Raw genomic sequence first — 61,694 nt, forward strand, 5'->3', positions numbered from 1 at the left:
TGCGCTCCCACTTAACTTCATGTCTATCCTGTCCTTCCCAGTATCCGTCTTTATAACCTCCTTTTACGGCGCGGCGTTTAACGGAACCAAAGTCGGGCATTCCTTACATAAGATGAGTGGAGCACTCATGTTTTGAGGAATCTCTCCAATTGTCTTTATGAGAAGTATTGACGTTCATCACGAATGATGTACTTCTCATTTGAGGGTTATCCAGTGTATAAACCTTTTATACACCCACGTAGTCGAATAGAATATACTATTCCTATAGCCCATGAAACTGCGCTAACCCATCGACTCCCGTGCTAGTCTTCGTGAGTCATTGTTGTCCATGCAATGACCTGGACCAGGGATTTTTGATAATAAATATTCCAAGTTCACTTAATAGGGTTTCATTCATCAGATCACGTATCTGACAAACCTATTCGGAACGTTTTATTATCTATGGACTGTCGTTTAAACACTAAACCAAGTTTAGACGACTGGTGAAATAATTCTTATTATTTCTGATAACGAGAGTTGTAAATCTGAGCCTCTTCCGTAAAACTCCTTTTACCCACTCAGTTTTACTTGTCGAGGTTTAAAATTACACCTCATGCCTTAGACTGTGTATGAATCTCATACTATGTCTTAGGTGACAGTTTAGTTTGACTACCGTGGTAGTCGGTTTTAAACTTTGCTTATTATCAATTAATTTGAAGATTACTATCTTCAACCTTGATAATATCTAGTAATCTTTACTAGAGTTAAGGCCTTTAATTCTTTGTGTAGTATTTGCAACAGTTCCCGGCTTAAAACACTTTTAGCCTACTTTCCTTCCATGTCTGGAAGTTTGCTACGATGACATGTTCAACTTTGTACTACTTCATCCTTTAGCCTTCTAGGATGTACTAAGTAGTGTTTCGGTTTTCCAATCCGAATTCGGATGTTTAAATGCTAATCATGTCCAACATGATTGACTTTATGTTTTCGAACATAAATGTCTCTCTCATGCGTGCTAGCTCATCGGTGTCTTTTAGACTCCGAGTTTTGCAACGCCCTCTGTCATGAGTTTTTTGGTCGAAATTCTTTTAGACTTTCCGAGTCTTAGATTTTCTGTTTCGGATCTCAAGCATCTCAGCGTACTGAGTCTCTCTAATCCTATCATCCTTTTGATCTATGCTTATAGATCTTCAGATGCCCAAAATGGCATTTTATCCTTTTGTGTGTGGTCCTTTATTGAGTCAGTTCGTTACTGTTATACAACACCTTATGTCGTACTCAATCTTTTGTATGTACTCTGCATACGGACCCGGAAGGTTTGTTTACTCCCACTTACCTTCTTGAAACTCGTGATTCAAGATTTTCTTCATTCTCCAGGAATCAAATTTCTCTGATTGCCTTTTGAATCAAAGATTCTAACTCTTGCGTGCTTTTAATCCGTCGATAGATTTCTGAAGCATGCTTGTGGACATAACTTGATTGGAAGAATCTTTATTCTTCTTGTCTCGTTTCGGGAAACACGAATGTTTCCATCCTTCTCAGTTTTCTATTTTGGAAAACCAATTTAGGTCTTTTGTTGACTTAAATTATCAAGCTTCATGTCTTGACGAGATATGGATTCCACGATGATTTTGGGTTCTAGCCAAAATCTAGAGTCAGTTTCCGTTTCTGCGCAGGTCTTTTATCTCTTCAGAAATAACCTTTATTTTCTGTGTCTTTGAGATTTGACCTTTTAGGGCTTTTCAACAACAATTTGGAATTTTCTCAATTACTTTAAGATATTCCTTTAGAGACACTTTCACTTGTTTTGAGAGTTCTCCGGCGAATGACATTCGCTTTTGTGCGGTGGGTTTATAAGATCATGTCTTTAACCTTTCCTTTTCCGAGGAGCCGCAGTTTGTTGCTCTTGGTCGACTTTAATCGTCTTGTACAAGTTTCATGATTGTTCTTCATGACCCTCCATGATTTTTCTCATGATCGAATTAAATCGACTTGTACTTTTCTCCCACTTATTCTTGTAATAATTAGTGTTTTTCTCCCAGACGACCAGGTGTGCTAATTATTAGAAGAATACTATCATGAGCAACAAACACTTTGTTCTCTTGATTGGTTGTGGAAGAAGCCCAAATTTCTTTCAAAAGAAATTGCGTCAGATATTAGCTAGTTTTTGTAATGCTTTTACAAGCTTAGCTGTTAGACGGAATTTTGGTAGTTTTGTGAGAAGCTATGTCTAGACTAAATGGATTTTGGAGGATAGAGTTTGATTCGTGTTCTTCATCTTAATCCTTTTGGACACTCCAAATATGGATAGGTTAGAAGTACGTTTGAAGATCAATCTCTGTTTTTGACTCAAGGCTTTCTTTCTTGTCAGTTTGATTCATGTTTTGGTTATAGTGGACTTGTTGTCCTCATCCCTTTCCGATTGGGATGAACCTATCTTATAGGTTTTTGACCAATTTTAGAATCTTTTGGTATAGTTTGTTAAATTTAGCACTTATTAACATCTCAATTTAGGAATAAAGTTCTTTATTGATTCTCCATAATACTTAGTACAGAGATGATGTTAAAAAACTAGAAAACGATTAATCTAGAATAGTGCCTAAAGTAGACTTCGATCCCTTTCAGTATCCTTAGCAGTCGAGGCTTCTGCTCCCTCTTGGATCTTGTCTTCCTTAGCCAAATACTCAGTTCCCAGCTGCGCCTGTACATTCACAATGAAAGGGCAATTTTAGGTATCATATACCAAGGTTTGGGAATTTTTCAGTATTTGATAAGTTAACTGTTTATACCTGAATTTGAAGCCACTGTTCCATTCTTTTTGTCCTCCAAGAACTTAGGGCAGTTTCTTTTCCAGTGGCCCTTGCCATCACAGTAGAAACATTTGGTGTCAGGAGGAGGACCTTTGTCTTTAGGTTTGGCAACTCGTTTGCTTTTACCTTTTGACGTGGTTTTCTTCTTCTGTTTTCCACCTTTCTTGAACCCTTTGTCCTTTTGTACCATAAGAACGTCCTTCTTAGTTTCCACTATAGCGACGTCCTTTTCGGCTGTTAGAAGCATAGAATGAAGTTCCTCCAACGTTTTATCCCATCCATTCATGTTGTAGTTCATCTTAAACTGATTAAAACCACTATGGAGGGAGTGAAGGATAGTGTCGGTAGCTGTCTGTTGGCTATAAGGGAAACCTAGTTTAGCCAGTTTGCCTATGAGCCTGATCATTTGACGAACATGAGGCCCAACTGGTTTTCCCTTTTCAAGGCGCATGTCCATAATCGCTTTAGAGGTTTCAAACCTCTCCAATCTCGACTGTTTCTGGAACATTTCCCGAAGTTGTCGCATCATGGAGTAAGCATCCATGTCTATGAACTGCTCTTGCAGAGTCGGTTCCATGGTTGCTAGCATTAAGCAAGTTACGGGCTCTGCCTTTTTCCGCACACTCCTTTCTTCATCTATCTCTTCTTTAGTCGAATTATCATCCAATACAGGAATTGGAATTTCTAGTACATGTTGCTTTCCTTCCATCCTGAGAACTATTCCTAGGTTCCTTTCCCAGTCAAGGAAGTTGTGCTCATTCAGCTTCTCCTTGTCGAGAAGTGAGCGGAAGTTGAAAATATCTTTTGTCATCTTTGAACTACATAAAAGAAATGGCAAAGTTTTAAAACTCGTTATCGTTTTTGAAAAACATTAGTTTTCCCACATTATTCAATATAAAATTGTCCCCGATTGAATAAGTGATTCCAAGACCCCAGTTCTTCGAAGTAAAGCGGACGAAGGCCCTACCCTTTGACTCCGTCGTTCCGGGTGAGCGAACTACTTCACTGATCATACCGTATGACTCTTGGTTGATAGATTTCATTAATGAATGACTAATCTATCCTTTTGCCTCGAGTATCCAAGACTCTCTTGCTGATCTCGTTGAGTAGAACCATTTAGACGTGTAGGCCTCTTCTATAGACCTACCCGCATTGTCCCAAGGTAGAGGAGGTACTCTGCGAAGGCCGACCCACCTTCCTCGAACAAGGGCGCAACGAGTGTCTTAATCTGGATAGGCGATTACTCAAGATTACTTTTGGGGACTTTTACGCTAGTCTGGCGTTTGTTATAGTGAACTATTTAGCCTAACTAACATCCACGACATAAAGCGTAAATAAGTAAGTAAATGCGCGCGAGAAAGTAAATCAAGCAGACATGGATCCTAGTATGGCCCCTAACCTAGAAGATCTAATCACCCTTGGTTTTCTTCTTGTTTCGCCTTTTGGTTCATCTTAGATCGCCATCTTTGAACCTCCATTGATTTCTCCCACTCGCCTTTGGATTTCATCCTCGAGTTTCTTCAATGGACTCATAGACCCTAAACTCTAATTACAAGACTCTAACGATTCGCAGATCGTATAAACTTGAAATTAAAATTAATTACAAAGCATGCACCCATCCGTGCTTAAAACAAGAATAAATAAATAAATCTATGGCCATACTAGTTTCCCGCATTCACATCACATGCAATCATATAATATATCAAGGCTAAGAATTATATATGCATGATTATCTTGGGAGATACTTTTGTTGACATCACATGTCACATTACGGACCTTAAGTCTAAATTCGAAGAATTCTACTAATGGTGCTTTCCGGTTTTATCTTTTATGATTTCTAAACTCATCTTTAAGAAAAACTCCGTTTTGGGCTCGAGAAAGCCCGGGTCAATTTCGGAAAAAATATTGGTTCGATTCTTAATGATTTCATAAATCAATTTAAAGAGAAATCCGTTTTGGGCTATTGGATGGCCCGGATTGATTTTGGAATTATTTGGTTGGAATCGGAAAAAATTTTGGCAAAAACTCCTACTCGAATGATGGTCCCTTTTCGTGGTCCGAAAAGCCTCGAAAAAGCCCGGGACAAGTCCTAGACAAGTCCCGGCCCAAGCCCAAAAAGGGCTCGGACATAGCACGGCCCATAGGGGCGGCATGTCCTGGCCGAGGCCTATCAAGGCCTGGTCTCGTCCTGGCCGGAGCCAGGACGCTAGTCCATGTACCAGACGCGTCCTAGACGTGTCTGGTACTGGACCGGACCAGCACTAGGTGTCTCGGACTAGTCCGAGACACCCAGAACCTCCCAGACGCGTCTGGTCGAGTGCTCTGGACGCGTCCAGGAAGCTCCTTCGCAGCTGTTGGTCGCGTCTTCAAGACGCGTCCTTAGTAGCTGCACTGGACGCGTCCAGAGGACGCATCCAGGAGCTTCTGGTCCGGCCAGGAAGCTTCCTGGCCGGACACTAGGGTTTTTCAAAACCCTAGTTTCCAAAAATAAATTTTTTTTTTTTTTCTTATGCAACTCTAAGTTGCTATTTTCCAATTTTTAAAACTTTTCTTAAATTTTTGAAATTCCTTTTAGAACACTTCTAAAATTTTTTAAAACTTTTAGAAACTTTTAAATTTTTCCAAATTTGTTTTGAGAGCTTCCTAAAGTCAAAACTACTCTTTTTAGAACACTTCTAAAATTCCAAAATTTTGTTTTTCAAAAGTTTCCAAAACTTAAAAACAACTCTTAATCAAACCAATTTTGGATCAAAATCTAGGTTTTTGAAATTTTTCAAAGAACAATTTTGAAATCAATTTTGAAAAATCTTTGAATCCAATTCAAAATTAATCAAATTTTATGTTTTAAAATCTTTTTAAACATAACTATCAATTTAATCAAGCATGGATTAGTTTGAAATTCAATCAAATTGAGACTTTTAAAACACTTTTAATCATCAATGTGATTCTCAATTTGAAAATTTATTGAATCCCATCAAATTATGAGTTAAAATACCTTTTTTAAAATACTTTTATAAACTCAATTTTCAAACTATCAAGCATATAAATTAGTTCGATTCTTAGCAAAAACTAGTTAATAGCAAGAGGCTCTGACGCCACTGTAGGGATTTACACCCTTCTACTAGTGTTTATAGCGGAAATATGACATCTAATGTCTACACTAGTATTCCCAGGATCACATGCAAAACTAGTAATTAATCTAATGGAGATAGTAGATTACCTTAATCGCTTTTCCCTCGAACTAGTTGAATTGATTGAAGAAGACCAAGAGCTTCAAGTGTAGCTCCTCTACTTGGGACACGAGCAATCAATTTGATCTCCCACCTTGTTGTATAGCTAGCACACCAATGGTGGTTGGAAAAGAAGAACACCTTCTTCTTTGACTAGATTGATAGTAATGGGAATTAGCTCACTTTCTCCTCTCTACTTGATGTGGTAGAGTAAGAAAGCTTAGAGAGAAATTCCACACCTTATTCTCTGCCCTAAGAGTGTTTATATAGAACCCTAATAAGAGTCCACCTCCTTTTAGGTTTCCTAAAACACCCTTTAGAATAAGATTTAGGGAAATAGTCGAAAATAGCAACTATTGGTATTTTCTCAATTCCCTAAGGAGGAGGTGCCCAAACACCACGAAAATTGGCAGATATAATGTTTATTATATCAGCAACTAACCCTCCAAAATTCAGCCCAATCCGAGTCCTAGAAGTACCCGAACCGGTCTAGGCCCAAAAACCCTGTTTTTGGCCCTTTTGTACTATCTTTGCCTAATTCCTTTTTAGGCCTATGAGATATGTTTATGGGACACTCCCATGATTATATCTCACTCCCACTAGTCATATCCTAGATCAATTTGTCACTCTTATGTGTAACCCGTTGTAGGATCCGATCGAAGTTAGCCGCGAATTACTTCGTAATTCGACGATCGTAGTTGGTCTCTAGCTACAACTCTACGATCCCTAAATCAATCGGACTTGATGATCTTCCACATCAATTGTCCTATCCGACAAATTGTTCGCATTGTCACCTTGGTCGAAGGACATCTCCTTCAACTCCTTCAAGTAAACCACTCCCTATTTGGACACATATGGTGTGACGCCCCTGAATCAAGCATCCACTTATCGAAGATCTTCTCAGACACCTCTGTCACCGAGAAACATTCGTCCGCCTCTTCTGACACATATCCCGGCTCTTGCATCTCTTGTTTCTCCTTGTAGCCTTCGTTCTTTTGCTTCAACTTTCTCTTTGGGCAAGCCGCTTTAAAGTGGCCAAGCTCACCACAACTAAAGCATGTTTTCTTGAAAGAGCCTCTAGATTTGGATCTAGATTTCCCGCCCTTTCCCTTTCCCCTTTCATTACTCCTCCCCCTCGTTACAAACAACCCTTTTGCTTGATCCTTGTCTACTCCACCCGACGCCATACTGTTAGTAGCAACCCTACGAAGGTCATCCGCTAATAACGAATTTCTCGTCTCTTCCATGCTTAGACTATCACCAACAAGCATCAAAGTTTGAACAAGGTTCTCATAGGATTTAGGCAATGAAAGTAACAATATGAGGGCTTGGTCCTCATCCTCAACCTTAACATCAATATCCTTCAAATCTGAGATAATCCTGTCAAACCTATTCACATATTCCTGAATAGAAGAACCCTCTTCTATTCTACATGTGAATAATTTGGATTTTAAGTAGACCCGATTCGTTAAAGTTTTCGTCATGAAACTGCTTTCTAGCTTTAACCACACACCCGCCGCCGTTGTTTCTTCGTCTACTAGGAATGCCACGTCCCTCTCAAGACACAACATAATGGTAGCCCGTGCTTCGAGGTCTAACTCTTCCCAATCCTCATCTGACATATCTCCTGGTTTCTTTCCCGTCAACGTCTTGTGTAATTTCTACGAGATTAACAGATTCTTCATCTGCATCCGCCAATAAGAAAAATCGTTTTTCCCATTGAACTTCTCTATCTCATATTTCCCTGATTTGACCGTACCACTTCTCGATCCCATCTTCTCTTCGTTCAATCTCAACAAGGCTCTGGTACCAATTGTTATAACTAAAAGTCGCGGAAGCTATCGAACCTATCCTAGAAATTGATCCGATTATGAAGATTAATCGAAAAGCTAAGTCAAAATCAAATATGCGAACAGAATTTAACGAGGTTCGGCTTGGAAGCCTACGTCCTCGGGCGAACAAGAAATCTTTATTGAAGGATAGATGAAGACGACTCACACAACCCGCAAGTTCGTCCCAAGATGGTACCGTATAGTAATTAACCTTCTATACTAAATCTTCGACGACCGAGAAATTAAAAACCGCTCAAAAACTATGAACACAATTTCTCTCTTACTTGCTCTCTCTCTCTCTAGCTCTCTCTAAAGAAGAGTTGTTGTTGATGTTGTTGTTGGTGATTATTACAAAGACTCAAGACCCCTATTTATATAATATATAAGCCGACCTTAACTTGGAATTAGAAACCAACCAATTTAGAAAACTGCCTAATTTGAAGCCACCTAAACCGCCACAAGTAGAAACCAATCTACTTTGGGAAACCGCCTATACCATCTAAACCGCCTATACCATCTTCTCAATTGGAGGCTGCCCTCTTACAACATTATTGTTCGATATTTTCTTTTCAAACAAATATCGTTCCCTCTTCTAGATTATCAAGTTGCAAGGAGAAAACAACAATGAAGTTGAAGAAGAATGGGGAATGAAATTCACCTCTGTCCATTTACATGAACTTTTTAAGTGTTAATTTGGCTTTGTTACTCGATAGTAGACCTATTTGTATAGCACTTTAAATGGGCAAAAGTTGAAACCAATGAATCGAAGAAATGTGATTTTGTTAGTTTAATTCTTTGGTCTTGGTCTTTTTTCTTTTCATTTCATCGTTAATGTGTCGTTGATACAACAATATATCTTTGATATCATCTTTGGGGTGTTTATCTCAATGTCGGCACACAATTTTCTTTTCATTTGTTATTATTTGTCTTTGGGTTTTTTAAAAGTTATTCCAACTATTTAGCTTAGTCTCTAATGCTAATGATGAATTGTTGGGCTTTCTCCTTATCTTCTTGTTGGCATACTTTACATTTTCTTACATGTTTTACTTATTTTTTTCCACATTTCCTTTACCCCAAATTAGTTTTTGGGTTTTTATTTTGACAAGTTGTTTGGTGATATGTGATCAGAGAACCTGTTTCCTTAACCATTCTGTTGCTACAGCCAAACAGGATATCAGGTCCAGACCCCAAATCAACTTTATTGTGCAATCTTTTCCTCTCTTTTTTTTAGTCCATTCATTGGTGGCAATTAATACAGTCCCACCTCAATCATGTTTTATTCTGTGATTTCTGTCAATGGATCAAGATATGACCTGAAATTGAAGGTTTCTTTGTGATCTATATGGTGGTTAAAACTTAATCAAGAAGATCCTTATATGGAACTAAGGCTGATACAGATATTTCAAACTAGCTTGAGGTGGTGTGTTTTTTCTTACCAGTTTCTTAATCAAGTTCATCGTATGGGGAATCAAATATATAGAATCAATAATTCAAACAAGCCAAATATCATGAGTCAAATATTAACAAACAATTTAAAATCTAACTCGAGATAATTCAAATCCAAAATGAGAGGTGATTAGTACGGGTGACTATAGTTTAAGAGAAATTCTAGTCATCCTTCCATTTTGGTCCCTCTCCCAACTCTCTGTCGATGTGGCGACATATCAATAGAGTATATATTCTCACCATTCTCTCTTAAATTGCTCCACATTTAAGTTATATGTCGCCACATCGACGGAGGACAGAGGAAAAGACCATAATAAAGTGATGAATAAAATTTCTCATAGTTTAAAGTGGCATAGTTAGAAGGAGTGTCGGTTACATATACAAGTTGATTAGGAAAATATAATGATTAATGTAGGAGGAATTTGGTGGGAAGAAAACAGCTAAGATTTGGTAGAATGTGATTTGTTTGTTATTTTCTTTATTAGAAAACAATTAGTTTTAACACATGGGGGTAGACCCACCACCCATATACTTTTTTTTTTTTTTTTTTGTTGAGAACCCACCACCCATATACTATCTAACCAAGTGTCTAGATTCAAACTCAATGGTGAATCACAACAATTTGTTTTCTAATTTTACTTAGTTAAAATTAGCCCATTAGATATTTTATCAGATTGTTGATTTCAAAATTTTCAAATAAACTAAAGACAAATAATTGGGTGGTAATAAGTAATAAAGTGGGCAACATTCTTACTAAATAGAAAGATGGTGGGTTTAAGTTGATATCATTTCTCCTTTTGACGTAATTTGTGAAAAAATCTTTAATCTTCATCTAAAGACTGATAGAATTGAAATTAACAAGATTAAACTAAAATATTTAATTTTATTCCTAATAAAATAACTACTAGATCCCCTCAATATAGTCTTAGGATTTCCTAAATCTAATCAAACTCAGATAACGACTTCTAAGAGATTAAAACACTAGAATCCCAAGAAAATAAGAAACTATCTAAACTAAAGAACAACTACTGGAAATAGTAAAAAAAACTACTAAAAATCAGTTTTGAGCTGAAGGTTATTTTTCACACCATTCCTTAAAAATTCGTCTAATTTCGGTTATGCCCGTTTTAGTCTGTCACCTTCGGTTTTGCCATTTTAGTCTGTCACCTTCGATTTTGCTCGCTTTATTCCGTCACCTTCAGTTTTGCTCGTTTTATCTGTCACCTTTATATTTGACAGCATTGATCTCCTCCATGTATTTTCCAATCAATTTATCTACATCATTTTTTATTTTATTTTTGTCAACCAAGAATGGGAACAAGCTTCAACTATCTTTTATTAGAGTATACTTCCAAGAGTGGAAAATTCAAGACACAAAGTCATAATCCTCTCTTCAACAACAAGAAAAGAAAGTCATAATTCTCGCTAACCCTTATATAAAAAATGAAAATGCTATTTAATCTAGACACGAGGCTTGGGGAGGTTGGAGGCTTGGAGCCTGGCGACATCTATTAAGATGTCAAATTCAGTGGGTGGAAAAGGAAATCTCAACAATGTTCAATCCCCCTTTGCATAATGGCGTTAAATCTCAACCATTGATGCTGCAAATTTGTTTGTCAATTATGTCCCCTCCATGGGCTTGTTTGGAGTTTTATTTCTCAAGACAAAACATGTTTGATTGATTGCTGGTATGGAGATATCTACTAGAGGTAGGGCTGGGAAAACGATCTGAAACCCCGCGATCCAGCCCGTTCGGCCCGAACCGTGAGAGACCAATGACCGAAGCCAACCCGAGCCGGGGTTACCCGGCCCGATAGCTCGGGCTTATAGGGCCGGGACTCGGACAGGGACTCAATTCCGAATCCCGCCCCAATAAATCCGCCCGACAACCGAGCCCGATATCCGAGCCCGATATCCGCCCGACTAAAACCCGCCTGATCTAACATATAAAGAATATATGCTTTAAATTGATCCAAGGGGTGAAATCATTTGGCCTTAAAGAGCCTTGTTACCATGTCTTTGACCCACCCAATAGTGAGGGACTTGAGAGATGGAACTTACGCTAGGCTTGAGCCCATTATCACAAGGCACAATATGTGACTTGGATAGGTTGTAGATGAAGTGTTGAACAAATGAACATACTTATAGAAGCTTAAGGTTCTTTAATTCTTCACAAGTGGGCAATGAGGTACTATACTTTTTGTCAACAATGAGTTTTCATTCTTTTTGTTTAGTCCCACATAGAAAGGGAACAAAGTTGAGGAGAATTATGAGCTTTATATATAGGCTTCTTGCATTCGGCATTGGCTATTTGGCTGAAATTCCATTGTGGTGATAAATGAGTTCTAAATTTGGTACAATAATAAGTATTAATTTATATCCAATAGTTTAATATCATTATTTTGTTTGTACTATCATTATTATTATCTTCTTAGTATGGGGACTAGGAATTAGCTTTTGTTTGGTTTAATGGTTTAATGCTAAGGATGTTTGAGGCACAATACTAAGAATTAGGACCAACCACGAAGTCGAGATTTGGTAGTATGCCAATGTTGAGGCATTGTGCTTATGTCATGCCATCCAATAAGTCAATTGAGAATGTTAGAGATCCTAGATGGTACTTATAGAAGTTCAAATATCTTCAATACCTATAATCTTTCTATGTGGGACTAAGTAGTGGGAGCTTGTTTTTTGTGTAATGTTGTCATTGTTTAGTCCCACATCTTTGAGACACAAGAGAAAGTAGTTTAAGTGAAGATTACTTATATCCTACTTAACCAAATGCTTCATGTATCATTTCATTAGTCCCACATGGTTGGGGCAAAAGAGATAAAACTTGGGGAATGATCTATTTGTATCCATTCTTACCAATTTGCTTAAGTATATCTCTCATTGTCCTCCAAAGTTCCACCCATGGGACTAAACACTTGAGAGTTGAAGCTAAATTAATAGTTTCTCCCTTCTAAATTTAAAATATATTGAACTAATTAAAATATTTAACTACTTGGCCCGTAACCCGACCGCCCGTGTCCGCTAAAACCCGATCGGGTTGGCGGACAATAACGGGCCGCGGGCACAAGATAAGTGCAATTTACTTGGCCCGATCCGCCCGAAGATTGGTAGCTGGCCTCATATATTAGAGTCCGATCCGCCCGAGCCCGGTTATATGTTACCCGAGCCCGTCCGAACCCGTCCTATTCCCACCCCTAACTAAAGGTACAGGGAAGTGTAAAATAACTTGGGAATTTACTACCCATACCAATTACAAGTAGGAGGTTAGGGATTAAAAAAATACAGTTAAAAATTAATATTGAATCTTAACTTTTTTTTTTATTGACTACGGTAATCATTACAAAATCATTGATACATTAATGTGGTGTGATAATCATGATAACTGTCGAATTTAAACTTTATAAAACTAGCGGCCTAAAGTCTAATGAAACAACATGCTTAAAACTCATCTAACTAATTTATTTGTACTTCTACGAAATCGAACCAGGGACTTCCGTATTGGAGGGTAGATGCGCTACCAACAGAGCTACCAGTTGTTGGTTAAGGGGGTTGCAACCAATCAAGACTTTGGTAGACTTCATGTCCATGTACATTTTCGTTGACAATGGAGAGCCCACAGACTTTTATGGATTCTCATTTTCATTTCTATGACATCTCTATTGAGAATATATAATCCTGCATGAATTCTCATTGACATTTCATCGACATTGTATGGACTTTCATGGATTTCATATCTATGAAAGTGTAATATATTGTGATAAATAGATTAAAGTAGAAGCTACCTAAATGTCAACGAAAGTCTCTCATTTTTTTGTTGACAAATTTGTTTTTTTTTTTATATTAGAAACCACCAAAATACTAAATGTCAATGTCTACCAAAGTCCGTGAATTTGCGAATGCCGCTGACATTCACAGACTTTGAAATGTTCTTGATTGAATGCGACGGACAATCACAAACTTTAAAATATCTGTGATTGAATGCCACTGACAATCACAAACTTTGAAATGTCCATTGAACACCACAGATATTCGCAGGCTTTGGGACATCCAAAGTCATCATTGACTACCTCATTACTAGGACTTTTGTATGACTGCTTTGTAGAAATATTTGTATTAATGGAGAGTTCTGATCTCCTTATATTGAGACCTCCCTCTACCTATAATAGATAGATCTCTCTCTAGTAATCACCTTATGGACCCTGGACCAAGAAACAACCACTCATCTATTACCTGTGACACAAACACACACTCTCCAAGTCTCCAGTGTAATTCTCTCTCTCTACAGTCTATAGCAGTTGTCATTACCCCCAGAGTCCCTTCATTTTTTCTTAATTTAATAAGTCTTTATATAATCCCTCAAATCTCAATCTCATTTACAGTTTTCTTCTTCACTTGTTGTCTCTCTGAATTCCTGTGGCTCAGGTAATCAATGATTTTCTTCAAACTTTTCATTTATCAAGTCTCTTACATTACTTAGATCTACTTTTTATTCTTCTTGCTCTCTTTCTCATTCATGTTCATGGCTTCTTCATCCTTATTAGTTCATCAAGATCTGCAAAAAAAAAAAATATGAATAAAACCCTTTAATAAACAAATTTCAGTGAGGTTCTCATTGAATAAGCATTTTAATCTGATCTGAATTATGGGTTTTTATCCTGGGGTGATTTTGAGATCTGGGTTCTTCTCTAAATGTCCAGAAGAGTAGATCTTTACTAGCAGCATCTTGAGTTCCCTAGTTTTATACATTTATTACAGAGTGGGGATCTTGAATGGTTTTGTTTTTGTTGCAGGAATTTGGAGATTTGAAAGTCAAAATGAAGGTACCCATGAATTTAATCCTTAGTATCTTAGTAGTATTTTTGAGTTTATCTGTAAATGCTCAGAAACCTAGATCTCCTCCACCATTACCACCAACTCCAGCACCAGCACCAGATTTTGTAAACCTAACTGAATTACTCACAGTTGCTGGTCCATTTCACACTTTCTTGAACTATCTTCAACAAACAAAAGTCATTGATACTTTCCAAAATCAAGCAAACAATACTGAAGAAGGAATTACAATATTTGTACCAAAAGATCAAGCTTTTTCATCACTTAAAAAACCATCACTTTCAAATCTAACCCAAGAACAATTAAAATCACTGGTTCTTTTCCATGCCTTACCACATTACTATTCATTATCAGATTTCAAGAACTTGAGTGAATCAAGTCCAGTTAATACATTTGCAGGTGGACAATATGTGTTGAATTTTACAGATGTAACAGGAACAGTGAAAATGAGTTCAGGTTGGTCAAATACAAAAGTAAGTAGTAGTGTATTTTCAACAGATCCAGTTGCTATTTATCAAGTTGATAAGGTTTTATTACCTGAATCAATATTTGGTGTTCCACCACCATTACCACCAACTCCAGCTCCATCACCATCTCTTGATATTGCTCCTGTTGCTGATTCTCCAACTAGTGATGATGATAAAAAGGGCAGTAGTAATGGCCCATCTGCTAAATCATCAGTTCCTTCTTCTTCTCATAAGATCATCAATTTTGGTGTAGCAGCTATCTTATCTTGTTTGGGTTTGGTTTTGGTTTTGTTCTTGTGAGAAAAAGAGATCTAGAGACAGACAAGAGTGTGTGATTTAATTTATGTACTCCCTCCCATCCCACTAGAGGTTGTATTCATAGTAGTAGTAGTAGTAGTATTTCCTTTGATTTCAATTCCATTTTATGAATTTCTTTTGTTTTTAAGAGAATGTATGTAGTGTTTATTGAATTCTTGAAATTTGAGGATGTATTAGCTAGAATAAGAAGCATTGAATTGAAAACCTCATTTTTACACTTTCTTTTCATAATGATATTTGATTGGATAAAATCAGTGGCGGATTCACGTAAAGAGATAGTTCAATCGACCAAAGGGAGTAGTTAGGAAGGTATGACACTTCAAACTCTGATCTTGAGGTTATAAACAAAGTTGGCGCATTAGTGATATCTATATAAGTTCTACGGGGCAGTAATTCAGATTATTGTAATGTTGCCGTTTATACTACCTCGGATAGGATGAGAGCTTTCAAGAACATTTTTTGAGCTATCGTTATTTAGACTACGTTAGATAGGAGTGAAGCATTGGAAGACTACCTTAGAATTTAGATAGGAGTGAAGCATTGGAAGCAATTCCTAATGGGGTTTATTTTGTTTCTTTGGGAGACTTCTAAGGTTGAGTTTTGCCAGTTCCAGGAAAGAATGAGCAAGTTTCTTTCTTTCCAGCTATAGCTGGGAGGCTACAAACAATCTTGTAAACTCGGTTTAATTAGTGTGTTTTATGTGCAAGTTGACGGCGTTTGTATATTTTTATTTTAGTTTTTTCTCTGGGTTCTTTTTTTTTATCTTCTCATAAGATGGTTATACAACATTTTGATTTTGCAAATCTCATGTGGATTTGAAAATCTTTATTTTATTGTTTAGTACACATTTTTACAAGTTGGGATCTGATGAACATGTGGTATTTTAGAAGTCAACGTTTTCTTGTGTGTAACGGTCAGAAGATTCCAAAGCCGGAAGGATCGAAGTTGAAATTAAACAATTCATTTGTGGCCTACGAAAAGATCCTTTAGTTTGTCACTTGACTCACATAAGTTCTTTTAATAGTTGATGTTCTTTCTTAAGTAAATTACTACTACTATCGTAGACACATGGAGTATTAATTAATACTCCAAATGAGAGAAGGTGGAAGAATTTTGCAGTTACAAGACACGGATATGTTGGGGCCCTCACTCTTCGCTTCTCCACTGCCATTACGATTTCCTCTCTTCTCTATTCATTCCTCTGAATGAATGAATGAATGAACAAAACCAACCAACCAATTTCTTTTTTTATTTTTGCAGTCAAACTTTCTAAATCACAAGCAATCACACACCCCCACATGTCATCTTCTTCTTCTTCTTCATGAATTCCCTTTATTCACTCAGGTATTCATTCATTCCTTTTTTTTTCTCTTTCAATTCTCTCTGTTTCTGATCTTACTTACTTTTTGTCTAGTTATTACTAGTATCTATCTTTTAGAAAAAGTTTTAATCTTCTCAAAATACAACCTGGGTACGTAGTAGGTGTATTTCTATTCATTCATAGCCCTGCCTCTCTATATGTATATTTTTAGCTCAAACCCCCATTGATCATATTCATCTTCACATTATTTAATTTGTTGTTTTCATTGTGAGTTTGGATTTAATGCATTTCATTTGTTTGTTGAATTTTCAGTGGACATTAGTAATCTTCTTCATTCAGGACACATTATTAACACAACAATAAGATCGAACATGTCCAGTTTTGTGGGTGTTGTTGTCTCTGATCCATGGCTTCAGAGTCAATTCACTCAGGTTGAACTGCGTTCCCTCAAATCCAATGTACTTACCCAAAGTTTCTCCATTCTAAGCTATTTAAGGATGTGAAAGGAGAGATAATGAAACTTCAGTTCGAACAGAAATTTACACTTCTATTATCTTACCTACTATAGTTTAATGTGTGTGGTGAGAATATCAGATTCAACTATTAGCAGACCTCAACTTAAAGAAGACACCTCAGTTAGTCGAGCTAGTGAATGATAGCAAGGTTCGTTAAATACCCATTCATTTTTTGACAGTTTGATGTTCAGAGCTTTATATCGTCATTACTTGGTAAATGAAATATTTATTCGTACTATTTGTAGGATGTTGAAGAGCTAATGGGGTTAGCCCCTGAAAAGATCTTGCTAAAATGGATGAACTTTCATCTTCGTAAAGCAGGTTACAAGAAACCCATCACTAATTTTTCTTCCGATCTAAAGGTAATATTAGGATTCAGATTAGTTTGCCACTTTTCTCGACTGTAAATCTTATTTGTGTATATAAGAACTATCTACTTGCAGGATGGAGAGGCATATGCTTACCTCCTTAATGTTCTTGCCCCTGAATATTGTTCCCCTGAAACATTAGACACTAAGGATCCTACAGCAAGGGCAAAGATGATTATAGACCATGCCGAGAAATTGGACTGTAAAAGATACATAACACCTAAGGACATCGTGGAGGGATCAACAAATTTGAATCTCGCATTTGTTGCACATATATTCCATCACAGGCAAGAATTTACGTTTTTTATTCAAGCACAATACCTCTCACATTTGTCGCCAGTAACCCAGTTTTATTCGTAATAAACCGGGTTAATGGCGCGAAGTTTCTATTAGATATTACATTCAGCAATGGTTGAATTAACAAGATGAAGGCTATATACTAACATAAGAAAAACAGTTCTCCCTCATTGGTTTGAGGGGGAGTGTTAGAGAATAGAGTGTCATATGAGTCATGTTAGATAGTCCCACATTGGATGGGCTATTATTAGTGTTGGTTCCTTGAGCCTATATAAAGGCTTCATATGTAATAGCTATGATTTGAACTCACTATCAATACAACACTTCTCCCTCTCATATCTTTTATCTTACATGAAAGACAAATGATATGGGAGGGAAAAGTGTTAAATTGATAGTGATTTATATTATCAAAGAAATTAATGGACGATTTTGAGGAACATAAACCCGACTCAAGAAGATGGTGGAGTAGACAAGAAACCATGTGATTTTATTCCTTCATCTCTAAAAGACCAAATCACAAAAAGAGGCTTGATTAAGTTATTGAGAGAGAGATTTTTGGAACATGAGTTTTAAATAGAGAGAGAAAGTGAACATCCATTAAATGGTTTCTTAGATAAGTAACCAGAATCATCACTGTTTGCTGCTGGAGATTCCAAGAGAGATGAGAAAAGAGTAACAAGTAGAGATGGGGTTATCTGAAGCTGCTAGAGAAAGTTCTATAATAAAGGGATTTTAGAAAAAGTGAAGTAGAGAATGAATCCATTACAGATAGAGGTTTTAACATTTGTGGTTTTAAAAAGAGAAAGAAGCCATTACTAGAGTAGAATCTGAGTTTAACATTGTGAGATTGAAAAGAAGACCACCATGAAAGTTGAACAAAATAAATAGTTGTTTGCTTTACTCTTTTAGATCATCATCTCATACTATTAATTAGTAGGGATAGATAGATCTAAGAGTTAAAGATTGATCTTCAAACCTTCAAACTTTAATGGTAAAAACCATATATTGTTGAAGACTTACATGAATAATCAACTTTCTTTGAAACTAAACTTGACTAAAAATAGAATCAATCCTAGGAAGTGGGTTACGGCGAAAAATAGAAAGACGAAAACGGTTAAAATCATCTCGAAGTGCCATCAAGAATTGAACAAGTTTCTGCTTTTCCCTATAAGTACAATAAGGTGGATATGAGCTAAGCTCAGTAGGTTCAGTGAGTGCTAACCCATCCCAATATCTAGTCATGACATTATAAAACTCTATTATACTGTTATCCCCTTGTCGAGCTGCATAAATATCCTTCTCTAGTTGATATTGCTCAAGTAAATACTGTAAATTTGACACACTATATAGGCTTGCCAAGTGATCCCAAATCTCTTTGGCAGTTGATTAGTTAGTGTCATTCCGATCTTCGCTTCCATCGAAATGAGGAACCAAGTTATGATCTTGGAATTGTTTATCTCCCATGTTTATCAATTCTTTAAAGCTTTCTGCTTTAGTATCAGTTGGAAGAGTTAATTCACCAGTAATATTGTAAGATAAAAGATATGAGAGGGAGAAGTGTTGTATTGATAGTGAGTTCAAATCTTAGCTATTACATATGAAGCCTTTATATAGGCTCAAGGAACCAACACTAATAATAGCCCATCCAATGTGGGACTATCTAACATGACTCATATGACACTCTATTCTCTAACACTCCCCCACAAACCAATGTACTTATCAATATCTTGATAAGTACAATGGTTTGATACAATAAAACTTTACTCATTACAATAACATCTAAAAACAAAAATAACTTAAAGGCAAAACAACTTTTGTTCTTCTCTTGAATCAATGGTGATTTGGCTTCCTCCATAATAAATATAACCCCACATTCTCTTCCTAATCAAGAAGTTCTTCATCAAATAACTCCAATTTGTATAGTTTTCATCATTTAACCTTACACTAATTGTTTCTAAAATGTCATCTCTTTCTATAGACATGTTAAAATTTCAAACACTTTGACCTGTAGAATCAAAAAAGGGGTGTGAAAAAAATTGTTCTTTCAGATATGGGTGATGAAGTATAAGATGTACCTGTCCTCAAATACTACAGAGATGTTGTTCAAATACTTCTGAAACTTGACAAAAAGAGAAGATGCAATGGAAAAACCTAGAGAGAGAGAGAGGTTAAATACAAGGGAGAATTACTGAAACCCCCACGCCCTCACCTTTAATTAATAATTACTGAAACCCCACCTTTTCATAACATACATTACTAAAACCCCCACCTTTTCATAATACATGCATGTTGTTGAAATCCCCACCTTTTTTTTATGAAAATGTGAGGTTTTTAGTATGTGTATTATGAAAAGGTGGGGGTTTTAGTAACTATTAATTAAAGGTGGGGTTTTTAGTAAGTGTATTATGAAAAAGTGGGGGTTTCAGTGACCCTATAACAAAAAATATTTATACTGATAGTCTAACTACTAGAAGTCTGGATGTTGATACATGTATGAGGAATTAATGCTTAAGTTGGCAGTTTCAAGCTTAGTTTATTTTGTTTCCCCTGGAATCCACAGATTAGTTCTTAAAAATTTGAAGTTCCATGCTACTACTTCACTTGTCTAGGACTATACTTTATACAAGCTGTTCTGATTCGGTTATCGACGATTCCAAGAACTGATAAATGTTTATGTTAATAGAATACGTATTTCTTGTGCAGGAATGGGTTGTCGATGGATAGCAATAAGATCTCGTTTGCTGAGATGATGTCTGATGATGAAGCAGTATCGAGAGAAGAAAGATGTTTCCGATTGTGGATCAATAGTCTTGGAACTGAAACATATGTAGATAACTTGTTTGAGGATGTCAGAACCGGGTGAGTATATGGGTGTAATTTTTGGCCTTCCTGGCCCCCAAGTAGTCTTGGTACTCAGTACTCTCTCACCCCAAAAGCTAGCTCAGAAGCCAAGGCTTTCCCTCACGCTTATGAGGCAACCACCATCCTTGATCTCCTCCCAGAACCGATGTGGGATTATTTCAACATCCCATTGGAGTTGATCCAGCCAAGGTTGGCGAGCCAGAAAAGACACGACATTAACCTTGACTTGTTTAGCCAATAGCCAGAGGTTGAGATAGGGTCTATCCGTGGGTTAACATAAGCTATGTCTGATCTAAGTTTACTTGATTTAGTACATCTTACGCATGATTGCAGATGGGTTCTTTTGGAAGTGCTTGACAAGGTTTCTCCAGGATCAGTTCAATGGAAACAAGCAACAAAACCTCCCATTAAGATGCCATTTAGAAAAGTAGAAAACTGCAATCAAGTTGTGAGAATTGGAAAAGAGTTACATTTCTCCCTAGTTAATGTGGCAGGAAATGATATCGTACAAGGAAATAAGAAGCTCATTCTCGGTAAATTCATGTTTATATTCAATTCACACGAAAGATATATCGTCAAGTTTAACTGAATTGCATATCTTTTCAGCATATCTGTGGCAGTTGATGCGATTCAATATGCTCCAGCTCTTGAAAAACTTGAGAATCTACTCTCAAGGAAAGGAACTCACAGATGTTGATATTCTAAACTGGGCAAACTCTAAGATTAAAAGTGTAGGCAGAACTTCTCGGATGGAAAGCTTCAAGGTAAACAGACCTTTTCTTAATTGCTTTGAATCTTACTTAAACCCTGACATGGGTTGTTTTCTTCAAATCTTATTTAGGATAAAAATCTATCGAACGGGAGATTCTTCCTTGAGCTTCTTAGTTCTGTGGAACCTAGAGTCGTGAACTGGAATCTTGTCACAAAAGGAGAAACTGGTATGTTTCACCCTTCTTCCTCCTTTGGTTTGTGAACTGGTTATGGAAATATGAATATTACAGAGGAGTCATATCTACTATTGTCTTACCATGGCCTTTTGGAAATGGCAGATGAGGATAAAAAGTTGAATGCTACATACATCATTAGTGTTGCACGTAAACTCGGATGTTCCATCTTCTTGTTGCCTGAGGACATTATAGAGGTAAAAAGCATATTATTGCTTTCTTTTCTTCTTTTGGTTCAGTTCATTTATAGACACGAGTTATGGACATCTTTCACCACAACTGCAATGACTTCAGTACCTATAGGATTTTGCTTGCTTTCTCTTGAATCATTTAAGCAAGATAAACAAAATTTACAGAGAAACATACCAAACTAGTGAGCTCGGAGAATAACCATCACTTAAGACCACACACACCTCACTGATGATAAATGAAGCCCAAAGAACAGATCCCATGAGCCTTACTCGTTATCATGTAAAGAGCAATAGAAATACATAGCATTCATATACTTCACTCTTATTCACTTCCTATTCTCTACCTTCATAATGTTGTGATCAATGATCTTGTATCATGATCTGGGCATATTAGATGTACAGTTTGAGATTTCGGTTTTATAAGATTAGGTAGCTACTAGATCATTGGTTGGTATACACTTCAAACTTGGAAGCTTACTTTCTTGTTAATGGTTACGACAGGTTAACCAGAAGATGGTTCTAACTCTAACAGCCAGTATCATGTACTGGAGTCTCCAGCAACGTGTCGAAGAGTCAGAGCCATTATCTCCTGCTTCCAATGCTACTACCCCAACATCACCATATCCATCATCCCCATTACCAAATGAAGTAAGTCCTCTGGCAGAAGACGTCTCGAACATGACAATAGACGAAGCTGCTTCAGATACTACAATACATTAATCAAAAGCGTAAAATAGGAAGGGTGCTATTTAACTTCTCTTTTGTTTGTTGAAGTTTTGCAGTTTACTAAACGTTAGTTGAAAGCAAAAGAAATGTTGTGTACAATTAAAAAAAGACTATATTTTATTTGAGAAAAAATAGGGTCGAAGATTTTGTAATTAGTGGTGCTATTCTTTAGATGTATCTCTTGATCATAATAATACATTGATTACTCAGGGTTCATGCATAATCTCTCTTACATGTGTTATTTTTCGTGTGAATCTGACCTACCCGAATCTGATTTTTTTTTTTTTATAAGGAGCACAATGATCCTTTCAGCATATATAAGATAATGGAGTTTGTAATTCAGACTTATTTTATGCCTGATTCAAATAGACGCGAAAATAAGCCGGAGTCTGCCATTCAGATGAGACAGACCCGCGAGTCAAACAAAAAACAAACATTCATAAATTGAAGTCTTATGAGTTTACCTAATATCCTAGCTCTTTCTATGAGTTCTTTTCCTTCATTTTCGCCGGATAAATGATTTTGAGGAGTCACATTAGGAGCTCCATCAATATTGAATAGAGATCTATGCCCAACAGAAGTGAATAGAAGTTAAGAAAGGAATCCAATAAACCTTTTTGAGTTTTTAAGGAACATTTTATGTGGTAATTGCACACAAAAAAATGCAGCCTTTTCCTCTAACTAGGTTTTCACCGTACCCGTAGGACGATCCGTAAGACGCAACAGATCTCTCTTGACTAACGTTGTAGATGCATTTAATTCTGATTTACACACGCCATAAAACTGACTATATAAGATATGGAGGTTATCAAAGACATGTTTGATATACATAAATAGAAGGTCAGACTTATCCCTTAGATAACCGATTGAGATAATGAGATGTATTATTATATAAGATACAGTGAGTATCAAGACCTGTTTGATATAAATAAATAGACGGTGAAACTTATTCCTTAGATAACCAACTGAGCCGTATTATTATATGAGAAATAGAGATTATCAAGACCTGTTTGATATACAAAAAGAGACATGAAATGGTTACTAAGAATTAAGGAGAGCGGTGGATTCTCGAGCTGGAAATACTTCTGCGCGAGCAAAACAAAGCAGCAGATGAAACAAGTCTGAATCTATGAACACGTATTTCAGATTGCTTACACAACAAACCATCTCTGTAAAGGAAAAGGGTTAACAAGCTTGAGGTTTCTCCCTCCTGTTAACAAGTTTGCAGCAGCAAGGAGCAAGATTACATCAATTTCTTTATCGAACATCTAGCGAAAAGTTACTAGACACTGATCTGCTGTAGAAGTTCTGTTTGAGCACATTTATAACGATCAATTTCTCAATGTTCTGGTGTTTCTGTTATTGTTGTTGCTGTTGTTTTTTGTAGCCCGGGGTGTCCGTTTCAGCCAATGGTATAGTTAGACATCATTGGAGTGATCATCATTACATTCTTTTTCCGCTATAAGCATAAGACTTTCCAACCATTTATCAAATAAAGCTGCACTTTCATCCCTCTGGTCGAGTTCAGCAGCTTCAGCTTCCAGCCATTTTTCTCTTAGATCATCAAGAAGATTTCCTTGATCGGTATTCACACCAGCTCCTGGAGCACTTGGAAGGGTTGTTCGAAGTGACGAATCTCCAGACGGTGGTGGTAGTGTCAGAAGCATTGCCCTGAATTCTCGAGTATTTGCAAATGTTTCAAAGTTGCATGCAATTACGTCTAGACAATATTCCCTTAGCTTCAAAACTCCATACCTACGAACAAAGCAAAATGACCATCACTGTAAGTTAATAAGTTTCGAAAAGTTTATCTAAACGGTAGTGCGCCGATTTGTATTCCAAAGATTCAACTATTTTGTTAATGTCGAAGTTCTAGAGAACCAGAAAAGCAATAATGAAAGTAAAAATCACACAACACAAGGGATTTACGTGGTTCGGTCGTAAAACCTACTCCACAGCCTAACAATTACCAGACTATAGAGATTTCTCAATAGTTTAAGTATATGTAAGTCACTAAAACTAGCACTTCGCCTAAATGAGCTCTCTCCCAAAACCGAAAAGAGGATACCATCTACATTGATAAACCCTTTATAAGGCCAGGACAGACATGACATAAAAAGGGTAAGATATCGACCCATATTTAAGGCACTCTGAAGTCTGAACATATTCTAATTATTGATTGTAAACCTAGAAATAAGAAAAGTTAGACAAGGAAATGCCATACAGTTCAGATAATGTCAGCCAGTGGCACAACTCGGCAGGTGAGACCATCTCCAAGTGCGGCAATAGAGCCTCAGCTACAACTCGCTTAAGAGGAAACAACAAATATCTGGATGCAGCATCAAACATCTCTTCTGCCTGGTCCATCATAATAGAATTTTAAGTTAAAAGTGAAAACTAAAGAAAGTAAGCATAAGGAATACCACAGTTGTAGATGTCTCTACCTGATCTGGGTCTATACCCTTCAGACTATCAGTGTACCTGGATCCATCAAGAAAAAATCGGTCATGAAAACCATTAAAAGGAACGAGTGGAACTGTGTTGATTCAACAACATCATTTTTGTGTTTCATTAACATGTTAATTGGCATAAAACACGTACATATATTCTATCATCTTTTCAAACGCTTCGGTGCTTAAATCAGATTCTTGGAGAGCTGGAAGAGTATAACCATTTACTCCATCTTTTCCTTCAAGGAAACTCGTCATGCGAGATAATCTTGCTTTGAAGTACTCAGACCGTGATGCCAAAATCACCTGGTGGCATCGAAAAATCCTTTTGTCAACTTTTATGCAAACATCTGCAAGATCGTCAGCAGATTTGGTTATCTGCATAGAACCAACACCAGATGCTAGCTCGTCAGCAACACTATCTAGGTTCTGTCCCTGACTAGATTTGGCAAGGGAAACTTGTAGTATCTGATGCAAGGCACCTGGAAGCCGGTCTTGCTCAGGAAGAGACATCCCCTGCAAGATAAACCGCTTCTGAGAGTTATCGACATATCTCAATGCCTTATAATCAGCATGAGTTTGATAAATCCATTCTTTCTGAATAACCAATAGTAATTCTTCACACATGCAGACTCTGCAAATTCTCACGAGATCTTCCACATCATCTACAGCAATCTCAAGTCTGTCGGAATAGAAGAAATGAATGAGGCTGTATAAAGCAGTATAAGATAGTTTTTCTTTGTAAAACCTCACTTCTTTTCGATCCCTCCAAACTGTTTCAAATTTCTTCTTAAAGAAAGGCGATCGAGCACTTAAGATGACCCTATGAGCTTCAATGGGTTTGCCTTGCACGTAAAATATCACGTCTGGAGGAAAATGACTGTGGTCCGATCGATTACTCGCCGTAGGACCTGTCATACGCTCATGTCACTGTTCTACTACTCAATAACTATAAAATACAAAAACAGTAAATATGTTCACAAGATTCGTAGTAAAACATTTCGATTCGATAGTTCATTTTAAAACAAACTTGAACCCGACCTCAATCATGAAAATGAAACCAAATGTCATTCCTTAGAAACAAACTATTCAGATGAGATGAGTTTATTAAGTGATTCAGCCCATTTTGAATTTGATACTACATCTAAAATTCATCAAGCTAATCCACATTCAAAGTTTTAAACTTTGAGCAGAAAATGACATTTTCTGAACTAGTAAAATTGATGCATCATTGAAAAGAACAAACAAACCTGAGATTTGGGTAAGATTATTGGAATCGATTCCAACTCCAAGAAAGAGCTGATTAGGTCTGCACCCTAAAAATGTATCTCTTAAAGCAGATTGTAATGGTAGTAAAGGAGGAGGACGAGCTTCGAAAGATTTCAATAATTTCCTAACTTTCAAATTCAAAGCTGAATAATGACATCTATCACCATCAAAAGTATGTTCAGAACAAATAGCACCATTTTCAAGCAACATTCTTGCTACTTCAAGATGACCAGCTAAACAAGCATAATATAATGCTACTGAATCCCATCTATCTCTTTCATTAACATTTACACCAACTGTTTCAACTAAGTATTTTACCCTTTCAACATCACCTGCTCTTGATGCTTCAAATATATCACCACCTGGTACTTTCTTTAGTGGAATTGATGAATTGAAATCTTCTGCTTTTAAATCAATTCCATCCAATTCTGAATCAATTGTCCACGATTCTCTTTCTGCCATCGTTTTTTTTTTATAGGAAATTAGTAGGTGTTCTTGTTTTAGGGTTTTATTTGAATCGTCTTTGTTGATTTGAATTCAAGATTTTTGCTGTTTTAAGGGGGTTTTTGAACTTGAAGAAACCCTAGAGGAAGTAGAAGAATTCTCGGGTTGTAGGAAAAAAGAGATAGGGTTAATTCAATTGTAGCCGTTGATTTTTTTTTATCACTGACTGAATTCGGGTAAAGGGGTAGCAGAATGCCGCACGTGCGAAACAAGTACGATGTACTTGAAGCGCGCGGGCATTCTTACTATTTCCCGAATAAATTTACCGCCTTCTACTTTCTTCCCCAAACGCACGCATGCGACTCTCGAAACGCTTTCGATATTTCCCTCGATATCTCCTGTTCTCTCTCTCTCTCTCTCTCTCTCTTGAAATCTCCCAGTAGGAGGAGTTGAAGAGGTTTTCCTTCTCACATCTTAATTCTAGGGTTTATAATTTGCATTGTCATTCGTTTCTCCAATTAGGGTTTATAATATTGTTTTTGTAGGTTTTGTTCCTAATCAAGTTATTTCGATTACTACTGATTTTCTCATTTTCTCATCTCTTTGTTATGGCTCGATCGGATGGAAATTTTTGTTTCGTGAGGTTTCTTCATCTCTCTGTTTTAAAACGAAATTTGGTATTGGTTTTGTAAGACATATCTATACTATTATTGAACGCAATAGCTATTTGTTGGTTCTTTATTTTCTTCTAAAGAAGGAACATGATGATCTATTTTGAGGTATTCAGTAATCCCAATAGGGATGTTGTCTTTCTCACCTTTCCTAGCATTAGATATGAACAGAGTGGTTTTTTAACTCTAGTTGGTTAAATATGGTCGGAAAAGGTAAACACCTATCTTCTTCCATTTGAATGTTTATTGGAAGTAATAATAAGCACAAGTATCTAGTTCTGACTATAGTAACAACAAGGCTAATAATATGTGCCAATGTGAACCCTATACTAACTATGATACTTAGGATCACTATCATTATCAGCATAATATGAACTTCTTACTTCTCGTGTTGACAATGGTTTCTTTGTTAGATGTGCTTCATACCGTTAGATTTGGTAAATTTCTCTAAGCAAAACACCCAATGTCATTATCATTTTGAATAGGTTTTTTCGCAAAAGCATATTTTCATTTGTTGATATGTGTACCTAAGAACGTTCAGTAACATTGGCCCCAACGTAAATGTGATTTAATTTACTTCCTCACTCATTATGATATTTCTCTTTATTGTTTTTTTAGGTTACACTAAGGCTGGAGGGTGAGAAAGCATAAGAGAGTAAAAGAGTATATCTTATATACTGAAAAGTTTGGTCATCTAATGGAATCATCAGAGGATGAGGCTGATGCTGTGCCGAAGCTTGTCAGTAACTACTATTTTGTTGATGACAAAGAAGAACCAATTTCGTTTTGCGTGTTGCCTATTTGCTGGAATGAAGATGAGAACCCGGACTCTGGAAAAGAGATATTCTTGCATGGAACAGCTGATAGTGGTCTTCAGAAGATCTATAAGAAAGTCGTAGCATGGAAATTTAAACTTTCCGATAAACAGCCCAGGATTTGGGTGTTAACAAAAGAAAAGAACTGGATACAACTTCAGAAACCTCGAAAGAGCTTTGAGGATACTGTCAGGACAATATTGATCACATTACATGTCCTTCACTTTCTAAGGAAGAACCCAGAGCCATCTGGAAAATCCCTGTGGGATCACTTAAAAAAAGTTTTTAGGTTCGTATGATGGTCTAATTTCTGGTTTCTTTAACGTTTTTGTGCGTGGCCACTGATTGATTTTGCATGTGATCTGCAGTTTGTTTGAGCTCAGACCTTCTGAAAATGATTTGTTGGATCACCTAGCTTTAATTAGTGATGCCGTTAAACATGATGAAACATTAGCAAAATCAAAGGTTTGTTTAACTGTATATATTGCTTCTCATTAAACTTCGATTCATGTGTATTCTGTGAGTTAGGTTTTCCGTGGGAAACAAAGTAAATTGGACTCAATCATTTTCTTGTTTTGTTGAAAGTGCTCGGTTCAGTTGCCCCGATTTCCAGTATATGCTCTCCGCAAGGATGATGCGTGATGTATACCTTTTGACATTTCCTTGTCCATTATTTATTTGCGACTTTGCAAGGAGTTATTTTTATTAAAATAATAATAATACCCCAAATTTCCTTCTCATTGTTTTTCTGCCGGACCATTACTAATATCATCACTTAGTTTAGATTTGCATTATTCCCAATGTATACCTTTTCACACTCATACTTTTTGGCGAGGTTGATAAATGTGTACCTACTTGAGTTGAATTTTGTATTTATGTTTCTCCTAATCAGGAAGGATTCCATGTTTCTCCCATACTAAATAATAAATACATCCTTTATCCACCCACCATCTTAATACATAATGAAAGTTAAAATCTAACCGTGTTTGTTCTTTTCCGGATCAGTTTCTACTCACATGTCTTCAAAATCCCGTGAAGCTGAAAGCACATAATGAGGTTGGTTCTGTAGAGATTTTCCTGTTTAAAATTACTATGTTTACCTCTTCACTCATTTCTTTTGTTATGGATAAAAATCTTCTTGATTTTCTTGAACTTTTAGTCTGGTTACTAACTAGACCCAAATAACAGGATGTGGACACTGGGACAGAAGCCAAAAGAAGTAAATTTATAGTGGATGATGACGAAGAATTGGATGAAGACGCAGGGCAAGGATTGGAGGAAGATGTTGGGATTGGAGATGAAGATGAATCTGATGAAGAAGAAGATAAGGACGTTTGTTCTCTTTGTGATAATGGTGGTGAAATGATATGGTAAACCTCATGCTCTGTTTGGTGAATTATTTTGTAAGTAACGCTGTTACGGCCTATTTTAAGCAGCATCACTTTGTCTCTCAGGCTTGACATCTTATGTATGTGTTGAAAGTCAGATAGCTAATGAGTGACTATAAGGAGGTCCTTTGTTAGGCTTGTTGGCTTATGGAGCCATTGATGCATAATAGTTACTTTATTTGATACACTCCACTTCTTTTTATTTCTAACTCAGCTGCGAGGGAAGGTGCTTGAGGTCGTTTCATGCAACCGTGGATGATGGGACAGACTCAGACTGTAAATCTCTTGGCTTTTCCAAGACTCAAGTGAAGGTGTGAGTTCCCTTTAAATTTCTGTGTAAACTTCAAATCGTTTCTTCTTTACTTTTTCCAAGGTCTTCATTCTTTCCACTTTCCACCCTTTATATTTGCTTATTTCAGTATGTGGTGGATTATTGGTTCTTTGCAGGCAATACAAAATTTTTTATGTAAGAACTGTCAATACAAACAACACCAATGCTATGCTTGTGGAAAGTTGGGTTCTTCTGATAAAGCTTCTGGTGCTGAGGTATGAATGTATGATATATCCTTGCTTAATTAGTCTTAACCTACAAGCTTTATTGGTACAGAATAGCAACAACAAGATTGTCCAGTTCACTTTTCAAAACCTACAAGCTTGATTAGGTCAACTAATAGAGTTGTTCTATGAAATTAAATGGTAGTCCCCTCAGAGTCCTTCCAGTCTTTTCTAAAATATGATATTGATTCATAAATCTATAAGAACATGATAGTATGATATTGATTCATAAATCTATTTACAACGTGAAGAAGTAAACCTATAGTAGGAGCTATTTTACAACCAGTATTTAGTTTTTGCCCCATGTATGTTATCTTATATGTTATATGTTGACTGTTTGGGTGACATGTTTCGCTGTAGCTTTTAAGTGTGTTACAATATTTTTTTGTTAGGAGAAGTGAGTTTTAATATTTTAGAACTGTATAATTCTAGTGAACTATATCTGATTCTCAAGCTTAAAAGTTACTGACAGAATGAATGATATTTTAGATTTGTATCCCAGTTTAAAAGTTTAGTGTACAATTGAGTTTAGCACCTTCGCTGTGTCACCTATCTGGTTAATTCATCAAAATAACCATGTACTCTTAGTTCTTTCCTTTGTACATATTTATATCTCTAGTTGCATTTAATTCCTAATTAATTCAACTTCAGGTCTTTTCATGTGTATCTGCCACATGTGGTTACTTCTACCATCCAGAATGTGTAGCGAGACTGCTTTATCCTGAAAATGAAGCTGAAGCAGCGGAGCAGCAAAAAAAAATCTCTTCAGGAGAATCTTTTACCTGTCCAGTTCACAAATGTCTTGTATGCAAAGAGAGAGAGAATGAGGAAGTTGCGGAACTGCAATTTGCGATGTGTAGAAGATGTCCGAGGGCATACCACAGGAAGTGCTTGCCTAGGTATTAAATCTGTCTGTATTTCATCTTGATTTTTGGACTAGCTATTTTCTGGCTGTCAATGTGTCACCTGCTTTAATCAGGAGGATAGCTTTTGAAGATTCGGAGGATGGAGATATTGTAACAAGGGCTTGGGAGAATCTCTTGCCAAATCGTCGAATTTTAATATACTGCCTGTAAGTTTTTATTTGCTTAGTTATTTCTTTACTCAAAACCTCCTACCTCGATTTTATTAAAAAAAAAAACATTGACCAGGAAGCATAAGATGGACATGAACATTGGAACACCTAAAAGAAACCACATTATTTTTCCTAATTTAGAAGAAAAGAAGACACGAGCTCTAGATCCCCCATCAGGTAAAGCTAAGATTTTACAGAAGAGAAAAATAATCTCACAAGACTCTATAAGTGAAACGCCAATCTCGAAGAAACCAAAACAGTTCACCAATGCAACCATTCGTGCAAAAGATAGCATTTCATCCCAAAAAATTGAGAAGCATCTTTCTGGAGAAGGATATAGTTTTCAAGAGAAACCCAAAACAAGCAATGCCACCAGAAAGCTTCTTAAGGATGGCATCAAGCCCGTCTCTGTTAAAATGGATAAGCCCTTCTCAGCAGAAGAAAAGAAGCAGTCAGAATCAGCGAAGTCATATCAGCAAGAGGTACCTCCTAATAAGTTTGAAAGGAACAAATTCTCAGCTCCTCCTACAAAGAGATCAAGTGTTTCACGCCCTTTACTTGATGCTGAAATGAAAATGAGGTATGCTATTTGCTGACATACCCATACTCCATAGTCCATGCTTACAAAAGTTATTACTTGTGTTGTGTCTTATATGGTTGCAACTTTTGTTGAAGAGGGTGATTGGATGTAATAAATTAATAATCTTAAGCAAATTAGGCATAAGTTTAGTGCAGGAGGTCTTAGAGAGCATTAAGTATTGTCCTCTCACAGTTGGTCTCTTACACCTTCAAAAATGCAGAATTTCGAGTTTAAAAGAAAAGGTATCATCCCAATTAACCTTGGAGGAGGTCATAAGAAGTCACAAAGTGCCATCAACACATTCATACTCCTCAAAACATGTAGTGGACAAAACCATCACTCAGGGAAAGATTGAAGCTTTTGTTGGGGTATATCTCCATCTCAGCTAAATTTTGTTGCCACTGGTTTGGCATTCTCTCCATTTTTTCTGAATCACAGTTGGATGATTATATTACCAAATTTATATATATTTGCAGGCTATTCAAATAGCTCTACAAAAGTCAGAAGAAGGTTGCAGTATTGAGGATGTGGAAGCTGTGTGTGGACCACAGATTGTCAACAAGATACTTAAGTGGAGGGTACTTGCATTCTTGAGCCCTTAATCCTAGAATAATTTCCAATCATATAGTATCAAGTCATTAGTATCGTACCTAGCTTATTAGTATTTTCATATCCCTGATGGATTGGATATTTGTATATTAGGTGAGCTTTCATGCTTCAATATTGAACTTTGAGCCTGTAAACTTTCTAGTCCCAATCACTGAAACAGAAGTTAGAAGACCTTTTTTTGGTGATATTGCATGTGGTATTAAGATTTGAAGAACTTGAAAAACAAACAAAAACAAGTGCGCCCAGGTAACCTTGTAAGTCATATAGTAATAAAAGTTGATGACTTATGAACAATTTTATGATATGATTTCCGGCCTCTGTCAGCATCCGGCAGAGACCAAAGTCATCACTTAGGATAATGTAGCTTCACAGGCATGTCAACGGATTCAAGTGAATCAGAACTAGACCAGTATGGAAGGATTTGCAGTTAGATGTAAATGCAAATTATTTGAAGATTTGACTTAAGAGCGTTTCCCCTTTCTGATGGCTAGCTCAATTAAGGAGCCTAATACCTTTGTAGTCGCCTAAACAGATTTGATGATCATTGATAGCTAAATGTATCATACGCTATTACAATAGTAGTCAATGTTAGGTCGTTCTTTTGATGCTTGAGCTTACTTTATATTTCTCTTGGCACGAACAGTGATTAACTGGCATGATTAAATTTAACATCTATAAATCATATAATACATGTTATTAGCTATGAAGCTTTGCAAATGAAAAACACCGTGTGTGTAAACAAGGTAGTAAGTGGACTTTCAGTTTCTATACTAACTAATTTTGCATGTAACTGCAGAATAAGCTCAAAGTCTATCTGGCACCTTTTCTCCATGGCATGCGCTACACATCTTTTGGTCGTCATTTTACAAAGGTGGATAAACTTAAGGAGGTAAGTCACTCATTATGTTTAACTGTTTTCATGTTTTGACAGAGGAGTACTTAAGTTATCCATTCTTGAGAACTTTTCAGTGTCCTTACCCAACATGATTTTACTGTTATACATCTTATAGTAGAGAAACAGCTCAAAATTTTTCTGTATGCACCAAATGAAAGTAAAGAAGTGACTCCCAAGTTTGTTATGTCCTATTAAATCCTATCTATTACTAGTGTTTGCGGAACATTTGGCTTCCATCTTATAGAATTTGTTTAACTGTGGGATGTTTTAGCTGCAACCGGTGGATGGAAACCTATATAATCATATTCAGTGATCTGGTCGAGTCCCTTGTTGTTTTCTTTTCTATATATCTATAAGACTGTGTCTTTTCAATTGGAGGAAGGGGAGATAGTAATTGTCACTGAAGTTATATGGGGCGGAATTGATATTAAATTTTGTGGTTGGAAGTTTCTAATCACGGGTGTGTTTGAATAACTAAATTAGATGGTTGCATTGGTAGATTAAATATGTGAACGACTGAGAAAGTTCCTTCTCTTATCTTGCTATTTACTTGTGTGTTTTTATCTCATCCGTAAATCTATTGTTGCAATTGTGATATTGAGTAGAGATCTTCAGATACAAATACTAATTGCATTTCTTGTATCAGATTGTTGATAAGCTTCATTCGTATGTCGAGAATGGTGACACGGTAAGTGTTCAAATTTCTGTTTTCCGCTGCTGTCTACCTATGTTGTTTATTTTACAAGTCAATTGTTTTAGTTTTTTTTTAATAACTGGAATTGATTAAATAAAATAGTAAAGTACAACTGCCCAAGCATTGTGTCATGGGCTGTGGCAACGGACAAAACATTAAAGACCTATTGTTTCTATAAGAGCCCTCCACGAAGTAGCGAAATCAAGATAAAGAGTAGTATTTCATCCATTTATCCTCCCAAGAAGTCAGTTGATTTGCTTAGCTTTCGAAGTTTTGTTCTAAATTTTTGTAAATGATCAACGATGTCATCTTCATGATAGATAGTGTATCAATGAGTTGCAAAATCATCCAAAGTATGTAGTAAAGTTATTTCTTTAAATTTTCGCATTATACCAAGCAGAGCTAACTTAAGTTAGTATGAGCATAATCTGAGGAATTGTATGAGAGAAACGTTAGGATCTTCGGGTTAAGAGAATTACGCAGGTTAGATAAGAGATTGATGATTTATATTCAATTTTTTCTCTTGATCAGATAGTCGATTTCTGCTGTGGCGCGAATGATTTCAGTTGGTTAATGAAAGAGAAGCTCGAAAAAGTTGGGAAGAGTTGCTTATTTAAAAACTATGACGTTATTCAGCCAAAGGTAAATATTAATTTAAGAACTTGTGTATCATTGCAGAAGAGGTTTTTTCCATCTATCACATTGGTGGAAGGTTCATTAGTATGTCTTTGTTATGAACTGATGATCTAGGTTGTTGGGTCCACAACTACCTTCTTTGGCCAATGAACATTTGATCCACTGCTGGACCCTGGAGGTTGCGTATCCTAGGACGAAACAAGTCTTTTTTAAATATAACTTCTAGATCTATTTCAACCTATCTTAGTTCTTCTCCAGTCTTCGCACATATTTCTGGCTCTTATATTGAGATGATCTTCCCACAGATTTTTAGGCATTTTGCCTACAGGTTTTACTGAAATGAGAAAAAAAAAATTGAATTGTCAGGGTGCCTCGAACCCTTGACCTTTAAGTTGGAAGACTAAACCTCTTACCTCTCCAACCAAGGGTTGTTGGCCTGAAATGAGAATCTTCCTGGCACGGTAAATTACATGTTTCATTTTCCAACAATAAGATGATCATAAATCCATTTGCAGAATGACTTTAATTTCGAGAAGAGAGACTGGATGACTATCCGTACCAAGGAGTTACCCACTGGGTCTAGATTGGTAAGAAGCCAGAAACTCTTTTCTAATTCTGATTGTCGTGTAAGAGAAAACTGTTAAATATTTGAGCGATCTGGAAGTCTGGGCCATGAAGAAAAAATTTGAGCACTTCTTGACATTTTTTGTTGTTGTTTCGGATTAGATCATGGGGCTCAACCCTCCTTTTGGGGTTCGAGCAGCTCTAGCAAACAAGTTTATTGATAAAGCTCTTGAATTCAGGCCAAAGATCCTCATACTCATTGTTCCGCAGGAAACAGAACGGTACTCTCTCTCTCTATCTATATATATATGTGTGTGTGTATGTACACCTACAGAGTACAAACAGCACTAATTTGCTTTTTGATTTTTTTGTCAGACTTGATGAAAAGGAAGATCCATATGATCTGGTTTGGGAGGACAATGACAAACTCTCCGGAAAGGTCATCATTAGATGTCTCTGCAGTTTCTTTCTTTTCTGAATTCTTTACTCCATGTTACGTTCGCTAACATCTCTGCCATCTTTCCAGTCATTCTACTTACCTGGATCAGTTGATGTAAATGACAATCAAATGGAGCAATGGAACTTAAAACCACCACTCCTCTATCTTTGGAGTCGCCCTGATTGGACAGCAAAACACAAGGAGATAGCTTTAAAGGAGGGTCACTTGTACAGAGAAGCAAGTCAGTTGCCTGTAACAGAACAACAGGATGAAAAGGAGTTATCAGATCATTCAATGGATATATCTCCTGTTCATGACTACTATGGTGACATCTCAAAGCTGATAAAGGAATATGGTAAAGAACCAAGCACAATAAATGATCTGCCTGCACACAACGAAGAACTAGAAACTAGAGATCAGGAAGTTGTTCTCAGAGTTGAACGAGGCGAGTATGAAGATGATCTAAAAGTCAACCAGGTTCAACATGGAGATGAGAATGCTAGTGATTGTGAGAATCGTGGTAGAGGGAAAAGATCTTTTCCAAATGCGAGCAATGGGCAAGAGAAAAATAATTTGAGAAGCAAGACTGTGACACCACCCAAGAACCAAAAGTATGACTCTGATAGACCTCAAGCCAGTAACACACATAATTATACACCTCCTAGGGGGAGGTCCCCATTGGAAGGGACAGACTCCCGAAACTCCCTTCAAGATCGTCTATCTGTAGCTCCTCCTGATAGGATACGTGGTGAAGAAGAGGTTAGGTCAATTCAGCCTAACCTTACTAGTTCATCCATGGAGATAAATTATGGAGGGTCACAAATCCCAAGTACAAGACCTGATGATATTGATGAGATTACTAGAAGATACAGTTTGAGTAGTGGAGGTCATCTTCTAAATGATCCCAATAGATGGGTAACAGGAACTAGCCTCGGTCAAGAGTACAATGGCATCCGAAGTTCGGAAGAACAATTTTCCGGGTACAGGAGAGATCAAAGGGGTACTTTTGTCAATGCACCTTACCTGAGCGAGGTTAACCCACGATATGGACTGGAGACAGATACACGCAAAGAACTTCTACGACTTTATGGTCAACAAGGAATAGATCCATCAGAACTTTGTAGACTTTACGGTGTACAAAATCCAGATTCATCTGAAAGAATCGGCGGTTATCTTCCTAATCAAAATACTGGTTTGGGCATTATTGGTTCAGTACCATCTACTCTTTATGGTTCAACCAGCAATTCATCAGCAATCCACCGATATGTCCCAAATCTTGACGGGTTAAGCCATATAAGGCCTGGTCCTATTGGGGTTGAGCCCCCACAGATGGGAGGCAGAAGTGGTATAATTGACAATGCCGGACCTCAGTACCCTCTCGGGCCATCATTGCCGGGCTTTCGTCATGACCCAACCAGATTTCCACATGGGCCTCCGCGACCATTTCAGTAACACAGTATCAACAATGACGAGCTATTTTGTGTTTGAGAAGGTATTAGCTTCTTACCCTTTTGCCAGTGGCCAGAAGCTTATTTCCTCCAGGAGTCTTCTCAAGGTATGTCACTCCATTACTGTTAACTGTGTTGCAGAATATCATTTTTGGGGAGTAAATTGTGTATGAAATCTAGTCTAGCACTAATATATCGATATCGACAATTAAATCATTTTGAATGCAGAATTGAGTCATTTTTGTGTATCTCCTTCCCGTCTCGCCCAATATGCAGTCCGTCCTAATTCTTAAATCAATACGTTGTTCTCTCCGAAGTAGTTTAAACGACAGAGCTGAGTATTATTTTTATCCGTTTAATCTTGGAATTATTGTCCTTAGGCTGTAAAGTATTTTTAAACTAATACTAATTCGTAAACGCGGTATTACTTTTCAATTAAGAAATGGGTTATTGTTGTAACTTTATATCTTTAGCTCCCTTGAAAAATAGAATAGGGAAGGAGAATTTGTACTTTATGTCTGAAGTCTAAGCAACTGGTCCTTTACCACTGAAAAGTAGTTTACTTTCAAAATTGAAGGCTTTTCCCTTTGAAATGATCTTATATCTAAGCTAGGTGTTCTCTCTTTTCCTAAATTGAAGTTAGAGAAAGAGGAGCTGAGAAAGATGGGTTTTGAGATTAACATGATGAAGAATTTAATCAAGGTATTATTTGTACTAATCTCAACTCTAAGCTATTCTTACTTCTTTGCATCAAAGATTCCAAAAGGCAAATTTAGACTTGTCACTCTACTCCCTGTTTTCTCTCTCAACTTTCTCCTCCCTCTCTCTTTAACATCTCTCTATTCAGTAAGTCTTGTTTCTTTCTCAATTTCATGGCTAGCTAACTTCAAACTTCTCCTCTTTGCATTTGATCAAGGCCCACTTTCTCTCTCCAAAAACCCAATCACTTTTCTCCATTTCTTCTCCATTGCTTGTGTTCCCATTAGAATTAAACCAAACCCATCCCCCCAAATCAAAACGTCTGCAAATTCTATTATGTCTCATATAAATCTTGCAATTAAAGTCTTACTCTTTGCTTTACTAATCCGTGTTTATGATTATAAACAACAAATAAACCCTAAAATCATTGTTATTTTCTATAGTATTCATATCTATCTTTTCGCCGAAATCACCCTTGGTTTTGTTCAAATCCTGGTACGAATCTTGTTCCATGTAGAGCTAGAACCGTTTTTTAACGAACCCTATCTATCAACTTCTTTACAAGACTTTTGGGGGCGAAGATGGAATTTGGCTGCTAGTAGTATTCTGCGGTCTACGGTATACGGTCCCGTACAGAGTATTTCTACCCCGATGTTGGGGAAAATGTGGGCCCTCCTTCCAGCTTTGCTGGCGAGCTTTTTGGTCTCGGGAATTATGCACGAAGTCATGTACTTCCATATCACTCGTGTGGGACCTACTGGGGAGGTGACGTGGTTCTTTCTTATCCATGGGATCTGCTTAGCAATGGAGGTTGGTGTGAAGAAAGCGTTGATCGGACGGTTTCAGTTTCATCCGTTGATCTCGATGATGTTAGTGGGTATGTTCACATATGTTACTGGGATTTGGTTGTTTTTCCCTCAGCTTTTGAGGAACGGTGCAGATTTAAAGGTGATTGAGGAGTACTGGGAAATGGTCGAGTTTGTGAAACACAATGTCATAAGCCTCAAAGGTTAGAATGTTCCCTAAGCCCATATTTACTTGGTTGGGCTCTGGAAGTTGAGCATAGGCCCACGCGTATATATATATATAAAGGGTGAGCATTGGTTGGTTGTTGATTAGGGTTTGCTTTTAACTTTTTCAAATGGAGTACTATTCTCTCATCAAAAAAATGGAGTACTATTATTTTATAATGAATGAGTAGCTTTACTACTTTTTCAAATGTGATAAATATTTTAAATTGTCATTGCGAAACTTGGTTTGCTGTTAACTCCAATAATTTTAACACTGAAATTTTATGTTCTAATGCATCGTGAACTCTTTTAGTTGGGTGAGAGCATGCCTATACCATTTTATGATGTTAACGAAATGAAACGTATAGACCAAAAGGGGAAGAATTATGTAGATGATTAAAAACAATATCTTGGGCCGGTAAAATCAATCTTACATACAATCATGAAGAGGAATATCTATTCCATTTTATGGGTATGTTATAGGTGAAAGAGGTAGTCCTTAATTAGCTATATAGGGATCATTTGTTAATTTGGTAGATGGGGATTTCTTAATTAAGTGCAAGTAAACAATAAATTGGAACGATACAGAGAAGATTAGCATGGCCCCTGCGCAAGGATGACACGCACAAATCGAGAAATGGTCCAAATTTTTTGGCATGCGTGCCTCAGATTACTAATCTCATATTCTGGGATGTCAACAGAGGGCATCAGATTAATATTTGGGAGGATTATTGGATCCCAAATCATAAACCGCCTATTCCGAATAGGCACAATTGCCCGTTTAACAATGTGGCGGACCTCATGCTAGACAATAAATGGAATAGGAACATATTAATGCTATATTTTGACGATGATGTAGGTAAAGCGATCCTCAGTATCAATATCCAACCCAATGCTCAGGACACGATGATCTGGACTCTCACCAAATCAGGTAACTTCACGATCAAAACCATGTATAACCATTTAAAGTACGGCACTCAACAACACACGACGATGGAATGGAACTTTATCTGGAAAATCGCAACCATACCGAGAATTAAACTATTCTTGTGGAAATGTTGTACTAACAGTTTACCAGTTCGAGGAAAAATTGGCAGATATATTGGTAATATTTACACTTGTATGTTTTGCGAACACACGGAAACGATCACTCATATTTTACTTCATTGCCAATTCGCGCGGGCGATTTGGCTGCACTTCGGTCTCAGACCTGATAACTTTACCAACATTCTGGACTGGATAATGTTCTGGAAAACTATGACGAGTGATGATATGTCGTTAATGGCAAAAATTATGTGGTTTATTTGGAAGACGCGATGTGATAAATGTTTTTCTTCGAAAACCACTAACCCTATGCAGGTAATTACTATAATCCAAAATTATACCACATCAATAAAGATACAAACCAAAGGCGAGAAAGCAAAAGACAACATCAAATGGCTTCCACCAGAGTCCCCGTTCCTCAAATTCAATGTGGACGCATCCTTCTTAGCGTGCACGGAACCAGCTGGCATAGGTTGGATACTATACGATGAAAAGGGAGACTTTGTGACTGCTAAGGCGGAGACCACCAGAGGGCAAACAGCAGAGGAATGTGAAGGTTTGGCTATTCTTAACGCAGTACAATGGGCGAAATGTCAACAAATCACACATCTCCATATAGAAAGCGACAATCTAAGTATAATTAATTACCTCAACGACAACTCTAGAGATATCGGGTGGCAAACAAAAAAGTTGCTGGTCAACTTCGGGGATCTATTATCAAACTTTATGGATGCAAGATTCACTCACGTGCCAAGAACGGTGAATACGATGGCAGACAAATTGGCGAAATGGGGCAGACAGAAGCGGACCAGTCGACAATGGCACTCAATGATCTCCTTGCAGAATGATGTGGCTAGTTAATTTGAGTTCTTTTTCAACAAAAAAAAAAAAAAAAAAAAAAAAGGAGGTGGTGGTTGTAAAGTCATTGGCCTATATTCTACCACTACTAGCTAGGATTGAGGTAAAAGAAAGAAATAAAATAGTTGACCTAAAACTCAGTGTTCCTGCAACCATTAGTATGTCACATGGACTGTTTTTTTTTCTTCTTTTATGAGAGGGGTTTTTTTTTGTCAAGGAATGAGAGGGCCAGAGGGGTAAGTATGGGAGTTTCTTTTTCTTTTCATGATGAGATTGAGAGGGTCATGTAAAGTACTAGTCTTCAACTGTGCAAAGTACTAGTAGTCTTAAACTGTCACTCTCCCCTTACAGGCTTACACAAAAGATGTTGTTTATCAATCATTAATGACACTGTTAATATACACCATAAGTTAGATTTTTAGTTCATTTAATATTTCAACAAAATCTAACACAAAGATGTTAATAATGTTAGTTTCTCTCCAAAAATTAGTTACTAATTCCGAGTGTCTAATAATCTATGCATAGATCTTCTTCTCCTAGCTAGATTTCTTTCATTTTCATATGGTGGAACATGTAGTAGAATCAATCTTTAAGATTGTCCCTTTTGGTCGTAGTACCTAAATGGACTTGAGAATTGTGGGCCTTGATCATGTACACGTACCTCTCTACGTACTCAGACTGCTCCATGCGTGTACTCAGACTGCTCCATGCGTGTAGGCAGCATGACAATAATTGAAACATAGTTTGTAGAGACAACCAAAAAACTTTTATCACACTAAAAGATTGAGTTATACTTTCATAGTGAAAACACAAGACAAAATACTCAAAATAAGATTCACATTTATGAAGAAGACAATAAAAGTAAATACTAGTATTGTAGTCTTTATGGTAAAATGAATAGAGTAATTAAATACAATGGCGAGTAGTAGTCATTGGCAACTCAATTTCTAATCAAGGAGTAAAAGTATAAGGGTAGTATATATTTGGTTGGTTTGTGACTTGTGAGTAGTAGAAGAAGAAGAAGAAAGGGAGGGGAAATAAAGATGTCATGGGTCTCATTATCTTGTGAAGACAACTTCCGTACATGACAGACAAACAAACAAACACGGGATTCATGGAATGGAGCTAACACTCCCCACCAATTTCAATTTCCAACAAAAAAAAATCCTCTCTCTCTACTTTCATTCATTTCTTTCCCCTAGTATATATAGTAGTAGTACTCTATTAGAGAGAGAGAGAGAGAGAGAGAGAGAGACCAAACAAAGAAGTAAAAAAGAAGATTGAAACAAAGTAAGAGTTGAATAGATTTTTATCAAACTTGTTGGACTTTTATATGTTTTGTGATAGATTTTCATACAGTTATTTATAACTTTTAACTTGTACTGCTTGAGAGAGAGAGAGAGAGAATGCACGTGGGCTCCTTAATTATGTCGTTATGGTCAAATATACATACACCTTTTATAACCCCTTATACTACTTATTAAATTCATTTACTAGCTAGCCAGATCCTAAGTTCCTAACATACACACACACTGTGGTGGTGAGTGGTGAGTGGTGAGTGGTGAGTGGTGGGTGGTGAGTGGTGAGTGGTGGGTGGTGAGTGGTGAGTGGTGAGTGGTGGGTGGTGAGTGGTGAGTGGTGGGTGGTGAGTGGTGGAAGAGAAGGAAATCTTTCTTGTGAAAATGAAATATATCAAAAGACGAAAAGGATTATTTCTTTCTTTTAGCTGTCTCTTTGTGTGCGTGTGTGTGTGCAGATGTTTCTTTCTTAAAAAGACGTCATTCCTTGGACCTCCCACATATACCCTTCAACTACATTACTTTATTTCTTCACTTCTATCTCTCCTTTTCCTGGTCAAAAACTCTGTGCATTCTCACATGCACTTCTCCCCCTCTTATTTCATGAAAAAAAAAAAATTGGGAGACCACAATTTAGGCGTGGATTTGACGCGAAAACAAATTCAATTGTTGGATTCGAGTGAATCTAAATCGTTGGATTTGGATTGAAGCCAAATAATTCATGCCAAAAACTTCCGTCCCATGTCACGGTTGTATTTCATCGCCCAACTAATATTCTTCCAATATTTGTGTTGATTTTAGTTGGCCAGAAAAGAAGGGTTGGCCACAAAGCCAGCCTAAGTCCAAACACATCCCATGTACTATATATTTTGCACCCCCCCAATGGTTGGTATGGGTCTCTAATCTGGATCTTAGACAGAATGTATGGTTCAAATTCTGACTAGACCTCTTTTGTGTGTAAATGGTAATATTGATATTTTAATTTCGTCTTAGACCCCCCCCCCCCCCCCCCCCCAACCACTTACGCTGCCATTTTAGTTTCCCCAAAATGATTTGAGAGCCGAAGTTCAATGACCATAGAAGACAAACAAAAGGTCTTCTAGTAGTGCTGAGATGATGGATGGGGCCAACTCTCTCTTGATGGATCGATATTCTCTATAAATCTCAATCGTTAATAATGACTCACTGTCTTAGGCTCCCCCGTCATCAGGATTGTTTAGTCAATAGATCTGAATGGTTGAATTTTTGGATTGAAATGTAAAAGATTTGGTTCCAAAGGTCAAAACCAAAACAGGTTCTTCAGCTACTTACTATATATACATTGGGATTAGCGCAGGCAGGATTTTGAAGACCACCCGACAAGGTTCACAAACTTATTAGGCACACCTAAAAACCTTGACTTGTCATGAAAGGGTCACTTAATTCACCACAAAACCCAAAATATGCACATTAAATCATCATTTGACCAAGGCAAGAATCACCCATTTATTAGAATAATCTGTGCTTAGAGAGCACAAATTTTCTGTTGAAAAAACAATATGTAAGACTTAAATTGTCAGCGTACTTCGAACCCAATAACTCTAAAGTGAAAGGCTAAACTTCGAACCACTCCAACCAAGATTATTGGCATTGGGTACGTTATAAGTAATTGAGAGAAGGCATAACTTATAGGCTAAAGATACAGACACTGTCATTAAACACGTCAAGAGTGAATGAGTGACACATTTTAAAAATGCGTGGCTAATGTAATATTAGTACAAATGCACTTCTCCTTAACGAAACAAAATTATATTATCTTGGTAATAAAATACATATCCCAAAATGAGACGAAATCGATATCTCTTCTTAACTATAGAGCAACTTCCCAATCTCATTTGTAATATAAAGTGTAGTTCTTGATAGACATAAGAGTTTTCTGATTTTCATGATTTTCCGAGTAATCTTTTGCTCGTTTTCTAGTGTCTTTATTCTATGTTTAATTAAAAATTAAGAAAATGAGCCAACAAAAAGGAGAAAGCTGTCAATCAATGGAAGAACATTAATGTAGTTCGACAAAAAAGATTATTTGTTTACTAATTAATTAGTGGGTGAGAAGTATACATAAATCAGACCTTAAAATTTTATTATGCATTCAATTTGTTTAGATTGGTAGGATGGAATAGACAATGTACCTAACTTTCATACTCTTGCTATATTGTCTTTTATAATTTTGTAATTATACTTAAAATAGGTATAAATCAAGCCTAAATAAGATGCTTTATGTGAGTTTAGTTTGGTATTAGCTCCAAAATGATTCATTTTACAAATCAAACTTAAGCAAGTTCCCTTTATTTAAATTTAAATTTTAAAAATTACATTTTTCTTTCTTTTTTTATTATTAAATGGAAATCATAAATTAATAGATACCCACTTTCTAGTTCATGTTTTATCAAGTTTTAAGTTGATATTCAACCTTGATTGTGGTGAGTGGTCAATGTAAATGGTGTTACGGTGGACTAATTAAAACATAAATAATGAAAAATTATTCATATCTTACAAATATAAAATAAGGAGTGAGACGGTAATAGTGGGGAACAAGAAAAGCTAGGCAGACCTGAACATAAATCTTATGTGGGTTGTTGTGATTCGCGATTCAGTGGATTAAAATCATCGTAAGCAAACAACCCATCCAATTTTTCTTGTTCCCGGACACTTTTTATTTTAGGGAGATGATAGAGTTACTAAAGGATGATTTAGAGATGACATAATGACCTGGAATTCACTAAAAGACAACGTTTTTTTTCAAAATTTAACTACGGTGGAAACCGGTTTTATTTTTCAAATGAGGAAACATGTCATCCTCTAAGTACCAAATTCTAAGTCACTTATAATCATGATAATCTCCTTCCGCTTAAGATTTTAAAGGAAGTTCACACAAATATATATCTACCTTCTCATACTATTTCTTCAACTTAATTTCCTATAAAACATAACTCAAGACTTAAGAGGAAAAAAATGATGACATTAATTAGGTGAAAATAAAAGAGAAATTAACAAGATAGATAGATAGAGAGAGAGAGAAATGCCTGGCTTTCCCATGTACACCAACAACTAATTAATCAACCATAATATTCTTAGCTAGAGAATATTTTTTTCACTTGATGAAAACCCATTTCTGCTTCTGTATATGAGAAGTCATCATGAATCTTGATCATTATCATGGAAATCTAACATGATTTTGAGACTGAGAAAGAATACTCTTTTGATCACAGCCAATTTCTTCTTCTTCTTGGATATTGTATCTTTCTGCATATTTTGCACCTTCTTTTTTACTTGTTGCTTGAATATGTGAACTACTACTACTACTATTAAGAGGACTTCACTTAGTGAGAGAAAGAAGAGAGAGTTTTAGGAGAGAGAAGGTATTATTGGGGGAGAGGGTAAAAGAGAAGAAGGAGGGAGACCAACAAGCGTTATGTAAGGCAGAAGGGGAAGAGGTTCCCAAGATGAGGGAGGATAACTTTGGTACAACTCTTGCGTATCATATTTTATACATACTCTTATATCTTAATCACACCTGTCTTCTATGATATTAGAAAGCTTAAAAATAAAACAAGAAAAACTAGACAGAGTTCACATGTGGATTGCTTAACAGGGAACCACGACAAACATCATAAATTTTTTACTCAGAATCTGCCTCGTTTTTCTTGCTCTCTAGTATTATTCTTTACGTTTTAAATGTAGAGACAAAATCGAACACACTATGTCTCTATTTCAAGCACTAACTTCGGTCTTTTCTTTCTCTAAGTCCTGATAGGATACGTATTTTGACTGAAATGAGTGCCTATTAAAAAACGTATTTTGACTGAAATTAGTGCCTAATGGAACATCACATAGCTTTCCTTTTGTGACTTCCACTACATAGTGAGTTGGTACAAGAATATAAGACAATATATGTTGAGGTGTTCAGGATTTAGAGTGCACTTCATAATGTGATAGTACTTCATTGTCACACCACCTTCACTTGTAGGTTTTAGAGTATAACACAAATCATACATTCTCTAACTATGAGTGAGAATAACTTTGTTAATAAGGTTATAGAACATTACTAAAATAGAATTTCATAAGTGGTCATTCTTCCACTATGGGTCAATAATTCTATTGAATTAATCAAGATATATGATGACGTAGACCAGCCTTTTGAGTGATATTGTCCGCTTTGGCACTTATAGGACTCACTAGAAAATGGTGTTTAACCTCTTAAGAGGAGAACAACACACTGTCTCACCATCGATGTGGAATTATTTTTACAAGAATAATGAATCTTAATACTAATTTCTAATCAAACTACCTATTCAAAATCAAATAAGATGTAGCAATATTAATACTCATAGGTCACTAAATAAGTAAACATTTGTTCTGAATAGACTTCAAACACAATACCTACATTCTTATTTGAATTTAGGCACAAGAGGCAACAACAACAATAACCTCTTCCAACTTTTAGTCAACCTGCTGTCCAAGCCACCCGGCCGAATTGTGATTTATAAAAATTGAATTTCTAGTGGACAAAACAAGGAATTGTGAAAACTAAGACCTCACTCACAGGCTCAGAGCCTTGTATTAACAGCTAAGATCTAGGAACTCTGTGGTGTTTCTGCCCCTATCTCTCGAGGGAGTCCGATAAACACCTCATAGTCAGATAGAGGTGATGGAGTCGTCCTCGCTAGCTTCACTATCACTGCTGCTGCTTCCACTCCCACTGCTTCCACTCTCACTGCTCTCACTTGAACTCGAACTCGCTTTTTCTTTTTCATTCTCCGCCTGCGCCTTCAAAGCGTCTGCAGCATTTGGTCTTTTATCTCCATCGTCATCACTTAGATCCACGTCAGCAATCTCATCATCTGTGTCATTCTGACTTGGCAGGTTTATGTCAAACCCGCCTCCTATCTTCACTTCTCTTTCACTCTTCTCAAGATCCACTCGGTTAGCCGGAGGAGTACCATTACCATCAGTATCATCGTCAATCACTAGATCCTGGTCTTCCTCACTCTTTGTATCTGCTAGTAGTCCGGGTGATGGATTTCGTGTGTAATTATCGACTACCCTACCACCATTACGCTTTGCACCTGATCAAAAATATCATAAAACTCTCACTGATCTAAGTAAATACATGTACTTTTTATTTAACGATCACTTCAGTGTATCAACAAAACAAACCTGGGCTCTCAGATTCTACAACATCAATTCTTTCCACTTCAACCTGCATCAGTCCATTAAAAAACACATTTTTAGCAACAGATAGTTTTCAGAAGAATTTTCAAGAAAGACAAACAAGATGGATGAATACACTTCTCCATATATTATAATAAGCTTCGATTCACAGCATGCAGATATCCAAAATAGTAAATGTGAAAGAAACATAAAATTTTCTGACAACTTGAATCAATCTTCAATACGATTTATCTAGAGAGTACTGCGTACAACGGCGTCAAGCACTCAAGCTAAAACATAAAATCCAGTAAAACAATACACCCTCAAAGAAGAGAACGGCTTCCCCTTGATTGTTACATGAGTCTTGAAGATGCTATTAGTTACTCTATCTCGGTGAAACTAAATAGATTTTTGCATATGATTGTGATATTTGATTATTTATATATCTTCAAGACTAAGATGCCAATGGATTGGATGATGGATTAAGAAATCGGCCTCGTGATTCTGACATTTTTATACTACGTTAAGGCAATAAAATGCACATCTACCCAGATGACTCCATAATATGAGTATATAACTAAACTGCACTTAAGCCATTTTGCAACAAAAATTTGAGTAATAAAATAAAAGATTGACAATACACATGTAAGCAAAAGAGTTCCAATATTTATAACTAGCTTAGGTGCCATAAACAAATCCTTGTGAACATTGATGTGCTAGATTAACCTACAAAACTCAGAATGTGTGTTTGAAGTAATGGCCATATCTCGGAATCGGAAAAACATGAAAATTGCAAATAGAGATTTTAATTTAAACATATACATAAATGAGAAGCCAAGCATAAAGAATACCATCGACGGCGTTTCAATAATAGTAACTGCGGGCGAGCTTGAAATAATTAATATCTAGGGTAAGCATGACATACCTGAACAGGAGGGGGAGTAGCAAATGAAGTTTTATTGGGAGCATGTGATTTGACAGATGACTTTCCAGAGGGAAGTGGAGGAGAACGGGAGTCAGTGGTAGTTGGGGGAAGGGCTGGTACAGGATGGGCAGCAGAGGATTCTCCAGGCAGACGGAGATGCCTCAATCGTTTGACAGCTCTATGGAGACGTTCTAGGCGGAAGGTCTTCCCGTCGAAGAAGAGGACAGCATCATTGTCCTTGTAATCCTCACTGCTACCTTCGAAGGACACCTTTTGTTTTCCGGGTTGATTGTTTTGGAACTCTACGGTAACCCTATTGTCCTTGTTTTTATGAAGGGTTCCCGCTTGACTCTTATCTATAGATGCCGGTTTGAACTCATCTGGCATTTCCGAATGAGCATATATTATTGTAAGGAAACTAGCAACAAAATCAACAGCAAAGAGAAAAATAGATGCAGAAAACAACAATCAACAGCTTTGTAAGGTTTGTTAATGGAGGGTAGGGGAACCAATGTTTGAAAAACGGTTGAGGCGTAGGCGGTCACGAGACGCCTGGAGGCGTACGTATTTTAGCCTAACAAAAAGAAAACGTATGCATCTTCTACGTAAGGCATATGCCAATGTAGTGATGACTTAGATGATGATAACCACATCCTTGGTTGATGATCCCATTAGGACTGATGTCCATTTCTTTTTTTTGCCTCAAGGCACCCACCGCCTGGCCTTGTGAGCTCGTTGAGGCGTGAAAACGTATTTGAAAACCTTGAAGGGAACTTACATCTTAGAGTGCAGAACTTGTTGGTGGAAGAATGATCCTCCTTAAGGGATGAACCTAGGGTTAGATTGTACCAGCGGTCAGGCTGCGGAGCTGTGCTTGGTTCCTCCTTACTATTTTTCGCCATCTTTTGTTATATCCTGGACTGCACAAAATGAGAGATAAGAGTAAGAGGGTGTTTTTTTTTTTGGATTTTTTTCTGAAGTGCAAATAAATGCCAAGTTAGCGAGGTTGAAGAGCATATACCACTTTTTTTTGAATTCGTAGTTAGATGATGTTATATCTTCTTAAAACAATCATGTCTGAATTGACGATACTATAAGGCAAAAAAGTGAAAGACACCCAACTCAATTACTAGATTTCTAGCTCATAGTGAACTACAATCAATTTTACAGTTATATATATATATAGAGAGAGAGACAAGTCAATCAAAGAGATTTCCAAACAAAGTGGATGGGTGGATGTCAAATTTCTGGAGAGATTTAACAAGTAGGATGATGAGGTTAAATGGAGAATTCTAACTAACAATCGATGATAACAAGTAGGATGGGGTGTCGATCTCGATTTGGTGGGAGGGTGTGAACCCTAAAATTGATTTAGGGCAAAAAAAAACAAAGAGGAGGAGGAGGCGAATGAAACCTGAAGAGAGTGAGTGATGAGAAGATGTGGGGGGCTCAGCCTCTCGGCCTCTCCTCCTAGAGTTGTGCTGCCATCCCGCGGCCTGCTTCTTCTATTCGTATGCGCCTTCCTCAACAACACACACGAACACACACAGAAAGAAATAGAAGAGGTATTAAGGGAGTAAATATATATACTATTGACAAAAACAAAATATTGTCGATGAAGCAAGCCTTTAGTAGCTCAAATTCATGGTTTGTCAGTGCCCACCAGATTTATGGAATGTTTGCAAATTCCGAGAATCACATTATTGGTAAAAGCAAATCTAAGAACAAACCCCTTTAATAATCATACCCCGAATGCGAGAACTTGCCAAAAACAGATCTAGCTAATTCGTGAGTTATTTTATTAAACGTAAGTGAAGGCCGTGGTGAACAAATAACTTTCTAAAACAGCAACTTCACTAAAAATCTTAGAAATAATGGACCAAATCTCTCTACTGTGGTTTTTCTCAACACGCCTTTATGATACATTTGTAGCCATAAATAATCACCTAGCACCAACAAAATTACCTTCAATATCTCGACTAACCACCCCTAACTAACGTTGTAATTTCATCGTTAACCACAACATCAAAATTAATTTTTATCTGCCCATAAGAAGGTGGTAATGAGATGGATTTAGTTTTTTTAATAATGGGGGACTATAATACGTAATCATAAAGGTTGGCTTTTGCCTTTTATTAACTTGTGTTTGAAATCAGACCATCTATTAGAATCGGTAATTTCCTTTTATATACAAATGCTCTGTTGCTAATATCTATCGAGTATTGGTTCCAGTTTTATTTTTCTATTCGATGACATTGCTTACACCCTACAAGTTGGACGTTACTGGCAAATAAAGCATTCAAAGTTGAAGGTGGAGTCCAAAGAAGAATCCTTCATTAAGAGGCAACAAATGAAATTCTGTGGCTTTATACAAGATATAACATCATTTCTTGAGATCAAACTGTCAAAGAGAGAACATCTACTTGAACAGTAAAGAGCCTGTGAAAGTAACATCACTGCAGACCATGATCTTCGAATCGGCGTAGAGGAGACTAGCATTTTCAAGGGTGAATCCGTGAAAGATCGGCAAGGGGAACCCTTTCCTTAAGTGTGAGTTAGCATATGGCAAGGCCACTGTTTTGATGAAAGACCACATCACCGACTGCAATAAACAACCAATAAATACTATTAAGATGTAACCAATATTGTCCAAAACATGACAAATACATTCATCTCGAACAAGATGAAACTAGGCAGTGTTTGTTCTTTTAGTCGCCTGAATTGGACTAGTTTTAGTCAAGAGTGCCTCATTTCAGGTTATTTCAGACAATAAGGAAAAACATGAACATTTTGGAATCTGACACGAGTAACTTAATATCTCCAAGTCAAATTTCATATATGAATTCGAAAAGAAACAAATACCACCAAAGATGAAGTTACATTTACCTGAATTAGATGCATGTGGAAACTACCGATTTTGCTCCATTTTAGTGACAGAGTAAAATCATCCAAATCAACACTCCCACCTAGGTTGTTCCTTGAGATTTCTGCTGAACCCGAGGCACTAACCATCTGGACCAGAAAAGAACTGCATCAGTTATTGCGAAAGACATTAATATTTATCTTTGAGAAAACATTTAAGAAATATTTAGGTGCCCGTTCGTATTTCAATTTAAACCGGAGATCAGATTTACAGTTTATGACATTTCATATCAAGCTTACCACAGAGATGCATGCAACTTGAACTATTTCATTTCCATCCATAACTTCAATTATCATATCCGAGTAAATCGTAGTATCAATCTTTTCTGAGGAGATTCTAATGGCTGGAGGATTGGTTAAAGAAATATTAAGCCTCATGTCATCATTCGGGTATTTCTTGTATAGTTGAGGAATAATGAATCTCCATCCAGCAGTGTTCAAGAGAGATTGCTCAGGTACTTTTGTGACAATCCACTTCATTGATCCATTCTGGTACGAAACAATATTTTAGTAAAGCAGATTAAGACTAAGATTAAGATTCATAAATGTAAAACTTACATTGAAGTATACATCTGAGGCAGAGTTAAATACAGCTTGGTCCAATGAAATCCATATCATCTTTAACGGATCCTCACATGAAGCTGAAGACAGTGAGTTCTCGCCGTCATAGTTGGGAAATATAACTTTTTCTGTTGCGGTAAATGATCCGTCAATTTCAAGCCCGATAGAAGAATTATCCAGCGACAGCCCATTCACGAATGTGACATTCAAGGAAGCTATATCATCCACAGGGATTTCTTTAGGAAGCACTTCCAATAAGGAATCAAGCTTTAAGATTCCTTCTCTAATTTTCTTGCTAATTGTACTTTCAACGGCTGCCTTTATTCGGCTTTCAAAAGCATCCACCAACCTAGACATGCAAAAAAGGACTAATTGGAAAAATTATCCAGAGGGTACAGATTACTCGAACAAGCTTCCACCTCCCGTTGTTTTTACTAATCGAACAAGATAAAGTTCTACTTGTCAACAAGAACAAGAAATTGGACTAAGGTTGCCTACCCTTGATAAAACCATGAAGCTCCACCGTCAAGAATGATAGAAAGACCCTTCACAGTACAGCCACATTCTATGAGGGACAGTTTCAGGGTTCCTCCTTGATTCACCAAGCCAAAGCTAAGCCCGACTTCCATGCCTTCAACCTTACCTAGAAGCATAAGTCATCAATTTCCATTTGCTGAGAGCACACAGTTGCGCTCAAATTTTACTATTAATAATTAATAGGAGGAGTACGCAAATAGCAATAAATGTATTTCTAGGGCAACAAACACAAGATACTTAAACGAAATATTGTACTAGGGTTAGAAATAATTAATAGTTAGAAATTATTGTATTACTTATTACTATTGCTCCATTGATTGCAATGAAATCTTTCATAATTGGATTTCGAGTTAGTAACTTCTTTTTTTTTACTTTTTTTTTCGTTGCGGATAAAAAAGCGAAGCGTTGAGCGAATCCAAAATTCAAAGAAGGTTCATGCCCAAGGTAAAGAGTCTGAGTTATTTTGGAATGTACTAGTGGTGTCCGAAACAGTGTTAATAAGGAATCACCCGGTACTTCCAGATATCTTACTCAAAAGGATTGACACAATACACCTAGTCGATTCGAATTGAGAAAATTTTGTCCCTATTGTTACAAGCATACAATTCATGGGGAGATAAAGAAATAGATTGAAGGGGCGTATGTGTGTGCTAGTGCTACCCTTTGAAGTAACAAGAACAAATTACATATAATATATAGAAATAAATCAAATCCTATTTTGGTCGGATCCCAAGGAATAACGTAATACTCCTTTATACAACATGAGATCTAGAACTGTTACCCCTTTCATAGACACAAGTACTAAATCCAATCTTTTTCGATATCTGATTACTACAACTGAAACTGAGGATCAGTGTCATTCATTTTCTGAAGCAATTATTTGGGTAACCAAATTGATACTTGTAATGATCTCTCAAGTTCTAGATAACATTGTGTTGAAAAGTATCCTAAAAACGGTTTTGGCCCCCTAGCAAAATTTTGGATTTTGGTGTGTGTGTGTGTGTGTATGTGGGCTGGTGGAGAGATAGAGGAGGCGCACAGTGCTAGGGTTATTGATAAGAAAGCTCTTGAGAAATCTCTATTATCTTGTTCTTCATACATCTGGCTGCTTTCGCCACGGAGTAGGTTTTTTAGATTGAACCACGCAATTTCTAGTGTTTTTGTGTGCGAGTGATTGTCTCCATTGTTTCTTTTGCGGTTTCTTTTATTTCGTTGTAACCCAATCGAGTGCATAAAGAATACTCAATGAATTTCAAGTCATATCTAAAACTGTTTTAGTGAAGTCTTGAACTAAGAGATGATATTGCTATTAGTTGATTTGCTGTAAACAGTTCCATAGATGTGGAGAATTTGGAGGGTTTATTCTGCCACTGCAGCATAGCTTCTAATTACACATAACAAAACCTAAAAGGTTATAACATTACAATTAATATCTACCAAGAGGTATACTAAAAGACTTCAAAAGTGGAGCTAGTTTTACCTGAATAGAAGCTTTCCCTCTATCTGAGATTTTAATAGGAACAAAAACCCAAGAAGTATAAGAATAGTACCAATTCATACTCAAATTTGCAGTTGCACCTGAAGCAACAATTGATATACCAGTATCTCCGGGATTAATAGAAGATGAAGAAGAAACATCAATTTGATAGATTGTGATATTTGACAAAGCCATATGAACACTTCCAATAATTGGTATACTCTTAGACTTTTCAATATTAGGTAGTTGAAGGGGAGTTAGAGATGAGATCGCCTCTTTTATCAAAATATCCTTGCCAAAATCAAGACCCTTTTTAGAGATCAGTAGAGAAATTAACCCTTCTTTTTCATTGGATTTGGATTGAAGAAGATGGGTATTTGCAGGAAGTATGAAGAAGAAGACTATGATGAGAATGAATAAAATACTGAGAGCCATGGATTTCTGATAGATACCCAGATTTTATTTTCGGAAAAAGGAAGATACCCAGATTTTATTTTGGAGAAAGAAGATCACCCAAATGAAGAGTTACCTCCTTATGAATCTGAGGGGAAAAAACTAGGTCGTGAAAGTGTAGTAGTTGAATATCTGATGGATAGAGAAGAAGTTTGGTTGGGGACGTCAAATTAACATTAGATTGTTACTTGAGTGAGATTAGGAGCAAAACTTTTTTTTTTTTGTGATGAAGGAAGATTAGGAGCAAAACTTGGATTAGACTTTGTTTTCTTTTCTTTTTGAGTTAATTCCTATATGGCCCCCTACTTTGTGACCAGCTTCCTTTATGGCCCCCAAATTTCTGTAAATTCAAATATGACCCCCTATTTTCATGGAAATGTCTTAACTACCCTTCCCATTAATATATTTTCAAAATAAAATTAAAAACAAAATCCTAAATTCCACCTCACTTCCCTCTCCACCACTCATCTCTCTCCACGTCGCCTATCTCTCCAACTCACCTCTCTCTCTCTCCAAGTCAGCACTCTCATGAAGGTCGCCGGCCGGAAAATTTTCCGGCCGGCGACCTTCAAACTTAAAAAAAAAAATAAAAAATTTCACTCACCTCTCTCTCTCTCTCTCCAAGTCAGCACTCACATGAAGGTCGCCGGTAGAATTTAGGATTTTGTTTTTAATTTTATTTTGAAAGTATATTAATTGGGAAGGGTAGTTATGACATTTCCATGAAAATAGGGGGTCATATTTGAATTTACAGAAATTTGGGGGCCATAAAGGAAGCTGGTCATAAAGTAGGGGGCCATATAGGAATTAACTCTTTCTTTTTTTTGTTGAAAGGATTAGACTTTGTTTAACAAGCAAAGAAAGACCACTTTTCCATTCTCTCTTATATGATTTCTTTTATGAAGTCATATTATCCATTGTTAGATTCAACCACAATATGACATTGACTTATAGAACCCGGTGTGACTTGATCAACTTCAATTTTAATACTATAGTTTTTTGGGGGAATTCAGGACCTTCTTAAGCCAAATTTGTGAGGGTTCATGTCTTTTAACAATGTGGAGTACGTATAGAACTTCTCTGATATTTTCTAAGAACGAGAGCATTGATATTTGTTGGATCCCATTTTAGCCGTTAAACATTGTCTTCGCTTTTGAGTCTTTGACATCCCAAACTCAAGCCCACAAGTACGAGGTTTCTTTCTTGCCGAAGCCTCCACAAACCTACCAAAACGCCTCGCCACTTACCAAAGCTTAGGCATACATCTACAACCCAAGCTTCGGACACTGTCGCCAGCTTCGTGGGACTATCACATTCCATGGAAATTTTAGTACTTTTTTTTTTTTGTTGAAAGATGGAAATTTTAGTACTTGTTATACTATGTTTAATAAAAGAACATTGGTTTGACTTAGTGTGTGGATGTCTGTGTGTTGTGTTATTAACACATAGAGGAGAAAAATCATGATGACCAAGAAGAGAAGTATTGCTTGAATGCTTGCACCAAAAGAAAACACAAGAGAACTTTCAACAAAAAAACAAAAGAAAAAGAAGAGAAGTATCGGGGTCCGATTATTAGTGGGCTTCCTAGCGCAATTATGGCCCAAGAGGCACCACCAAACTTGGTGGCAGGCTACTGAGTGCACATAGTTTTAGCACAGGAGCTTGGATTTAGCTGACGTAAACAAAATTATAGGCACCTCCCTTTTGAGATTGGGTGCATGGTTATTTGTCCAAAATAAAAAAAATATATTGGTTCAAGGTCAAAACTTAATATAAAATAAATAAAAAGTCTTTTTTCTTTTATATTTGTTTTTGCCTCGTACAAATACACAAATGTGTCATTAATATGTTGATTGTTTAGTGAATCTGTAGATATGTGTAAGGATATGCTTGTTTTATACCTAGCACAAACCAAATTGCGTTAATTTCAACAGTAAAATGTATAGAGTTATTTACGTTTTGTTTAATGCAATAATATAAATGTCATGCAAAAAATATTTATGAATACCAAAAAATAGTGTATGCAAAAATGATTTGTTTGGTGCATTTCAAAATTTGTATTTGTTTTGGAATGTTGGTCTATTTTGTGTTAATAGTGGACCCAGGTGTCATTTGGCAACCGAAAGTATAAGTACTTTTGCTTGTAGTAGAAGTTCTTTTGCTTCAAAAAAGTTTAAAAATTATCAAAAGTATATTTGGCAAAAATGTTACTTATAAGTAAAAAAGTCAAAAAGTTAGTTTGGTGATGTAATTATTTTTCTATTTTTCTTTTTCTCATAAAGATGTTTGATTTAATTGAATTTATTTGAAAATTTCATGATTACTCTTTTGAAAAAGGTGGCGGCAATATAGGTGGTAGTTGTGGTTGTGGTGGTGGTAGTGGATCCTTGGAGGTATGGTGATGAAAGCGTAATGGTGGTTATGATATTGTGCGATTGAGGCGTGGTAGAGTTCGGTGGCCGCGGTGGTTGTGGTGGTGAAGGTATGTAGATGGTGGTGGATGTATGAGGATGGTGTTGGTGGAGGTATGATGGTGGTGTGGATGTATGGTGTTGGTAGAGGATGTACGACGAAAGTATGGGATAATGGTGGTGGTGGAGGTATGGTAGTGGAGGTGGAGGTTGGTGGTGGTAAAGGTATGGTATGGTGACGTTGGAGGTGCGGTGGTGGTGGTGATGCGGAGAGGTGATGGTCGATGTATGGTGGTGGTGGGTGAGTTATAGTGGTGGTTGAGATGCGGTGGAGGTGGTTAAGATGCGGTGGTGGTGGCGTTTGAGGTGGTGGTGGTACAAAGTGTGGTGGAAGTTTAGTTGTGGTGGTGGAGCGGAGACAAACAAAGAAAAATTTTGGTAAAGTAAAATTTATGTATGTGTTGAACAAAAGTAACTTTACTTTGAAGTCAAAAGCTAAAAATCTGAACTACAAAAGAAAGTCAAATTTTAACTTAATTGAAGTCGGAATTTTTTACGTTACCAAACTAAATTTTTCACTTTTCTACTTAAATAAGTAAGAAAGTTTTTTTTGAGTGTTTTTTCTTTGGGAAGTGATTGGTTGCATGTACTTTTATTCCGATTTATTTATTGGCTGTTCCCCTAAAAAAAAAAAAAGTAAAAAAGTTACTTTTTTTAGTGTTGCTAAACGACACTTTACTGTGCTATTAAAGTCCAACAACAATAAACAACAGGCTAAAGTAAAACCTTATTTGTGACATCAGGACTCTAGCTACCGGCCTACCGCTACTCTCGACACCAAAAGACATTAGTTTCACTGCTTGTTCAGTTGGTTGCGCACTTTGAAACAACGTTGTCACAAGACAAATGTTGATGCATGCGATGTAAATTTTCATCATTTATTAATTCTATTTTATAAGAGTATAAATAACGACCTTTTTAAATTTTATAACCAAATTCATATGAAGTAAAAGAGTTTTGAATATCTAAAGCCTATGTCTTTTGTGAGAATAGTCACACATGAGATAAGGCTATCTAGCAACTAAAAATATAATGTCTATGTCCTCTACACTCGTTGTCAATTGGTTTTGAGTTAAATGTCCACAAACTTAACACTGTATAAGAGCAAAGATTTTAGGGATAGTTAGTCAATCATAGTCTTCCGCTTAGCCTGTGACTGCCCATTAATGGCTACCATCCGCCGGACTTACGTCGGAATTTAGCTTATGTTTCTATTTAGTTTTCTTAAAAGAATTCAATACAATTTTTTTTCTTTCTCGGTATCAGAGCTAGGACCACACTTGATAGGCTTAAAAACCACATGTGCTCCACGTCACCCGAAAAAAAAAATGTGTGAGGCTAACCATGTCACACGTGAGTGGGCGTGTGAGACTAGTCCTACACAGGAGATGGACTATTTAGCAACCAAGAATATAATATCTAGGTATTCTCCACTCATTGACAATTAGTTTTGAATGGGATAACCACAAATTTAACATCTCTCAAAAATTATAAGTTATCCCATTATATCTTTTTCTTATGGTATTTAAATGTGAGAGCTAATTATAAAGATTGAACTCATATTTTCTCATTGATCATGAATCATTTAAGAAATCTAAATGTCTTCTTGAATTCTACCATCTTGTTTTAGGCGGACCCCTCAAAAGTATCAACAAGCAAACAAAATAGTGTAAAAACACTTTAAGTGTTTCCTCTTGAACTTGAAAATTTAGTTCTAAAAAAAAAAACGTAGAAAATTTAAGGGTTATTTCTCTAATGGCCCCCTACTTTGTGACCAGCTTCCCGCCTGGCCCCCTACTTTACGAGAAATACCCATATGACCCCCTATTACCGTTAACTTTAACTTTCCGTCACTCTCTCTCCTCCATCTCTTTTTCTCTCTTTGCCATGTCACGCCACCTCATCTGTTAGGCCACCTCATCACCTTCTCCGGCAGAGGTCGCCGGCCGACCGAATTTGTTAACGGTAATAGGGGGTCATATGGGTATTTCTCGTAAAGTAGGGGGCCAGGCGGGAAGCTGGTCACAAAGTAGGGGGCCATTAGGGAAATAACCCAAAATTTAAATATCTTCCTGCCCATTGTGTGAGGGGAAGGGAAAAAGAACTTCAACAGAAAAAAAAGGGGGGGGGGGGGGGGGGGGGGGGGGGGGAAGAGAGATACTATAATTCATTATCTCCATGTTACTCTAGGACTTTTTTTTAGGGTTAGCTTTATCATGCATGGACCCCATAAATACCACTTTTAAAGCAATCTTATCTTTTAAGCTTATTTTTATAACTATATCTATATGAAATCCATTTACTTAAAGAACCCTATGTAACCGTTTAGTCGTTAAAGTGATAAGAAAATTTTAAGGAAAAGTTAATGTTGAAATTCTCAAAAGTTTGTAGTATATTAGTACTCTTTCATGAATCATGCATGTCTTTTGGTCTTTTGAAAAATAAGTTACTCTCTCTCTCTCTCTCTAATGAACTAGCTACAAAGCTATGGGACTATAATGAATAATCTTATACTAGTAGCTATAACTACATGTCTCTTATCTTTGAAATACTTTATCCAGCATATAATAATTCTTCATCCAACTAAGAAGAAAACCTCCTTCATGTTTAATCAACCATATCATTTGAATATTCCATAACCCTAAAATCCACACAGATTGCTGCATTCCCAATGACCCATTTGAACATGAATCTATTTAAGACCAACATGAAACATATTACTTAGGAAGATAGAATACATACTCCATAATTTAAATCACCAAGGATGAGGTACTTAATACTACTATGTAATGAAAAATCTCAACCGGTTGGGAAACACTAGCTAGTGTACCACCTTTTCGTAGGTCCATGGCGAATATGGCATTTTTAGAGAGATAATACTTCATTTTCATGAATGTCTACCTTATACTTGACAACAACAATTATCAATCAACTCACCCACAAGTCACAATATTTTTATCACAAAATTTATGTTATTATAATTTAGGTAAATGAATAATTTATAAGGAATAACTAGCTAGAGCTTGTGTCATAGTCTAGGTTAATTTCTTGAAAATGGATGTATAAAGTGTATGTTTCTATTTTGTCTGATAAATACAAAACCTAACTTACCTAACCATGTTTGTTGTTACTTGATATCCTTACATAATTACCTAAAGATATTAAAATAATATTGCATGGGAGACCCAACACCCAAATTATGCATTGCTTATAGATTTGGGGTATACAATACAAAACTTCTCTCCCAAGAATTGTCTCTTAATTTATCACAATACCAATTTCTTAAAATATTACTATTATAAGATGAAATAGATAGAGAAAATATTAAGCCTAGAATCTCATTAAAGGGCGAAAATTACGGCATTGGTAAACTTAAAAAGATTTGTTAATCGAAATATGTAAATTCAAAGAAGAAAAAAGTGAACAATTAAGATCCCGTGTCTCAAGACCTTAATTTAAAGCATGTAATATAAGATTATTTTAATAGACTGCTTATTATTTCCCTAATTGGCAGTTAACAGTTAAAACTTTAATAATTTACCCTAAAGAAAAAGTTAAGACTATAAAACTAATACATAAAATAAGGAAACCCTTGAATTTGGGAGATGATTAGAATATTCTAAACAGAGAGATCTTATTACACCTAAAGAATATTAGCCACTTATCATTAGGGTTTTGAACAAACTCCTTAATAAATGTTTGATTATTGGGAGAAGTAGTTGATTAAAATATTTAGAACTAGAAGTTGGTCACAATGATCATTGGGTAATAAACTTTGGCTAAATTGATAATTTAATATAAACTAAAATTTGAGAAAGAAATTAGTGATGGGTAAAAATAATTATGACGAAGAAAGTTTTTACAAGTATAATCATATATGCTAATTAGAGGAAGGGTGTAGCAAGCGACGAAATGCTTCGGGGAGTTGAAAACAAGCATATGTCCCGATATTCTCAGGTTATTCAATTAATTAACATTATAGTCGATGCTCGAGGTTGTGAAAGAGTAATTATAATGAACGGTTTTGCTTTTAATTAATTATTAAGTGAATTTGATTGGAATAAGCAAAAGAAGAAAACATCATCAAGTAATTTTTCAATTTGGATCCCACATTATTAGGTCACCCATGAGTCCAAAGCAAGACATAGAAATTAACATATTACTTGGTCGGGCCCAACTTCATTCACCTACAATTCAAAAAAAAAACTAATCGATCAACTTGACACAATCATTTTCACATTTGATAGTTTTAACTTTTAATAATGGATTATTAGTTTGTTTAAATTAGAAGAGTAAGTCAGTGATAGAACAACCATTAAATTGTCAAAAATGTCACACACTACGTATTAGTGAAAAATATTTATGTTGAAAAATAATAATTATAAATTAATTATAATGATACTAAAAAATTTAATTAGGTTGAAAAAGAATTAACAAACACAAACATATGCGCCAAATCTGGTCCAAAGATTACTCAACATGTTAGTTAAGCTTTGAAAGATCATAATCTAATATATGGCAGTTAATAGTTGAAAAAAACTTATAATATATATATATATATATAGAGAGAGAGAGAGAGAGAGAGAGAGAGAGGTTGCGGGAGATTCCATGGACCATGATGGTCAAAGAAGCACCACTCTTTGGGTGTCTCCCTCTTGGCCCCCAAGCACATCAAATTTTTTTTTTTGCATAGTTCACTTCTGCTACATTTTTCAAAAATTTATAGCACAAAAGATTTTTGCAACAAAACATAATAGCTATGTGTTTACTTTTAAATAGTTTCCAAGAGTCATCACCTTACGTTTTACGTGTAGTATGTGTATATAATGAATATATAATATATATAGTCTTATGATTGTCGTTGTCAAAGACTATGTATAATGTTTAATCAAAATTCTTTTGCCGTCTAAAACAATATGTATATGAGAGAGAAGAGAGAAAGTCAAAGAGGGGTCCCTTACATTTTTCTTCCCATAACATGAAGACGATTTGGTTGGTAGATGGAGATTTTTACAAAATAATTTTAAAATCTCATCTTTCTTTATTCCTTTCCTTTTATTTTGCCTTTCTCCAAAATGCATTTGGTGGGGATCAGAATGTGAATGCGGCGTTAATCTTGGGCCATTAGATCTTCAACTAATTCGACTTGTTTTTATTACAAAAATTATTTCTCCCCCCATTTTGGTCCCTTCCCCAGCCCTCCGCCGATGTGGCGACATATCACTGGAGTATATTTTCACATTCAAGTGATATGTTGCCACATCAATCAAGTGATGAGTTCGATTGGAGTAAATTCTCTCTCCAATTGCTCCACACTCAAGTGATATGTTGCCACATCGACATATCATGTATAAAACATTTTAATATATTTGTATATGGTATGTCTCATGTGATAATTCAAAAGTGAGTTGGGTAGATTAATATTGTATACTTATGTACGCTGTCTTTATTTTTTTTCATGATCCTGAATGACACTTAATTTCATTTTTAAATTTGTCAAGCGAGACACCAAATTGATCAATTACATGCATGTATATACTTAGCTCAGATAACAGTGCACCACTGT

General features: G+C 36.4%; 5 protein-coding genes and 1 non-coding gene across 7 annotated transcripts; 3 read left to right on the forward strand and 3 right to left on the reverse strand.

Moving 5' to 3' along the window:
• The first annotated feature begins 13,394 nt into the window (after positions 1-13,394).
• On the forward strand, positions 13,395-15,141 carry LOC147560669 (fasciclin-like arabinogalactan protein 7). The gene is made up of 2 exons (XM_086664463.1): positions 13,395-13,731; positions 14,100-15,141. The coding sequence occupies exon 2, from the start codon at positions 14,124-14,126 to the stop codon at positions 14,904-14,906; it is 783 nt and encodes a 260-aa protein (XP_086520589.1). The 5' UTR covers positions 13,395-13,731; positions 14,100-14,123; the 3' UTR covers positions 14,907-15,141.
• Positions 15,142-16,842: 1,701 nt separating this feature from the next.
• Positions 16,843-37,139, forward strand: LOC147560670 (protein ENHANCED DOWNY MILDEW 2-like). Its single transcript, XM_086659302.1, has 27 exons — positions 16,843-16,908; positions 17,006-17,122; positions 17,204-17,415; positions 20,129-20,284; positions 20,621-20,820; positions 20,894-21,051; positions 21,129-21,225; positions 21,337-21,428; positions 21,924-22,134; positions 27,612-28,086; positions 28,166-28,262; positions 28,803-28,853; positions 28,986-29,167; positions 29,400-29,496; positions 29,633-29,731; positions 30,392-30,639; positions 30,720-30,812; positions 30,892-31,395; positions 31,616-31,763; positions 31,872-31,973; positions 32,801-32,893; positions 33,546-33,587; positions 34,125-34,235; positions 34,745-34,816; positions 34,956-35,074; positions 35,169-35,232; positions 35,320-37,139. Exons 2-27 carry the CDS (start codon positions 17,021-17,023, stop codon positions 36,682-36,684), a joined length of 5,190 nt encoding a protein of 1,729 aa, XP_086515428.1. The 5' UTR covers positions 16,843-16,908; positions 17,006-17,020; the 3' UTR covers positions 36,685-37,139.
• On the reverse strand, positions 23,102-27,004 carry LOC147560671 (ankyrin repeat family protein). The gene is made up of 5 exons (XM_086664462.1): positions 25,849-27,004; positions 24,750-25,509; positions 24,593-24,629; positions 24,373-24,506; positions 23,102-23,903 (listed from the first exon to the last, which is right to left on the reverse strand). The coding sequence occupies exons 1-5, from the start codon at positions 26,327-26,329 to the stop codon at positions 23,567-23,569; spliced, it is 1,749 nt and encodes a 582-aa protein (XP_086520588.1). The 5' UTR covers positions 26,330-27,004; the 3' UTR covers positions 23,102-23,566.
• A 1,794-nt stretch (positions 37,140-38,933) lies between the features above and the next one.
• Positions 38,934-39,041, forward strand: LOC147560672 (U6 spliceosomal RNA). The gene has a single exon (XR_015235537.1). It is a non-coding gene; the product is annotated as a U6 spliceosomal RNA (small nuclear RNA).
• Positions 39,042-45,939: 6,898 nt separating this feature from the next.
• LOC147560673 (RNA polymerase II transcription elongation factor) lies at positions 45,940-49,651 on the reverse strand. 2 transcript variants are annotated; one of them, XM_086662791.1, is made up of 5 exons: positions 49,122-49,651; positions 48,486-48,627; positions 47,708-48,087; positions 46,789-46,831; positions 45,940-46,697 (listed from the first exon to the last, which is right to left on the reverse strand). In XM_086662791.1, the coding sequence occupies exons 2-5, from the start codon at positions 48,607-48,609 to the stop codon at positions 46,267-46,269; spliced, it is 978 nt and encodes a 325-aa protein (XP_086518917.1). In that variant the 5' UTR covers positions 48,610-48,627; positions 49,122-49,651; the 3' UTR covers positions 45,940-46,266. The 2 variants fall into 2 exon arrangements, with proteins under 2 accessions (XP_086518917.1, XP_086518918.1); XM_086662792.1 differs by having other exon boundaries at positions 48,729-49,190.
• A 368-nt stretch (positions 49,652-50,019) lies between these two features.
• Positions 50,020-53,885, reverse strand: LOC147560674 (putative BPI/LBP family protein At1g04970). Its single transcript, XM_086662790.1, has 6 exons — positions 53,208-53,885; positions 51,689-51,828; positions 51,188-51,539; positions 50,870-51,118; positions 50,594-50,719; positions 50,020-50,309 (listed from the first exon to the last, which is right to left on the reverse strand). Exons 1-6 carry the CDS (start codon positions 53,637-53,639, stop codon positions 50,127-50,129), a joined length of 1,482 nt encoding a protein of 493 aa, XP_086518916.1. The 5' UTR covers positions 53,640-53,885; the 3' UTR covers positions 50,020-50,126.
• Positions 53,886-61,694: the final 7,809 nt, after the last annotated feature.

Source organism: Eschscholzia californica, unplaced genomic scaffold (genome assembly GCF_041429995.1).
Source record: "Eschscholzia californica isolate CP2 unplaced genomic scaffold, dmEscCali1.0.p SCAF_2, whole genome shotgun sequence".
In the NCBI taxonomy this organism is placed as follows: Eukaryota; Viridiplantae; Streptophyta; class Magnoliopsida; order Ranunculales; family Papaveraceae; genus Eschscholzia; species Eschscholzia californica.

What these genes read in the sequence shown, in the direction of transcription:
- LOC147560670 (XM_086659302.1), top strand. Translation starts at nt 17,021, where the DNA reads ATGGGGTTAGCCCCTGAAAAGATCTTGCTAAAATGGATGAACTTTCAT. An exon ending in TGCCTGAGGACATTATAGAG is followed by an intron (nt 21,429 to 21,923) that starts GTAAAAAGCATA and finishes TGGTTACGACAG; the next exon opens with GTTAACCAGAAGATGGTTCT. An exon ending in TTTCCAAGACTCAAGTGAAG is followed by an intron (nt 29,497 to 29,632) that starts GTGTGAGTTCCC and finishes GGTTCTTTGCAG; the next exon opens with GCAATACAAAATTTTTTATG.
- LOC147560673 (XM_086662791.1), bottom strand. Translation starts at nt 48,609, where the DNA reads ATGGCGAAAAATAGTAAGGAGGAACCAAGCACAGCTCCGCAGCCTGAC. An exon ending in CAAGTTCTGCACTCTAAGAT is followed by an intron (nt 48,088 to 48,485) that starts GTAAGTTCCCTT and finishes CGGAAATGCCAG; the next exon opens with ATGAGTTCAAACCGGCATCT. An exon ending in CTACTCCCCCTCCTGTTCAG is followed by an intron (nt 46,832 to 47,707) that starts GTATGTCATGCT and finishes GGACTGATGCAG; the next exon opens with GTTGAAGTGGAAAGAATTGA.
- LOC147560674 (XM_086662790.1), bottom strand. Translation starts at nt 53,639, where the DNA reads ATGGCTCTCAGTATTTTATTCATTCTCATCATAGTCTTCTTCTTCATA. An exon ending in GCTTCATGGTTTTATCAAGG is followed by an intron (nt 51,540 to 51,688) that starts GTAGGCAACCTT and finishes TTGCATGTCTAG; the next exon opens with GTTGGTGGATGCTTTTGAAA. An exon ending in TCCACATGCATCTAATTCAG is followed by an intron (nt 50,310 to 50,593) that starts GTAAATGTAACT and finishes TGTTTATTGCAG; the next exon opens with TCGGTGATGTGGTCTTTCAT.
- LOC147560669 (XM_086664463.1), top strand. Translation starts at nt 14,124, where the DNA reads ATGAAGGTACCCATGAATTTAATCCTTAGTATCTTAGTAGTATTTTTG.
- LOC147560671 (XM_086664462.1), bottom strand. Translation starts at nt 26,329, where the DNA reads ATGGCAGAAAGAGAATCGTGGACAATTGATTCAGAATTGGATGGAATT. An exon ending in TAATCTTACCCAAATCTCAG is followed by an intron (nt 25,510 to 25,848) that starts GTTTGTTTGTTC and finishes AGCGTATGACAG; the next exon opens with GTCCTACGGCGAGTAATCGA. An exon ending in TGGCTGACATTATCTGAACT is followed by an intron (nt 23,904 to 24,372) that starts GTATGGCATTTC and finishes CTTTGTTCGTAG; the next exon opens with GTATGGAGTTTTGAAGCTAA.